The 59,960-nt window shown below is 35.6% G+C and overlaps 1 protein-coding gene and 1 pseudogene across 2 annotated transcripts; one reads left to right on the forward strand and one right to left on the reverse strand.

The window, feature by feature from the left end:
• Nucleotides 1-990: 990 nt before the first annotated feature.
• Nucleotides 991-6,370, reverse strand: LOC149837708 (protein transport protein Sec61 subunit gamma-like). 2 transcript variants are annotated; one of them, XM_090007468.1, is made up of 3 exons: nt 6,224-6,370; nt 5,996-6,111; nt 991-1,214 (listed from the first exon to the last, which is right to left on the reverse strand). In XM_090007468.1, the coding sequence occupies exons 1-2, from the start codon at nt 6,315-6,317 to the stop codon at nt 5,996-5,998; spliced, it is 210 nt and encodes a 69-aa protein (XP_089863594.1). In that variant the 5' UTR covers nt 6,318-6,370; the 3' UTR covers nt 991-1,214. The 2 variants fall into 2 exon arrangements, with proteins under 2 accessions (XP_089863594.1, XP_089863596.1); XM_090007470.1 differs by having other exon boundaries at nt 5,965-6,111.
• Nucleotides 6,371-15,395: 9,025 nt separating this feature from the next.
• LOC149837709 (putative inactive purple acid phosphatase 1) lies at nt 15,396-34,690 on the forward strand (annotated as a pseudogene).
• The last annotated feature ends 25,270 nt before the right edge of the window (nt 34,691-59,960 follow it).

Below are 59,960 nucleotides of genomic sequence, written 5' to 3' on the forward strand. Positions count from 1 at the left end.
TTTTTTCTCTCGTTTCTGTGCTTGCTAACACTTTTTTGACTCTTCTCCTGCAACTTGGATTCTGGGCCTTCAACGCATCCATGGAGTTCTGCTCCTTGCTTTGCACTTCCTTGGTTGGACGGCTGGGAAAATGATGGGTCATGCTTCTCGTATGTTGCTTGTCGTAGCCATCCGATCTCATCTGTTGGCTTCATTGAACTGGAGCTTGTCCTATTTCCTCTGTCCAATTCACAGCTCAACTGATTAAAAAGAAAAAAAAGAAGTCAATAATGGGCAAGATGAAAAAATAATTTCTTGGAAATTTTATGCACCGGTCGGTTTTGGGTTATGCATGGCTTTGGGTTATGAGCATGGGGTTTGTCATAATGTCTTTGCCTGATAACCAATGAGGTTTGCCTTAATTTTTATTCATTATGACTAAGCCATTAAACATCAGTTGGTTGCTCGAAATCCAGACTTACCTATATGCTTAATCCTGTATTGTATTTCCAAGGATGGTTATCAATTAATCTGGAAGGATAAAGCTCCAGATTGGCATGGCCTGAGATAGCACCACCACCCTTCCTCCCCTGTTTGCTCATCTCCTTTCTTTATTTCTTCATTCTTAGATGGATTCCGATGAGTTTTCGGCATGATGGTCGATTTGATTCTATAGTTTTTCTTCTTAATTTTCGCAATTTCGGGTAAAAATGACGTTAAAGCTCTAGTTTAGACCAATGTAGAGGGAAGCTTTAGGTTCAAACTCTGGTTTCTCAAAGTTTCACTATGAGGATTTGGAACTTAATTGATCTTGTGAGGACACAATTTATTTTATACCATCATTTATTAGTAGTTTTTATTTAAATTTTTTATTATTTTATTAATATTATATATTTTATTATTTTGATATGAAGCTTACGCTTCAACGCCTCGAGGCTTACGCCTCGCTTCGCCTCATCCCATTTAACAACCTTGGCCTGGATCAAAACAGAGGAATATCAAGAACTGAGCTAAGATGAATCCTTGGCCTCCATTTATCTTTAGAATGTTTCAAATCTAAGATTACAAAAAGATTTGACGTCATATAGGAAAAAGAAAAATCTGAGAACATAAAGCTCTTAGAATTGAATTTAATAATTGTGATGAGCAATCAATTAAGAAGCATTCACGTTCCATGTCTTCTACATTTTCTTCTACCAGACTAAAAGCAAATGCATCCACTCCGTACTTTGTACCTGTCATGATATTTGAAGTAGTTTAGTCGGCAATTCAAATCATAAACATGCACATTTGCTGTAAGTTGAAAAACTTGCAGTAAAGCAAAGTGGAGCAGATCTTTTACCTGAGCTGCATCAGATCATTTCTCATGTAAACTTAAAAAAGGTTTATATTCTACCAGGAAAAATAAAAGCGGCATAATGAAGAGACAATAAGAGATTTAGCATGACAATCAAAACAGATGCCTCTTACTGCCAATAATTAATTGCATGATATCCAAAAGTACATGCTTTTCTTTATTTTCCATTCATCAATCTGGGAAGTTTAACCCATCAGTTGACCTGTACCAAATTATGCAATTGCAGATCTCAAGGGTAGGAGAAGCCAATCGAAAGGCTCATCCTTCCAAATGAAAATCCTCCCCCAATACCAAACACAAGCTATCGGATTTTTATGCATAGCAGCATATGTTTATGGAAGTTAGGAGTATTTGTTACTCTACCACCATCACCACTGCTGGTAGCATTATTTCCACATTTCCATTCATGTAGGAAGAGAACAATGATACTCTTCATCAACAACCGAATATTACACGGGGATGAAGAAAAAAATAGCCAAACATGTTCCACACCCCAAAAGAAAACAAGTTTATCATACACAGACTTCATAACATGGTGCATATGCATAAATTGTCACCCTTTTTTTTTGTTTAGTTACTAAAAATGAAAGCTGGTTTGATACATTCAATTAGATCCAATTGCATGCACATGCATACACATCAGGAGTCACCTACAAGATTAGAGTCATGCATGAAACGTGTACATAGCCTTGATAACGAATTCCATACACTAACATCATTGCATTTTCCTGTTAAGGTTAGTTTTTAAAGTGGAAATTGATTTAGACCATTCATACATGGATCTTAGTTTAGATTCACATTCATCCAATTGCATGTACATGCACGTATGTTGAGAATTATCTACAGTATTAGAATTAAACATAATGGACATTTGGTCCCATTTTTTCTCATTCAATCAATTAGTATCAACTATCAAGAGCTTTTTATGAGTTACATCCACATTAGCACAAGCACTGTGGGTAAATTAACAGAATTTTTCTTGTTTCATATGTCACTCTTTGTAACCTATGGCTTTATGGCCTTAATTCTCATCTGTTAAAATTTGGATGCCTAAGAATAGGTGACTTCTATTAGAGCTTAATCTACCCTATCCAGTGTTATCAAAAACGCGCCTTGAGGCGCAAAAGGCGCACCTCGACTTGAGGCGCGGCCCTCTGTGCCTCAAGGCGCAAAAAAAAATTACAAAAATATTTCTGAGACATGATCAACAAGATTTTTGTAGGTTAATCTCATATATTTTTCAGTTATTTCAGTTATGTAATCAGTTTCTTAGTATGTTACTATATTTTAACTTTTGTTGGTTAATCTCGAATATTTTTTAGTTATTTCAGTTATGTAATTAGTTTTTTAATATATTTTAACTTTTGTTTGTTAATCTCATATATTTTCCAGTTATGTAATCAGTTTTTTAGTTACTTTTATATGTTAATCTCATATTTTTTAGAATAATCTCATATATTTTAACTTTTGTAGGTTAATCTCATATATTTTCCAGTTATATAATCGGTTTCTTAGTATATTTTATCTTTTGTTGGTTAATCTCATATATTTTCCAGTTATGTAATCATTTTTTTAGTTACTTTTATATGTTAATCTCATATTTTTTACAATAATCTCATATATTTTAACTTTTGTATGTTAATCTCATATATTTTCCAGTTATTTCAGTTATGTAATCAGTTTTTTAGCATATTTTAACTTTTGTTGGTTAATCTCATATATTTTCCAGTTATGTAATCAGTTTTTTAGTTACTTTTATATGTTAATCTCATATTTTTTAGAATAATCTCATATATTTTAAATTTTGTTGGTTAATCTCATATATTTTTCAGTTATGTAATCGGTTTCTTAGTATATTTTATCTTTTGTTGGTTAATCTCATATATTTTCCAGTTATGTAATCATTTTTTTAGTTACTTTTACATGTTAATCTCATATTTTTTAGAATAATCTCATATATTTTAACTTTTGTAGGTTAATCTCATATATTTTCCAGTTATTTCAGTTATGTAATCAGTTTCTTAGTATATTTTAACTTTTTTTGGTTAATCTCATATATTTTCCAGTTATGTAATCAGTTTTTAGTTACTTTTATATGTTAATCTCATATTTTTTAGTACTTATTTGAGATTTTCTATTTCTTATTGGTTGTTATTTCATCAATAAAGCATTTCTTTATTTATTTATATTTTTAGATATTTTTTATAATTTGTTTATAATTTTTTTAAAGTTTTTTAAAAAAATATTTGAGGCTTACGCTTTACGCCTCGAGGCTTACGCCTCGCCTCGGTTTTTGGTGGAGCGCCTCGCTACGCCTCAACGCTTTTCACAACACTGACCCTATCTATTTAATCTAGCTTTAACCTACCTGTGATAAGGACTGAGATGATCTATCTCAATTGGAACCTAGAATCGGTTATAAAATCCTTCTTAAGCACTAAGGGGCTGTTTCATTATCTGGAGAAAATGTCAGATTGGAGAAAGATTGTCTGCAATTAGCAGCCCGAGCAATTTTCCATATTGTAACAAAGATGGACAATTTTTTTTATGGTGAAAATTAACCAAAAAAGATTATTTTCACTGGATAAAAACAGTCGGACCTCATTAGCTCTGACAAATATTTCTATACAAAATTGTCTAAATCCAGCAATATCCTTGCTTTTGCTTCCAATAGGATCATCCATTTTGCCTGTGAGAGACGACCAACAACAGGGGACTGCCACTGTCGCATCTTGTTCGCAAGTGGCCACCACCACAGCCAACTCACTTTATCTGCAAAAACCACCATCAACTCACTCTTTGGTTATTAGCTGAGGAGGTGGAGTTGTTCAAAGTGGTCATTCTTGTGGGGCTATGTAACATGGGTGCTGGGTACTCCTACATACAGGTCAACCAGGTTTTGAACTGAACTTTGACCCATTTTGCCATCTTATGATCCAATCAGTGTGTAGTTTATGCTTGACATCAAAAGTTCACATTGTTAAATATACATTGTCGATCATTATTTTCCAGTTAACTTTATACCTTGTCATCTTATGATCATTATTTGTTATTACATTCTGCCCCAACACACCTCAACAAAATGGTGCTGCTAAAAGAAAAAATAGATCTTTGGTTGAGGCAGTAAATACAAGTTTGTGTCAACGTAGTCTTCTTCTAAAGGTTTCATTTCAGTGCTTAAGAATCAGATTGAGGTGATTTCTGATCTACTGGATCATAATATCTTTAACTATATTCTATTTTTTTATGAGAAAAATGGATGAATCTGACTGACAAAATTACTATCAGATATGTATAGAATTTTTTCACACTTCCCCAGTGATAGGCTTCAAGCTTGAGAACCCTCAGTTCACCTCCATATTAACATCAAATCAAGCACAACTAGAAGAACACAAGAATTAAGCAGTGTTTTTTGTTGGCAAATCGCTAGGTTTATGAACAATACCCCATCATAAATCACATATCTATCCCACCGAATCTAGTCTATCATAGTAGAACTTAAACTATCAAAACAGACCACCACATTATTCGTGAGAAGGTTATGGAGTATGGACAAAGATTCAATCGATGATATCTTAAGTGAACACCAACTTGCTTGCATATTCACAACCTCGCAATTTCCTGTCATCAGATCCTTGAAAAAGAAATTGGCATTATAGAATTTCAGGCTAGTTTTTCTTTTTTTAGGGAATGAATTTCAGGTGAGGTATTAAGAATTCAATTTAGTGGCATACTTGTGAGGTTAAAAATTAACATCTCATTATTTATATTCTAGGTACCATTGCAAAACAATATTGTGTATACAGAAAATAACGAAATGCCTAATGCATTAGAAGAACACCTGTCGTTAAAGTTGACTAGGACAGAGGACTAGGTTCACTGCATGGTTTATCTTTTCACCGCTAATAATCTTCCCATTGCCTGTTCTATTTCACCAAACACCCAATTGGCTGAATCTTCAAATCAAGCTTTGGACAACTTCACATATGTGATCATCCCTCTTTAAGCCAATGCATGTCTAGGTAAATATTTTATCACCATCTATGCTGGAAAGCAGAGGCTCAATCCTACCTTCTGTTACTCGATATTTGACTGTGACTAAATTCTAAAGAAGGATTTGTTCCAGAGACAAGTTTTAATCTCTATTGGAAGGTTGATTTCAAGATCCCAACTGGGTCTAATGTTTGAAAGTTTTTTGTTTAAAATTTATCGAAATTCTAGCTTCTGTTAAATGGTACAAAAAATGGAAATTCGAATTCTCGAAATTCAGCAAAATGTAAACAATAAATATCACCAAAGAAAAGAAAAGGGAACTACATTAACAAAATTTTGCAATAAAAATCGACGGAAACTCTTGTAAAATCCAAATTTCCATCCAAAAAATAGATGGTTTCAAAACTTAACAAAGAGATCCGCAGAATTGATTGGAGTGCAACTTTTTTATGACTCACTTTCAACTATACCAACTAAAGAACACACAGAACATGTTTCCATCGGCTTGAAAAATGCAATTTAGTGTGTTCAATTTTGAATTCACACAAGAATCAAGATAATAGATTAATCTACTCTACGCATCGATCATGTTCAGGAAAAAGACGAAAATACAGCACAAGTAAGAAAGAGATGACCGGATCTACGAAGCCGCTCGGGTGCGCCTACCTAACCGGATCCGACAATGATGTTGTTGATAGGAATGAAGATCAGCTTGACGAAGAAGCCCACGAATCCCATCACTACGAAGCCGATAGCCGTCCGGAACGCGACTTTCGTGAATTCTGAATCAGATCGAGAGGAATTCAACATCAATCAAGAAGAAAGAAAGGAAAAAACCGAGAAATCGACGGGTTCCGGGAGCGAAAGGCTAGGGGTTTTGCAGGAAAATCGAACCTTTCCGGTCAGGCTTGTGGCATCTCTTGACGAGGCGAACGCTGTCCTTTGCGAATTCCCTCAGCGGGTCGACGACGGAATCCAGGGCGTCCATTTTCCGGCGACGGAGAAAAACCCTAAAGAACTCTGCTGAGATATCAGATCCAGCAGGACAAAGCCACGGAGAACAAGGGGGAAAAGGAGAAAAATAAAATAAATTGAAAAAATGCCCAATACAGACCCACTCTTTAAGATATATTCTAAAACCTGGCTGATATTTTAAAGAAGACGTCTTAAGATTCTTTGTTCCTTTTCTACTTTCTAAAATATTAGCCACTTAGTTGGGGTTAGGGTTGTCAACGGGTCTGGGTTACCCGGACCAAACCTATATGGTTCGGGTATGGTGACAAATAAGAAGACCCGATTAAGACCCGGGTCCAGACCCGAAGGTCCAATTAATACATAAACTTGGGTATAGTTTGTGAAATTTTATACCAGACCCGGACCCGACCCTAGCTAGTTCTGATTAAGACCCGCAATTTTTCAATGTAAAAATGATAAAACATATTATTTTACCGGGTCTGGTTCATGTAGTTCTTATCAGATCCGAGTATGGTTTCTCTTATAGTATACCCGATTAGACTCGGGTATGAACCTGATACCACCCAAAAAACTGGTCCAAGTCTGGTTCCACCTGGGTCCGAACCAAACCCGACCCATTGACACCCCTAGCAGGGGCGCAAATGGGTCAGATTCAGGATGGATCTTGCTAGATCCGAATTCAAATCTGAAATATCAGCATCCGAGGAGGTTAGATTGCATTTGAATCCAAAGTCCATGTGGTAATACTGGATCTAGAAAAAAATAGAACAAAACAAGTTTTTTACATGTAAAAAATGCATTCAGTTCAGATTTTGATTCGGATCAACTCCAGATCCAAAATAAAATGCTGATCTGAATCCGACCCAAATCTGAAAGTGATCCGATTGAACAGATACGTATCTGATCCGAATCCACATTCAGATTTTACTTAAAGAATCCATATCTGAAAATATATGTCCGACTCGGATTGGATATCCGATCCATTTGCAGCCTTACCGCGTAGGCGCTTCATTAAAAAAATGAAAACGTCTTTAGTAGTAAATGGGCAATTTAATAAATATATTATATAACCCTTGGTTAACTTGAGTTAATTAGATTTTTTGGTGTTCATATATGTTTGCTACAGATGCAATCGGCTTAGCAAACAGTTTTTTTTTTTCTTTTGTTTTTTTTTTACTGCATCTGACAATGCAAATGTGATCTACATGATTTTATTAGTTGGGACTGGCTTTTGTTTTGCCCGAATCAGGCCTATAAACAGGTTTTTTTAGTGATAAAAAATCAACGGCTATGAATGCATCATTTTTTCTAACCGTTAAAAACATGTTTTCTGTCAAAAAAAAACATGGTCCAAGGGTCAATTACTATTAAATCAACTATGTTGAACATCTATGAGATTAGATTGAGTCAAAACAAGTCAAGTCATGAGATTCTAACTCGATTGTAGATCTGCACTTGATGATTGAATGAAGGTAAATTTCATATAAATCGTTGAATCCTCAAACTGAATGTCAGGTAGATGTGATATTCAGTAAAGGATTTTGAACTTAACTTGGCTTGGAGCCTAAATTTTTGAACTTGGGACAATTTTTTTTCCCATTTTCTCAAAAAAGAAGTTCTAAATATCAAATCAATCTACATGATCGAAAGCTCAGCTTATCAAAAGACTCCATGAAATTCAAAATTTCTAATAACAAAACAAATCTACTACTTTATGATCAAATTTCAAACAAACTCTCAATTAGACTTAGCCGACAGCTTGATTTTTTAAACCAATTATATGGAGCAATCTTGTGGGAGCAACTTGATGAGATTTCTCATATTTAGAACCCATGGCAAGCATCTCTGTCAAATCTGTCGTTTTTTTTTTATCACATGGTAGAATGCCATGGAAAGATTGCTAAAAGCAAACAAAAGCATGAAATCATAATATATACACGGGATAGTGTTTGCTACCCTGGTTGGTAAGGAACTACCCCTTAGTAAAAGCCTGTATATTTTTTAATGTTTTTTGGCATATCTAATCCTTATGATGTGATCTATATGTTTGTTTAGTAGAAATCAACTTCTGAATCTGTTTTTTCTGATGTGTAAGTCAAATTCTCTGGAGTTAGAAAATTTTAAGTCTACTATGTTCAAAATTTTTAACCCTCAAAAAATCATATTTTTATATTAAAAAATATGTTTTAGGGGTTGATCCCTACTATTTTGATCATGTTAAACACATTCATAGGGTTAGATTTGGTCAAAACAACTTCCTCTATGAGTTTCAACTAAGAAGTTCCTTCCCTACTAGGGTAGTAAATATTTTCCCTATACATCATTCACTGTTATTGTTACCATATTCGTGTAGGGCTGGTAAACTAACAGAGTAGCTGGTGATTCGGCTATGTTCACGAACTCATTCGTGGTCAGTTCATATAGGTTGAGAGCTGAGCCATGAGCAGCTCGTTTAGCTTAAACAAGTTGAGCCCAAACACAAGGTGTTCAGCTCAGCTCGGCTTGGCTCGATAGTGCTCGTATAGATAAATATATATTTTTATGGATAATATATAATACATAATATATATATATATATATATAAAGAAGGATGAATGAAAAATATATACATAAAATCTGGACTATTAAGTGTAATTCATAAGAAGTTATATATATTTTCAAGTATAATTATATAAAAATGTATATACTATGTATAAATAACATGGAATGTTTTTACACGAGTCAGCTTGTGTTTAGCTTGTCTCATTAAGGAACGAGCCAAACTCAAACTTGGCTTGGCTAAACATGAACACAAGCGGAGCCACAAGTTCAATCCACTTTTAAATGAGCCGAGCCCGAACATGCCCAGTTCGGTTCGTTCGGCTCTTTTACCAGCTCTATATGTGTGCTTAGCCAAAAGAAAAGAAAAAAGAACATTAAAGTTGGTTTGCAGATGTCATGCTTCTCAAATGAGATCGCAATATATTTCCAAAGGGGTTTGGCATAGTGGGATGAGGCCTAAGCCATTAGGCAGGTAGTCTTGGTTCAAATCTAATGGGGGTGTCATTCTTTGTGCAAGCAGAAGCACGGTGATTTCCTGAGGGCAAGGGGTAAGCTCACCGAGTTTTATGCTGTGAGGCCAATGATCGTAAGTATGACAGGCATAGCCAGTGCAATTAAGTCTCTAATCCTTGTGGCGGTTTATCTGTATCAATAAAAAAAAAATATCACAATATTCTTTTTCTTAATGCTGGCCTGGCCAGCTTTCATGTGGGAACGAGATTGGGTGTAGTTGACTATGGTATTGACTTGTTGAAAGAAAAAAAAGTTGATGTTACTAGTCCGTACATTGATTCTTAGTGAAAAAGAAAAAACACGTTTACTTTCAAAAGGGATTCGCCGTATCTACCAAAATTTTGGTAGTCTACAAATCCACACACTACTGTCGAATGGACAATGTCTATCATTCATTTAAAAAAATCACTTGTGAGGGATATGAAATCCTTGGTTTTCTTGTCCCTAACACCCTTCCCTTTCCTTTTCCCTCACAAGTCATATGAATCGGATTTTATCTGCTATACAATTGAATTTGATTCCATTTAGTTGTATTTGATAAGCTAAAATCATATCTGATTTTAGTCGACTAATAACTATTCCATACGACTAATATAGTCATTTTCTAAAACTTTTAAAAGGTGCATCTTTTCAGTTTTTCAAACAATTTAACCGTTCAAAATTGACTGTTTTAACATCCATTCGTAAGTAAAAATGAAAAGAACAAAAAAGAAAAGAAATAAAAAGAATAAAAGGAAAATAAAAAGGAAAAATTACATACATATTCTTAAGGAGAATATGTGTAAAATGATGAATATACCCTTACAACAAAGATGAAATAAATATTATATATATATAATAGGTAGATATATATACATATTATATATATATGTATATGTATTACCTTATATATATAATATATATTAGATTACATGATTTGATTACATAATTTAACACCCTCCTCAAACTTAGGGCAGGATGACTGAAAGTTTGTCAAGGAGAAAGTTGAATCGCGAAGCACACAACGCTTTGGTGAAGAAATCTGTCAACTGATATTCTGAAGTGACATATGAAAGATCAATGACTCCTTTCAGGTAGGCTTCTCAAACATAGTAACAGTTCATCTCAATGTGCTTAGTCCGCTCATGAAAGGTATGGTTTTTGACAATATAAATTGCACTCTTGTTGTCACATCATAGCTTAGTGGGTCCTTCTAATGTGATCCTCATGTCATCTAGTAGTTGATGAATCCATACGATTTTCATGGTAGTAGTTGTCATGACACGATATTCAGCTTCAGTAAAAGATAGAGACACTTTCTGTTGTTTCTTGCATCTCTATAAGATCAGTAAATCTCCTAAAAACATAAAAAAAACTAGTGGTGGAGTGACGGTTATTTGGGTTGCCTTCCCAGTTAGAGTCAGTATAAATAATTAAATTTAATTTAGAAGAAGATGATAAGAATACTCCCTTATTTAGTGTACCCTTTATGTATCTTACGACCCGCAAGATGACACTCATGTGAACCGATGTTGGTGCATGTTGAAATTGACTTGCAGTATGAACTGCATGAGAAATATATGATCTAGTAATATTTAGATACATCAATGATCCCAAAAGTTGTCTGTAAGGGGTGGGATCAGAAAGAGGAATATCATCATCAATCTTCATTTTGGCTCCTACTATAGCAGGAGTTTCACAACCTTATCATCCGTAATACCTGACCTGTCAATAATCTCATAGGCAAGCTTAGTTTGAGATAAAAAATACCCTCTATGAGAGTAAGCTACTTCAATACCCAAAAAATAAGTTAGAAATCTCAAATCAAACATTTTAAATTTATCCTTTAAAATTGTTTGTATGCTTTTAACCCCCTTAGAATCACTTCCGATTATAAGCATATCATTCACATATAAGAGCAGAATGACAATCTCTGCATTGGTTTTTCTAACAAATAAGATAGTGTCAGTGAAACAGGATGAAAAATCATTTTCTAACATTACGGAGTTAAACCTATCATATCAAGCCTTGGGGGCTTGTTTTAAACCATAAAGTGTTTTTCGAAGGCGAAGCACTTTCCCTTTGAGAGTCTTCATTCTAAGTGGAGCATCTATATATACCTCTTCATTCAGATCACCATTTAGGAAAGCGTTTTTAACATTCATTTGATAGATGTTTCACTTATTGATGGAGGCATTGGTGATGAGACATTGGACAATGACCATTCGAGTCACATAAGCAAAAGTTTCTTCATAGCCAATTCCATATTCTTGACTATATTCATTTGCAACTAAACGAGCCTTATATCTCTCAAGGGATCCATCGCTCTTAGTTTTTACCTTAAATACCCATCTACATCCTATAGCTTTCTTACCCTTAGGGAGATCTTGGAACTCCCAAGTTTTGACTCTTCTTAAAGCACCAAGTTCATTCTTTATAACTTCTACCCATTTAGAATATTTTTGTGCTTCCTCAAAAATTCTAAGTTCTACGTAAGAATGAATGGCACTAAGGAAGGACCTATATTTAGGTGAAAAAGAGTCATATGAGATAAACCTAGAGGGAGCTTTCCTAGGTCTTTCGGTTCTTCGCAGGTTCTTTTCTCTAGGAGAAACAGACCTATTGGTGTCATCATATCTTTCAAGAGCACTTTTGAAGGTGTTTTTATCTCTATGAACATAGGTGATGGGATCTCTAGATAATCCTTCATCGATATGTTGATGTGGCGGGGAAAGCAGAGGGGTGACAGTTTTCTTGATTTCATTATCACTTGAATCATTTTGAGTTGACTCATCATCACTTGTATCATTATCTTTAGTCAACAATTCAAACAGAAAGGAATAATCTACATCTTCATTATGAGTTTTAATACTTTCAAAACCACTAAGATTTTTCAAAAAACTCACATTTATGGATACATATAATTTGTCATTTTTAATATCATAACACCTAAAACCCTTCTGGGTTTCCGAATAACCAAGAAAGGCACAAAGAATAGCCTTTGGAGAAAACTTATCATTTTTATCTGTAAGGACAAAACATTTGCAACCAAAAACCCTTAACCTGTCATAGTCAGGTTCCTTCTCGTATAATTTTTTAAAAGGAGAAATTTTGTTTAAATTCTTTGATGAAAGTCTATTTATAAGATAGACTGAAGTAAGGGTTGCCTCTGCCCAGAGGTTTTTTGGAATGTTTTGTGAAATAAGCAGAGTTCGAGCTGTTTCAATAATATGCTTATGCTTTTGTTCGGCTAATTCATTTTGTTGAAGAGTTTTTGGGCAAGATTTTTGATGGAGAATATCACAACTTTCAAGATAACTCTTGAATTCATTTGAGAGGTATTCTTCTCCGGAGTCGGATCTAAGAATTTTTAAGTTTCTATTGAATTGATTTAAAATCATCATATGAAAAGTTTTAAAATTCAAAAAAACTTTATGTTTATGTTTGAGAAAGTATATCCAACAATACCTAGTGTAATCATCAACAAAAATCACATAATATGATAACCCTCCTTTAGATATCACAAGAGCCGGACCCCATACATCAGAATGAACGATTTCAAAAGGTTTTGTTGTAAACATGGATCTTTAATAAAAGGGTAAACTTTTTATTTTCCCAAAAATACATTCATTACATACAAAATCTCCTTTACAGAGGTGTTTAACAAAAGGTAGATATGAAATTTTAACAATGTTGGGATGTCCAAGTCTCTTATTTCATACATTAATATCCTTATTTTGGACAACATTACAAAATTGATTCTTGGGAACTTGGAGAGAGTCAACATAGTAGAGATCTCCTCTCCTAGAGCCTTCCTCAATCAACCTCCCGGATCGACGATCCTGTATCCAATATTTATCAAAAGAGAATTTTATATCGCAATCATGGTCCGAGAGTTGAGAAACTGAAAGCAAATTCAAATTTAGTTTTGGTATGAATCTAATTTTTGAAATAAAAAAATCTTGTTTTTCAAAATTGCTTATTCCTTTAATTTCAAGAGATGTTTGATCTGCCATTGAGACAAAAGATGGAAAAGAGTTTTTAGAGTATTCGGAAAGAGAACAAGCACTTGGGGTCATATAAAATGATGCCTCGGAATCTAAAAGTCAAGATATCTTACTGAGGGGTGAAGAGGTTGTCATAGCAACTCCGAAAGTTCCTTCCTTGAGAAGTGGTTGAAGAGCTTCCATAATTTGTTGTAGATAGAGAGACTCATTGGAAGAAGATGGTCATTCTTCCGGTTGAGATGCGGTAGTCATTGCAAGCAATTTCTTTCATTTTGGGCAAATAGGTTTGATATGACCCGATTTTTTACAAAAATGACAAGTTAGTTTGCTAGTCTCTTTTTCTATTTTGCCCATTGCCTCCTTGATTTTGATTCTTGAAGTGAGGAGGTTTGTAAGTCCTTTCATTGTTACTCGGTCTTGAAACAACATTCACTCCTTCACATTCTTCTTGAATAGAAGTAACAAGGATGTTAGGTTTGTTCTTACTAATACCCATACAGGTTTCTTCCCCACTCAATTTAGTGATAACATCTTCAATGGAGAGAGACATGAAAGAAGAAAGAAGAGAGGACCAAATTTGTTCAAATTTGGGTCTAAGGCCATTTAGGAAGTTAAAAAGTTGATCTTCTTCAAGTTGCTTGTGTCTAAGATCGATAGATTCACCACTCCATTTGAGTTCAAGCATAGCAACCTCGTCCCAAATGGAAGACAATTTGGCAAAGTATTCCCAAATAGTTATCGCATTTTGTTGTAGGGTTAATGCCCTCTTTTGAAGGTAGTACTTGTGGGATAAATCTTTTGATGCATACATTTTTTCAAGATATAGCCAAGCTTCGAAAGCTTTCTTGAATTTGATGATGTTGGCATTGATCTTAGTTTCAACGGATGAGAAGAACCACAATAAGATTTTAAAGTTTTTCATTTCCCATTCGTCATGTTTCTTTGAATAATCTTCAAGCGCTTTTTGTCTTTCTTCTCCTTCAAGAATCTTTATATCTCTTTTTCTATAATGGTAATTTTTGGTTCAGGTTCTGGTATCGAACCTTGAACATGCCCCCAAAGCCCCTTCCCTTTAATATGGGCTTCCATATTACCGGCCCAAACATAATAGTTTAAACCATTAAGTTTAAACCCGAGGGAGAAGTGAGAGTCTTTTTCGCCTATTAGAGATGATAGAAATAAGAAGAAACACGTACCTCAATAGATTTTGAAGTCTCTCTTGACAAAGAAGACTTTTAAAATATTGCCCGAAAGAAATGGTCCACTCCAATCTCCAATGGCTTAAAGGCACATTTTTTTAGGCACCCAAGAATGTGTAAAATGCATGATCTTTCTTCCTTAAACCAAGCTCTAATACCATGTAAAAGTATCTTCAACAAGATACTCTAATCAATACCCAATGTTCTTGATGAAAGACAAGTGCACACATGCACAATAAGAACACAAAGAACCCTTGTGCACAAAAGCACAAACCAAACAATCTCACAAATGCACTACAAAAAAATGAATAAAAGCTTTATTGAATGCTTGGGCTTTGACCCAAAGCCATAACCAAACTCAAGGGGGAACACCCTTATTTATACATAATGAGAAGCCATGGAGGGGCTCCCAATATGATCGTTGGGACCCCTCCAACGATTATAATTATAACTGTTGGCGGGCCCAATGATCATGTTGGGTGGGCCCTTCCATATGCTAAAAGTAAAAAAGAAAAGAAATAAAAGGAATAAAAGAAAAATAAAAAGGAAAATTACATATATATTCTTAAGGAGAATATGTGTAAAATGATGAATATACCCTTACAGCAAAGATGAAATAAATATATATTTTATATATAATAGGTAGATACATATATTATATATATGTATTACCATATATAAATAAAATATATATTAGAATACATGATTTGATTACATAATTTAATAGTACTCTCACGAGACCAATGTAAGCCGCATCTTACAAGTCGAGCAGGAGATTTATCAACATTTGAAAGACTGAATGCACACCAGCCCCTATGTTGTACCACGCAGAAGTCTCATCAGGAGAAAACCATGGTTGCAAGATTCCTGACAGGACTATCATCTGAATTTGCGATTGCCAAGGTTCAGATGTTGACAAGATCAGATGTCTCAACTCTTGCCGAAGCCTACAACCGCCTGAGTAGATTGGCTATCACTCTTCCACAAACTCATTCTGATTCACAAACATCGACGCATGTAGTCACCCCAGGTCGAGGAAGAGAAAATTTCCTAAATACGTGTGGCAGAGGTCGAGGCAGAGGAACAGGAGGAAGAGGTAGATTTTAGTGTACCTATTGTGGCAAAATTGGGACATCTTGAGGATAAGTGTTGGGATAAAAATGGTAGACCCCCTACTTCTCAGACATCAAATGTGTCCAAGGCTCAAATTGCAAAGCTTGACATGGAGATTCCAACTGGATCCTCCAATGACTCGGTCACTCTTAGTCATGCAGAGTATGAAGAATTGATGTCTCATCGTCCTTCTAGTTTGAACATAGTTACTCCCATTGCTGATGTTGCTTACTCAGCAGGTGAATGATTGAATCACCAAGGTAGTAGATGGATTATTGATTCATGTGCCTCTAGACACCTATGTGGGTCTTCAAACAATTTTTCTAGGCTAGACCCCATGTGTGATCATCACAAGGTTGTCCTTGTCGATGGAAGTTCATCTCCTATTGTAGGACAAGGAAATGTTTTCATCTCGCTGTTACTTCAGCTGATAGATGTGCTTCATGCTCCTTCCTTTCCTCAAAATTTATTGTCAGTTAGTCGTATTGCAAAAGAGCACAATTGTAGAGTAATTTTTTATCCTTTGTGTTATATGTTTCAAGATTTGCTGACGGGGAAGAGGATTGGTGGAGGCTATGAAGAAGGAGGTGTATACTATCTTCATCAACCATTGGGAGTCATGCATACCGTGTCTGAGTCATCCACCAGTTCTTATCAATGACACCTTCGTCTTGGTCATGTGCTGTTGCCAAAACTTCATAGAATTCTTCCTTAAATTTCACCTTCTGCCTTATTCCACTGTGAAGTCTGTCAGCTGGGTAAACACCACAGGAGTACGTTTCCTTCAAGTCAGAGTCCATCAAGTCAAAGATTATTTGAGCTTCTTCACGTTGATGTGTGGGGACCTAGTAGAGTTTCCAGTAGGTCCCAGTGTCATTATTATTTAGTTATTGTTGATGATTTTTCTAGATTATCATGGGTATTTTTAATAAAAGATAGATAAGAAGTTCCTTCAATCTTTATGTCTCTCATTATTGAAATAAAAACTCAGTTTGATTCTCTTGTCAAGATCATTCGCACTGACAATGCTCTTAAGTTTAAAAACAATGAGTTACTACTGTTTTATAAGAATCGTGGCATTCAACCTCAAACTACTTGTGCCCATACCTCCCAACAAAATGGGGTAGCTGAAAGGAAGCATAGACATCTTCTAGATGTTGCTCGCAGCCTTATGCTACAATCATGTATGCCTCCTTCATATTGGGGAGATGACATTCTTATAGCTTGCTACCTTATCAATCACATGTCGTCATCCTCATTGGGAGAACAAATTCCTGTGAAAATCATATACCCCAATGCATCTCTTTTCTCAATTTCTCCCAAGGTGTTTGGGTGTGTTTGTTTTGTTCATAAACTAGGGCCTCATTGAGACAAAGTAGCGGCTCAATCCATAAAGTGTATCTTTATGGGTTATCCAAGAAATCAAAAAGGGTACTGATGTTATGATCCCATTGCTCGTAGAGAGTATGTTAGTGCAGCTATATCTTTCTTTGAGTTCATTCATTTTTTTCTAGTACTGCCTCCAGATTACTATATGATCAGGGTGATGCTATGCCATTACCTATCCCCCCTCTTCCGTTGGAGTCAATTCCTACAAGCTTTTCTACCTCTCACACTCAGTCACGGTATCATGATCCTCCTCTGGTATACGCTCGTAGATCTCCTCTGGAATCAGAACCTACACTACTTTCTTCCTCAGAAGTAAGTCCTTCAACCACGACTGAAGCTTCTATTGTGGATGATAATTTGCCAATCGCTATCAGGAAAGGTAAAAGGCAATGCACATTATATCCCATTTCTAAGTTTGTTACAGATGCGAGACTTGGGAGTCACATGAAGAAGTCCATCATATCTCTCTGTCTGCTGAATCTCTACCACTGAATCACCATCAGGCAGACTTAGACTCCAAATGGAAAGTTGTTATGCAAGATGAGATGGATGCCTTAGTTTCACGGAATACCTGGGAGTTGGTTACTCCACTTGTTGATGCAAATATTGTTAAGTGTAAGTGGGTCTACACCATTAAGTATAATTTGGATGGCATAATTGAATGGTACAAAGCCAGGTTGGTGGCCAAAGGGTACACACAGACGTATGGGGTAGACTTCTTTGAAACCTTTTCTTCTGTGGCACTCCTTGGCACTATTCGACTGGTCATATCTGTGGTTGTCCATAATGGATGGAGCTTATGCCAGTTGGATGTGAAGAACATATTTTTGTATGGTGATTTGTCTGAGACTGTGTATATATAGCAACCTTCGGGGTTCAAGGTTCAGGGGGAGTGTTATCAGGTGTGCAAGTTAAAGAAAACAATATATGGTCTAAAGCAAAGTCCATGTGCGTGGTTTCAAAAGTTGTTTGAGAGTGTGTCTACATTTGGTTTTAATAGGTCGGCATCAGACCACTCATTGTTTATTAAGAAAACTCCCACAGGTGTTGTGGTTATGGTTGTGTATGTGGATGATATTATACTCACAGGAAGCAATAAAAAGGATATCTCAGATACCAAAGCTCATCTACAGAAGCACTTTGTTACCAAAGATCTTGGTCCTCTTAGATACTTCTTGGGTATAGAGGTGGCTCGAAACCGTGAAGGGTTAGTTCTATCACAGAGGAACTATGTACTTGATTTGTTACAGGAAACATGAATGTTAGGAGCCAAACCTGCCAACATTCCAATGGATCCTAAACTTCACATGTTTGAAGAAGCAGAACCTGTTGACAGTAGAAGTTTTAGGTCTCTGATTGGTAAACTCTTGTACGTTACAGTGACAAGACTAGATATTTCCCTAGTTGTGAGCAAGATTAGCTAGTTCATAGATAAACCAACCCAAGTACATTGGCAGGCAACAATGATGTTTCTTAGGTACTTGAAATCTTCTCCAGGTAAAGGACTACTATACAAACCAAGCTCTTCTCTTGATATAGTTGCCTATTCGGATGTTGACTATGCAGGAGACATTAGTGATAGAAAATCCACTACGGGGTTTTGTGTGTTTATAGGCGAAAATTTAATAAGCCGAAGAAGTAAAAAAAGACCGCAGTAGCTCGATCGAGTGTTGAGTTAGAATATAGAGCCATGGCTCAAACTGCAGTCAAAATGATATGGGTTAGATCAGTTCTCAGAGATCTACATGTACAGACCTCAACGCCGATGGTGATAAGATGTGATAATGAGCAACCCACCTATATTGCAAATAATCCAGTGTTTCACGAGAGGATGAAACACATTGAAGTTGATTGTCACTACATAAGAGATCTAGTACAAACAGGACAAATCTCTACTTGTCATGTTGCTTCAGAGGATCAAGTTGTTGATGTGTTTACTAAACCTCTCGCTAGTGTGGGATTTCTTAGATGTTGTGACAAGTTGAGCATGATAGATATATATGCTCCAGCTTGAGAGAGAGTGTTAAAAAAGAAAATATCTTTTTAGTTTGGGTAGCAGTATATAATTAGTGAAAAATAGATGGATTCCTTTTGTAACCTATTATTAACTAATTCCTTTAAGAAGGGATTAGGGTCTAATGCAAAATAACGATTCTTCTTCCTCTCTCTTTTTTTCTGTTTTGCCAGAAACCCCAGCCAACTTCGACAATGGGTTTTATGGTGACATTATCATTGTCATGCATTTTTGCAAGGTTTGAAAAAAAAGAGAAGAATAAAGAAGGAGGAGTGAAAAGAATAAGAGTATCGGTGGAAGTCACAAGCACTTTACCACAACGTAAATGCCACCAATCATGAATACTTTGAATAAAAAATATAAGAGAGCTCCAATACTTTCAAATTTAGAGTGACACGCTTCTCAATGTTTCAAATATAATTTTCAGCTTGATCACCACGCTCTGATACTGTGTAAGAACACGAGCTCCTTCAAGGATGTTCACTAAATCACCAACAATAGACACTCAAAGAATTCCACTAAAAATACCGAAATGAACACTCAAAAGAACCACAAGAAGGGTTCATACACAAATACCCACTAAATGGGTTTGAAGAACAAGAGGAAGAATAATAATTTTATTGAATGTAATCCACACTAAATTCATACATTGAGTTGGGGCAATGCCTCATATTTATACTTAGAAAGAAATGGAGGAATAGAGTTGTTAGGAGTCCAACGACTCTCTTTTGTATTGACGAGTCAATGCTTTGACTAGTTCAATACAAACCAAACAAAAAACAAAAAATGTTAAACTAAAAAAACCTAGTTACTATACATGTTAGATTTTTATTTTTAACAGTTCTAACCTAGACCAAGCCCACTTGAGGTGAGCTTAGACATGCCTGGCCTAGCCTAAGCCCACTGGGGTTAAGTCCACTTGACTAACCTTTCTCTCTTTTCCTTTGTTTTTGGTCTTAGCCTAGGTCAAGCCCACTTGAGATGAGCTTGGACCCGCCTGACGTAGACTGATCCTAGTTGGGTCAAGAGTCAAGACCCTTTGGCCCTAACAGCTTGACATCTTCTATCTTTTCCTTAACTAGGTTCAACCCATTCGACCTAGTCTAGCCCACTTGAAGTAGGTTTGAACCCAATTAGACCTAAACTAGGTCCAATCTGTTTTTGATCTATACCTCATCATTTCATCGCACTAACAAGTTCTACACGAGACACTCTTGGTCGTGACCGTATCAGACGTAAGGATGTGCCGATCATGACCTAGGAGTGATTCTAACGTTGTGGTGAGCCATCGTTGCCGAATTTTTGGTAGGTTTGTACGCCATTCTCTCTCTTTCAAGTTATTTGTTAGATTAACTATCATGCATGGTGAGATTTTTCTTACTGTATACCTTTTTAAAATAATATTTGGTCTTAATCCTTGGTTTACGCCTTCTAGGGCACTGCAAGCTTGCTTCAGTGTTCGCGCGTGTATCTTTATGACTATTGCTTGATATTTATGGTGAATTAAATGTCATAGGGTCTTAGTCCTTGGTTTATGCCCTCTAAGGCACCACAAGCTTGCTTTAGTGTCCACGTGTGTATCTTTGTGATGACTTCTATATTTACTATATATATAATATATATAATATACATATATGTTGTTTTATGCATTTTACTTAGCTCAATGCATAGTTTCATTCACTGGGCCTTGCTTCATGCACTTTACTTTGTCGTCGTGCTGTTATGTGCACATGCTTTATGCAATTTACTTAGCCCGATGTGTGGTTTTATTCATTGGGCCTTGCTTATGCACTTTACTTAGCCCGATGCATGGTTTTATTCATCGGGCCTTACTTTATGTACTTTACTTTGTGGTCGTGTTGTTATGTGCACAAGCTCTTGCTTTTACTAAATATAGATGCATTATAATAAGTGTACAAATGATGACTGATCCCTCTTACCAAAGCAATTCCAAATACCTTGTCTCATTCAAAACATTGTTTGGTGAAGAAACTCCTATTGGAAAGGTTTCAAATTTATGCACAATCGCATTTACGTAAGCATCTAAGTCACCAGTGTAAGGCCTAACTAACACTACAAGAAATTTGTGGATTAGCGACGACCTAAATCCGTCGCTAATCCATCGCTAAAATGTTTAGTGACGGATTAGTGTCGGATTAGCGACGGATAACTTTCATCGTGAATTTTTCGATGCTAATTAGCGACAGAATATATCTATCGCCCGTTTTTTCGCTAACTTGCGATGGATTAACGAATGCCAAAATCCGTCGCAAGGTCGTTGTTACTCTGCGAAGGTTTGGATTAGCGACGAATTTATATCCGTCGCTACTCCGTTGCTAAATTTAGCGACTATAGAAAATAGCAACAAATATATCTGTCACTAATCCATCACAAAAAATGAAAAAAATAAAAAAAATATTTAAAAATTTAATATCGAGAAAAATTTTCTCGTGATACAATTTATATTTCCTATACAATTTATATTTCCTGTGAATACAAAACAAAGTACACATCAAAATACATATAAACGGAAACTGAAACAATTAATCGATCCACTATAAAATTCTCAAGTTTTAATTATTTACAATTCAACAATTACATTTTTGAAACAAAAAGAAAGTAAAACAAATTCAACACATAAATCTAATCATCGCCAAGATTTTATGCGTCTTCTTGTTCGTTATCTCGATCTGTCCCTTCAGCTCCACTACGTTGATTATCGCCAGCAACCTGCACGAGAAAAGAAATGTCAGTATTGATAAACAAAATATACTGAAATAAATTATACTCTATATGTGAATCTATCATGCTCATATATGTTCTAAGGCAGTAAAAAAACTTTATACATGATTCTATCATGCTCATATAAGTGTTATAAAGCAGTAAAAAAAACTTTATATGTGATTCTATCGTACTCATATGTGTTCAAAGGCAGTAAAAAAATAGTATATGTGATTCTATCATGCTCATATGTGTTCTAAGGCAGTAAAAAAACTTTATATGTGATTTTATCATGCTCATATGTGTTATAAAGCAGTAAAAAAACTATATATGTGATTCTACCATGCTCATATGTGTTCTAAGGCAGTAAAAAAACTTTATACATGATTCTATCATGCTCATATGTGTTATAAAGCAGTAAAAAAACTTCATACATGATTCTATCATGCCCATATGTGTTTTAAGGCAGTAAAAAAACTTTATATGTGATTCTATCATGCTCATATGTGTTATAAATCAGTAAAAAAAACTTCATACGTGATTCTATCATGCTCATATGTGTTCTAAGACAGTAAAAAAACTTTATATGTGATTATATCATGCTCATATGTGTTCTAAGGCAGTAAAAAAACTTAATACATGATTATACCATGCTCATATGTATTCTAAGGCAGTAAAAAAAACTTTATATGTGATTCTATCATGCTCATATGTGTTATAAAGCAGTAAAAAAAATTCATACGTGATTCTATCATGCTCATATGTGTTCTAAGGCAGTAAAAAAACTTTATATGTGATTCTATCATGCTCATATGTGTTCTAAGGCAGTAAAAAAACTTTATACATGATTCTATCATGCTCATATGTGTTATAAAGCAATAAAAAAACTTCATACGTGATTCTATTATGCTCATATGTGTTCTAAGGTAGTAAAAAAACTTTATACATGATTCTATCATGCTCATATGTGTTATAAAGCAGTAAAAAAGCTTTATATGTGATTTTATCATGCTCATATGTGTTCTAAGGCAGTAAAAAACTTTATATGTGATTCTATCATGCTCATATGTGTTCTAAGGCAGTAAAAAAACTTCATACGTGATTCTATCATGCTCATATGTGTTCTAAGGCAGTAAAAAAACTTTATATGTGATTCTATCATGCTCATATGTGTTATAAAGCAATAAAAAAACTGTATATGTGATTCTACCATGCTCATATGTGTTCGAAGGCAGACAAAAAACTGTATATGTGATTCTACCATGCTCATATACTGAAATAAATTATATCCAATGTGCCTAAGTTAAGGCAATCAAAGTTACATGAAATTTAACGACATGCAATACATCACATGAAACTTTCATACCTAAGAAGCACCTGCAATCGAAGTTCCCTTGTCCTGTAAAAAATTATTGAACTCATCTCGGAGAACATCATGCATTGTTTCATGGAAGTAGTCACGCATTGTGTTCTTAACGATCTGGCGTACATCATCACCGTCAAGAATTGGATGCTTGGAGCTGATGTTGATGGGAGAAGTCTGTGAGTCGTGACTGGAGGAAGCAACGACCGGTGAGGTGTTCATATTACTCCCAAACCCAAACACATGACATTTTTTGGGTTCACCTGCTTCAGTCACCCGTGCTGCAGGATCAAATGATGGATGCTGAGTAGAGTCATCGCCATATCGCTCTACCATCTGTTGCTCATATGCCTCCTACAAAATGATGTTTACAGTATGCATTAATAATTAAGAATTATGATGTTTATGATAACTTGTATATTACAATGATTATTAATACAATAAATACATATCGTTGTCGTTCTCGCCTTCTATGATACGAACTCTCTTGTGGTCTTATGTTTATGTGTTTCAACAAACACATCCTTGTATGACACAATGCCTCCTTTTTCTGCTTCCTGCGAAGTGAAATGATAAAAGATTTAGTTAACAGGTTTGCAACAATACTTATAAAATTGATAATATATATATTGATGAGTTACCATTTTCTTCTAGTGGCTCCCAAGAGTCCTATATTCACCTGTGTGTAGATGGGCTTTGAGCATTTTCGCTCGATTTTGTGCAGCCTTTGCTGAGCGGTTTTGAAATGCATCCCCTGCCCACTTGTCGCACATTTCCTCCCAATAATCTCTCCTGATAGTAATAGGGTCATGGCCCTTCCACTGTAGTGGATCATCTATTCCCCCAGATGCTTTTTTTGCTGCTTCATATTGTGCAGCATGTTTGCAAATTGATTGGCAACCACCTTCTGCCACACCTTCCTTGCATCATTTTCCTCCACCGTAGTTGCGAAGCGATTCGAAACTTACAAATATTTTCAGAAAGTTAGTAGACATGACTAAAAAATTTAAATATGAAACACATTAACTATGATAAACAACTGTATACCGTGAATGAGGAGCACAACCTGTCTAACACCTCCTTTGGGTACTCTTTTCATTGAGCAATCGGTCCTGGTAGATGTTGAAGTAGTGAATTCCTAATATCGCGTACTACTTCTTGTGGCTCGAACCTCATGCTTCACATGAATTGGTACACAGTAAATATCAATATACAATATTTATAAGATATGCAATAAGTGAAAGTGAAATACTTACGGTCGATTATCGATATACACTATTCAAATGAGTCTTCTTGTGCCAGTCTGAGAAGACTTTGCATCCTGTGTTGGCTCCTGACTTGTATGATCAACTGGTGTAGGTGGGTCATGTATAGGTGAAACATCATCTGTAAAAAAATACGTTAGAAATTCTCAGAATGCATATTTCAACTAATCAAGTATCCAATTAGTTAAATGATATATCTATCAAAGGAGCCCGTGAAGATGAAGGTTGAGTCTAGCTACCACTGGATGAACGACCACTGTAATCTCTACGAACCATATTCTAACAAATAAAAAATGTCATGCAATACATTCAAATTGTTTAATGCACAACTTATAAACTTAATTTCGTATCAAAACAAGAGTGAATGACATTAAACCAAAGAATAAAGGAAGGCATAAAACTATCCAACCTAAACCCCTAAGGACACAATGGACCAATCTTAAACCTCAACTCATCAATAGTAGTGCAACAATAGAATGAGTCATGTACCTAAGGCAACCAAGCATACATCATAATAATATCATCATTCACTTGTATGTTTTCATATACCTAACCAGAAAAAAATAAACAGACTATAAAGACATCACTGGGTAGCAAGAGCACTCTAGGATTTGTAGAAATTCTCTCCATTCACAAAGAACGACACCTTCAAACACCATAAACTTTTCCAATGCTCATAACTTAATTTGCTACAGAAAAGTTCCCAGCTATGCTATCTCATATGCTTATTTCAACTGCACTTCTACAAAAATGAGTATCCAACCGCCACACTTGCTTTATCCATTTTAGAATAGGATCTAACCTGACATGTCAAATGACTTTTGTCGGACACAGAATCATCAAAATTAAGTTGGAAAGTGGTGGTGTTAGTAGGCTCACAAACATAAAAAAAAAAAGACATAAAGAAAAGAAAAATATTGAGAAGGGTTGCAATGCAATGCAATGTTGGAGGCCCTCTTGTTTCCCAAGGACTTTATATGGTATGTCAATAGAAAACCTCATCATCCTTAACGCAATCACTCACAAATACTTAAAAATCAATATTACAAGATCATGGTCTCTGAGACCCACTCAACAATCAAATACCAAAATGAACTCAGGCACACACGACCAAAAACCAAAAAAGCCAATTAACTCTGCTGAAGAAGACTCCTCAACTGACAATAACACTCATTTAGACATTAAAAACTTCAATCAGGACATCCATCTCCAAACCTTTCACATCAATCTGATCAATACCCATCGAACACAAATGCTAATCAAACACAATATCAATGAAAAGCAACCATACTTTTTCACAAAATCCCAAACAACTGCAATCTCATAAGCATGATGATGATAGACATTTGAAAAGCAACATTATATTCAACTACTCATTCTAATTGTCGAATGGAAAAATAAAAACACCCAAAACACGCATTTGCATGCTTCCCACGGCAAATCCAATTGACACCCATGTAACAAACAAGTTATTTTTTAACGCATTTAAACTAAAACCCCAAAAAGAGATCTATAATGTATTGGGTACAAAAACAGAACCTGAAAATCACATTGTCTATCAATTAAATACCAAAAACCCTGAAAAGTGTTGCATCGGCGGCAAGGGGTCGGCCCCCTACCGAAAAAAACAAAATGCGGACCCCCTGCCGGGAAAAATAGAAGGGGCACCCCCCCCCCTTGTCTGGGAAAAAAAACTTTACCTGCGGCGGGCGGGGGGCGACAGGCGACGGACCGGGGAGCGACGGGCGGCGGGTCGGGGCGTCAGCCGGCGTAGCGACGGGCCGGGGAGTGCGTCGGTCGGTGGGGCGACGGCTCGGGCGAAACGAGGGGCAACAGGCGGCGAGGCGATGGGCGGAAGGCGGCGGAGGAAGGTGTCGGGCTGCGTAGGGAGGGCGGGAGAGAAGAAATAGGAAAAGAGGGGAAAGGGTTTCTGATCAGATTTACGCAAAAATTAGTGACAGATTGGGCGACGGAATAATTTTGTCGCTAAGCTGGCGTAAATATATACAACTTCTTAGCGACGGAATATGTCCGTCGCTACGTAGCGACAAAAAAATGTCGTCGCCCAATCCGTCGCTAATCGCAGCGTGTTGTTGCGACAAAAATGGTCTGTCGCTAAGTCGTCGCAACGTAGCGATGACTTAGCGTCAGAATATTTTTCGTCGCTATATCTGTGAATATCACGAAACTTCGCAACGGATTAGTGTCGCTCGCTAAGCCATCGCTAATTGGCGACAGAAAAATTCTGTCGCTACTATCCATCGCTAATTGACATTTTTCTTGTGGTGTAAGGCTTAGGTTTCTAATAAACCATGAAAGATGCAAAGTATGCACAATAGTGCACATCTATTAAAAAATGAACATAGTGATTTTTCCGTTAAACAGGAGAGATGTTGCCAAAATTTCTGACAAGATGCTCTCTAAGCTAAAAGGAACGTCACGTTTTCTCTGTTAAACATGGGAGATGTTGCCATTTTTTTTTGCAAAATACTCACCTAAGCTAGTATGGATAACATAATGATGCCCTTGTTGTTGGAACTCTATCTGAATGGCTCATTCCATTTTCGCCTTTAAGGGAACAATACTCATAAGGGCCATTGTGCCTTGTTAGGTTAATGCCCGATGTGGCTAAATACGTCAAGCAGTCAATCCAAAGTGATCATTGTTTATGCATGCCTTTGTAAAACATGGTACTACAATAACACTCGTAAGCGTCATTGTGCTAGAGTTGGTTATCCACCCGCAAGGGGTGAAACGCTCGTGAAGGCCGTAGACGCCAATAGCTATGCTTGCATGCATATAAACAAAACATAAAGGTAGTCCCTGACCACATGAGAATTAGCTCGTGCTTCAAAAAATTGATTGGAGTTGGGTTCATATTTTCTTCGTACAAAATGCACTGGATTTCTTATGTGGCGCTCAACGTTTTAATAAGAAAGATTATGCCATCGAACTTCTTCAAGATTTTACGCTCATCGAGGCAGACGATGATGTTACCACCTTGAATGACATATATTATCTTATTAACCAAAGAGTTCATGTGGTCTCCTGATCACTCGGAGGTTAAGAGGTCGGGTTATTCTTAAGATCTAGGGATTTAACCCTGCTACTACATTAGAAGGATGCATCTGAAACAACCTAGTGGGAAAATTGTTGCCCCACTATGGACAGGGTCACTCAGGCCTCTGGGCATACAAAAAATACTTAGCATAATAAACATCCACATAGCTTCGTTTGACGTTGAAGTCAAGTTCTCCTACGTACCAAGGGGTGAATAGATAATTATCAAAATAATGCATTAGTTATACGTACAATGATGAATGAATGAATGTGTGTTAGTGTTATTCATGCATCACCTTGTGTAAGTTATTGATCTCGGTGCACTATTGGACCGATCAGAAAAATGACCTAAAATTGTATTTGTATGGCTAAGTTAGGCTCGAGGAGCTTTTGCTTCGATTCATGGGATAGCGATACGCCAAGTCATGAAGACTTGAGCTACGATGTTTTTAACTGCGACCCTGAAATGACTTTTCATGTCTTCAAAGTATTATATTTGTTAGAATTTGAATATTTTTCTACTAGATCAGAAATGGTTTTGACCCTGTTTTATGAAAGATATAGGTATTGAACATGCGATGTGATATGCGAAGTAGGGCGGCATCAAGATTTAGGTTTTCTCTAGACTGTGTTGAATATTTTGTTTATAAACCCAGGCTTTACCAAACAGTATTGTTTGTAATAAATAACTTGTTTTGGTTTGCTTAAATGAAATATTTTCGTGGACAATGAGTAATTGGCCATGTACCTGTGACTTACCTGACATCTTTTAAAATTGGTGACTAACTATCTTCTATTTTCATTATTAAAATCTTTTCTAAATTTTGCTGCAAAGAAAAAAAATATACAAAATTTGGATAAAGTTTTATTTTGAAAATTGGGGGCAATTATAGCTTTAAAGTGGCTTTATAATTAAAATAACTAAGCTGTATGATACAATGAAAAAATAGCATCAATGTGATGCTAAAGTACAAATAGGCAGGTGGCTTCAAGTCAGGTATTTTGATTTAACCATCACACTACTTCTCTTGTTCTATCAATGTTTGATGTTTTACTTATAGTATCACGGCCCGAGGTGTCATAGGAGAAATGAGCAAGTTTATAGCTCATGATTCTACCCTTTTTGTATTATGCTTACCATTTAAAAAATTGCAAGGCCATCACCTTTGATATCTTTGGGAGTGGTTGATTTAAGGGGTGTTTCCATGGTACATGAATTGGACCCCCCAGGAAACCTTTCCGCTGAAGGGCCGGGGGGGGGGGGGGAGATCTATTGTTGATTTTGGGGCTCTTTTCTGCGAGAAAAGGGAGCCCACGTTTGCGTTGCCGCGGTGGGCCCCGCGGAAACCATCAAAAGTTGTGCATTTCTGCGGAAAGCCCCAGCTTTCCGTGGCACGCTAATGCACCCTTAGTCTAGGGGATTGATTTTAATGCAGTAACACGATCAATTTTGAGAGCCTCTAACATATGTGCATGCCTACTGCTTTATTATTTCTGCTTGGAGGCTCTTTTCACATTTTTATGGATTCCTCAATATTTGTGGTTATAGAAGCCCTCCATAGCGTATCTATATAAAAATATGTTTTTGAGGAGTATTTATTTTATCTGGTCTGAGTTTTGCACAATTACGTGGAAGCTTTGTGCATTTGTTGTGATGCAGTAGTCACTTCTGTATTGGTCTATTTGCACTAATATTTATCAACATGAGCTTTCATTTTTATTATGTAAGATTGAAAGATGTAGCCAGTAGCCTGTTTCCATCCTGTAACTTATTTCTGAATCCTATTATTTATTTTTAGACTTGTAATACAGGCATGTTTGTATCTTTTTCTTAGGCATTTTCAATGACTTATTGTGGTGTTTTCTCTATCACCGGTATCTAACTGGAAGCTGAATTCTGGTTCTGTTTTTTAAACCACAGCCAAAGCTGGTTGCAATCTCAAATGCAATAACTTTTGCAAATCCAAAGGCTCCTGATTATCCACGCCTAGCTCAGGGGGAGTCCTGGAATGAAGTAAGTATTTCTTTATAGTTTAGATTTGGTTGGTAATGGAAGCATTCAAGAACAGTACATGCCCTATGCTTTGCTTCATATATATCAAACTGAAAGTGTCTTTCTTGTTTTTTTCTTATCTATATGTACATTTCCTGTATTTGACTTCCTCAGATCTGTCAAATGTGAAGTAATAGCTCTCCATCACATGTATGTAGTTATGTTCATATTTCTGTCTATGATTACAATTCGTTAAAAAGAAAGATCAAAACAATCCAGTACAAGTTAAGAGGAACAATAAATAAAATAACTAGTGAGTGTTTTGTTTGCTCAAAGATTGTGTCACTCGGATGATTAATTGATTTTTCCCAAGTTTTTTTTCTTTTTTGTTTTCTAAAATTTTGGAATTAGATACTCTTCTGGTTAATTTGAGGAGGCACATCAGATGGAACATAATTAATTTTTTTTCCTTTTGGCTCTCTAAATGTACCTTTTTGTAATCTTTTTCGGTTTGTTGGATTATCAAGTTAGCTTGTGGTTTTGAAATATTCAGTTTCCTTCCTCTAGTTTGCATGAAGCAAAGCCATTTTCAATAATACAACGAGAGAAAATCATGTGCTACTCAGCCAGCAATTTCCTTTTTCCTTTTTCTTTTTCACACAGCCAAAAATGACTTGAACAATTTTAAAATATTCTAAAACAGTGACAAAGAATAAACGGTACTTGTCACCTTTTACAGGTGAAAGTTTATGAAGAAATAGAGGCATTGTCTCATATTTAATAGAACAGAAACACTTTTGATTAATTTTGTTGAGATTTTTTTTTTTGGTATTTAAGTATTGCTTTTATTTTAATTGAACTATTTTCACCAAATTTACTTTTATGAAAGCAACATTTTGTAAGATCTCAAAAATATTATGGCAGAAAGGATTCATTGTATCCTATAATTTTAATTGCAATATAACTAAAATACATTGTATAATCGTTTTTTTGTTACAACATTTCTTAGTCATGTCAGGATTTTTGTTTAAACAATAAAAGAATGTATTATATTAACGAACATGAACACGCATCTGTGCATGCACATATGAGGGTTAATTTCTTGAGGTTACAAATCAACCTGATTGAAAAGGCCTTTCTGGAATGTTAATATCACACACACACACACACACACACACACACACACACACACACACACACACACACACACACACACACACACGTGCACACACAAAAATACATACAAAGAGCAAGCGTGTATGCATAAACACACACATCTATACATTCACAGAGTTTTAGATGAAGGTTAGCTTGAGTGCCTATGTGAATATGAGTTATTTCCTTTTTTGACTTATTAATCTTGATAGAAATATGGTATTTTCTTGTGCTTGTAATATTTCATGTTTGTTGTTGACTTTGACTTATTTAATGTTCAGATGACAGTTACTTGGAGTCTTGGACAAGTGGTTACGATGTCAAGGAAGCTGTTCCTTTTGTTGCATGGGGTCCAAAAGGAGGACCTCAAAGTCAGTCTCCTGCTGGAACTTTGACTTTCAGTCGTAGCAGCATATGTGGTATGGTTTTGTATTTTACTTCGTGCAGGGATTGGTAAAGTTTCTGGAAGTTGATTTGGAATATATGTTCCAGATATCCCTTAGTATTTTTTTTCTGCACTGTAGACCAAGCCAGAATACAGCTTTATTACTTTCAGTCTGAGTTGCTATTTTCTTAATGTTGAGCTGAGTCATTACCCAATGCCATTCGGTTTCAAACTTTCAAGCCGCTAAATATTTGAGACTTATATTTTTTAATCTTTTCTTTAAGGAACATATACATATTTAAGACTTTCCATGTTTTAATAGTCTACCTCTAGGTGTATTTGATGTTTTAAACTTCTAGAAGTTTTAGATTTTTTATATTCTTTTTTTATATTTTGTTATGGATCTGAAACACCCGTATTTTAGACCCTTCTGATACACTTTTTACAACAGTGAGATAGATGATATATACAAAGTATTAAGTAGGCAATATATTGAGTTTGTTTTGATTTTATCATGATTTTCATGTCACAAATTTATTATGATAAAATTGTAACAAATTTAAAGCATTGCCAATATTTGTGATAATAACACACACAAACACATGCTTACACCATATATAAATATTTAATGAACTTGGATGAGACTCTTTATTGGATTATTATGTATACGTGTCCAAGATTAAGCTCATTATGTTCACCATGATTCCACGACTCCATCATATGTGGTCCTTGCTCTGGAAACAACACTAGAATACCTTAGCTATTAAGGTAAAATTCCAATAGATAAATAGGTAAATGATAATCAAACTGTTGCAGAGGATGTGCTTTCTGAAAGATAGATTGTGGCACATTTATTATGCAAGTTATCTCCAATAAATATGATAAGAATTAGATCTCCATGTTCAGATATATGAGGTAGTAAGGCCATTGACCTTACAAAAGATGTGTCCATACGTGGATGTGTTCAAGGCTAACTAATTGCCTTATACTTGGTGGTATAGATGATCAATATGATTTTGTAGTGAACAACCATTTGAAACTAACACTGTTTAAAAGTTCTGAACGTCTTTTTTTTGTGTAAAGAAATTCGGAATTTTGAATAATTTCAAATTATTAATACTTTTGAAATATAAAATCACATTTGCTCATGCATTCATAAAAGATTACCTTTAAATCTGTTTTTCAGATTCTCCAGCACGGACAGTGGGATGGTGTGACCCTGGTTTCATTCATACTAGCTTTCTGAAAGATTTATGGCCTAACTCAATGTACTAGATGCTTAAATCTGTTTCCAGATATTGTTTGCTTTTATTTTTTAGTTTTGTCTTGAATTTCCATTAACCAAATATCTTTCAATGGATTCCATGTTTGTTACAGTTACATATGAATCTATTGAACCATATTGACTGTATGGATTTTTACATATCCACCTTTAGTGTCTCAAGCATTTTTTTACATTTTTGATACAGATATACCTACCAGCTGGGCCATACATTATTTAATGGCTCATACATTTGGAGCCAAGTTTATCATTTTAAAGCATCTCCTTATCCTGGGCAGGACTCATTGCAGCGAGTTGTGATTTTTGGCGATATGGGAAAGGTTTGGCTTTGAAGTTCTCTTGGCAAGCTTTTGAATGCAAACTTGAAATTATAAAACTGGCAGTCTTAATCTTGAGTTGCATGATGGTAGATAAATTTTAAATTATGAGCTATTTCTAGGTGCACTTTGATTTCCTCCTATAAGGAATTCCCCTGGATGATCTTTTCAGGCAGAGATGATGGTTCCAATGAATACAGCAATTACCAGCCTGGTTCTCTAAACACTACAGATCAGCTTATCAAGGACTTGAACAATATTGATATAGTCATCCATATTGGTGATATATGCTATGCTAATGGGTACATATCACAGTGGGATCAGTTTACTTCGCAGATTGAACCGATTGCTTCAACTGTACCATATATGATTGGAAGGTTGGCTTAACTATTGCTTTTCTGCTTAGACATTGTTCACTAGATATTGTAAACATCTTGTGCCTACATGACATTTCATGCAGTGGAAACCATGAACGTTACTGGCCAGGAACAGGCTCCTTCTATACCAACATGGACTCAGGCGGAGAGTGGTGTGTTGGCTGAAACCATTTTTATGTTCCTGCTGAGAACAGGGCAAAGTTCTGGTACATGCATTATTTTTCTATTTAATAACTTGTTTCCAATTTTATGTGCTTGCTGATGACATTTGGCTTAGTCACAAGCCAGAAATTTGCTCTGCCTTGGGTTGTGCTGTAAGCCTGCCTGAGTTGAAGTATGGAGCCAGGCTGAGCAACTCCTAGTTGGTTTTTTGCTTTTTATGCTTTAAACAAACTAGCCTAGTTGATCAGCCAATAGACTCATTTAAAATCAGAATCATGTCTCTTTCTGATTAATTTTTATTTGATTTTTTTCATTAGTTTTTTTCTCTTGAAAAGCCTGCATATCTGTTTGATCCCTCATTGTTTTCATGCTATCCATGTATATGCACAACTTCATATATCTAAGACATCTAGTGCTTGTTCAGGTATTCAACCGACTATGGCATGTTTTGTTTCTGTATAGCCGACTCGGAACATGATTGGAGACCAGGGACCGAGCAATACAATTTTATTGAGCATTGTTTAACAACAGCCGATAGACAGAAGCAGCTATGGTTGATCTTCATGGCACATCGTGTCTTGGGGTATTCCTCTAATTCATAGTATGCTCAAGAAGGATCTTTTGAGGAGCCTATGGGGAGAGAGAGCCTACAAGGGCTCTGGCAGAAGTACAAGGTTGACCTTGCTTTCTATGGCCATGTACACAATTATGAAAGAACATGCCCTATCTATGAGGTATGATGTCATTTTTTAAATTATCAGCACCTCTCTCCTCCGGTTCCATGCCTATGTTCTGCTGAATCATAGTATGACTATGAATTAACTTGTCATCTTTGCATCAGTTTTTATTTTCTTTTCATGCTTATAACATCATCTTTATGGATAGATAGACCATTTTAACTGTTAATATGGAATGCTAGTTTAACTTGTTGCACTTCTAGCTATAAAACAATGGTGCTATCCTGATAGCCAGAGAAACATCTGACTAGCGTGAATCATTTTTCTTGGTCTAGCATAGAACATGACAATAAATGGGAAGTTTGTCTTCTATTGCATACATGACTTTGAAGCTTAACTGACTGAATCAAGCACTTTTTTCTCCTTTTCTTTTTTCTTTTTTGGTTGCAGAACATATGCATGAGCTCAGAGAAGTCTCACTATACAGGCCCACTGAATGGTACCATCCACATAGTTGCAGGTGGTGGAGGTTCCAACCTTGCTGATTTCACCACCCTCCAAACAAGTTGGAGTTTGTTCAGGGATTATGACTTTGGTTTTGTAAAACTCACAGCATTCAACCATTCATCTCTACTTTTCGAGTATAAGAAGAGCAGACAGGGTAAGGTTTATGATTCCTTCACAATCAACCGGGACGAGACATCCTAGCCTGCACCATTGATAGTTGCCCAACGACAACGATGGCTTCCTAATTCGGTCTATCTGATTCTTCCAGTGAATATATCAACAAAGATGCTGCACTTGGAACAATCCGGCCATCACATCACATCGTGGAAAATGAAAGCATAGCTGAACTTCTATTATACTGTCCATGTTACAACCTCTATTCTATTATTTATAAAGTATCGTAGAAGACTTTATTGAGGCCTCTTTTTGTCAATCTGTTTTTCAATTAAATTTACTAGAGTTTGTAACTATTCTTTCTGGTTATCCTTGGATGGAAGTGAGAACTTACATTTGTTTTTGTCACAGACAGGATGAATAATCACAGCTAAGAATCCAAAATTTCGGATTGTTGGTCATGAGGCCAATCTTGTGATCAACTTTCAAAAGAAATTGATTCTACCATGATCACTTGGAACATGCAAACATCAATTGTAGCTAAACTTATGTGCGTGTGTAATTTATGTGTTGGACACCTTCAGGCCTTATATACTGGAATCTGAGGTGGCATGTGAGGGGTGCTGATGTGGCATGGGCCAAGATCCGTCATTTTGTCAAACACTGGATCTCAAATCCGAGGCTACCTTGGATCTGAGATCCTATGTGAAACAATATGGAGAGTGGAGAGGATCAGAGATCCAACCTATGGGGATCGGATCTCAAGATCCGAGTGTATCAAATGCACCTGGCTTAGGCCACTGTAACTTGTTCACTAAAGAAAATTACATATTTAAAGTGAAACATTGAAACAAGTTAAGAAACGAGTGATCAAAGTTTCAAGTTAATGCCATCCTTGGGAGCCTGAGTTAAATAACTCGAATAATGTACAAATCTAAGTTTTTGTGCAGCTTCATGGCATTCAGTTCAAACCCCAACCAAGTCCTAGGTATGGGTGAACATAGATCGGGTCTGGTTTGGATATGCAATCCAGATCCAGCACTTTTTTTCCTTTTTTAAAATTCACACTCTGATCTAGGCTTTCAAGTAAGATCTAAACCAGTATGTGGGTCAGATGAAAGTTTATCTAATCAAACTTCAGTTGCATTCAAATTTGGATGTGTTTTCTGTTAGGTTTGTGTTTAAAATTGGTCCACAGTATATGAACCGTTTGCACTCTTTTTGTTTCCTGACATAAACCCTCAAAAACAGTGCCAGGTCTGATAAGAAAATGAAAATTTAGGATCAGGATTAAATTCCACATTTTCTAATATAAAAAGGTCCACATTTAAATTTGAATCTATCATTAAAATTTGGATCTAGATCCAAATCAGTTGCAATCCACCCTATATCCAAATAAGTGTACTGCAAATGGATTCTGATTCAGTCAGACCACCAATCAAAAGTTGGCAGACTGCTTTCAAACGTGGATCTCAAAAATACGATCTGAATGCATTTTCAGGTCGGGTTCAGAGTTACATGATTGTATTCTTTTCGGATTTGGATTTGGATTTGGATTTGGTGAACATTTTTTTGGCGAATTTATATTTGTAGTAGGATAAAATTCCACATTTGTGTTTTTAACTCCATTTTCTATACCAGATAAGTAATACCATATAAAATTCAGTTCTAGACTGGATTCTACTTCATCAAATCCTGGTTGGATTTGGATACGGACTCAGACTTATAAGCTTAAAAATAAGACAGGTTCAGATCAACCACGATCCATCCGTGTATTCAATCCACTTGCACCTTTATATTCAACTCATTTTCACTCATAATTCGGTGTCATGAGTTGGATTATCTTTTTGATAATCAAAGTTGGGGGTCACCCCCAGTGGCGGAGCCAGAAGTTTTTCCTTGGGTGGGCAGACTTCGGGTCTCGGAGACAATGCTATGGTATTGAAGGACGATCCATTTATTCTGACCAGTGGCGGAGCCAAAAAAATTTTGCTAGAGGAACAGTCATTCGTGAAGAGATAAAACTTAAATAAGCCTTTGAATTAAAATAACAATTGTTACAAACACAAACAACTAAATTTATGAACATAATAAGATAAAACCTTAAATTGTACTTTTAAACTAAAATAAAAATTGTTCACTTAAGAAATACAAACAACTAAATTCATGAAAATTTTACAATTGGCATCTTCTATTTTTCATATTTTGAAAGCAATTCATAATTGCATCATCACTGATGGTATCAAATGTCTCCTTCTCTATGTAAGTAACCAAATCATCATTGATCCATTCATCTCCCATTCTATTACGTAGACGACTTTTGATATTGTTCATAGCTGAAAATGCTCTTTCAACACTTGCTGTTGCAACTGGCAAAGTTAATGCCAACTTAATCAATAGATACACATGAGAAAATACAATGTGCTTTTGAGTTGCTACCATCATCTCTGCTAGCTCTGCTAAAGATTTTAAATTTGAAAATTGATCACTGTTTCGCATGTCTGCAATATATATATTCAATTGATTTTTCAGTCTAATTATGTTTACGTTAGAAAAGTCCTTAGGGTAAAGCTCAGCAAGACGAATCAACTTATCTTTATCAAAAGCAGAAAAAGAATTCTTTGGACTCAAGCATGCCATTGAAAGGAGGAGCTCTGTATTTGCTTCAGTGAAACGATCATTCAACTCTTGAAGTTGCAAATCAATAATAACATAAAACACATCAATACGATAATGATGCAATGTGGTGATCTTTTCAACCTTACGTCTTGGTCGTCCTTGAGGTGTATATGAGTCCCCTAGATCAGGAATCAGAATATCAAATCTCTTACAAAATATGAACACTTTGTTTATGAGAGAGTCTCATCCATTGTCTCTCAGACCTTGAAGGCACTGTTTTGATATAGTGACTAAACTCATAGCATTCACAATGTCTTGATCTTTTCGCTGAAGTGCTTGTAAAAGATCATCAGTTATTCCCAAAACTTTACACATCAAATGTAAGCAAAACACAAATTCAAAATCTTGCAACTGATGATATAAAATAATTGCATCTGAACTTTTTCCTGAATATGTATCTTCTGCAATGAAATCTAACACTTGAATAACAGAAGAATACATACTGAGTAAATTAACCAAAGCATCATAATGAGAACCCCACCGAGTATCACCAGGTCGTTTGGAACTTATTTCTTGATTTAATCCTCGTCCTGTTTCAAGTTCACCCAATGCAAGTGCTTCAGCAATTCGCATAAATTCTGTTTCTCGAATAAGCTCAGATCTCTTGCATGAAGTGGAGAAAAAAGTTGACAACCTGCCTAATATATTGAAAAACACATCAAGCAATGAATTTTTTTTAGCAACACCAACTAATGCCAATTGAAGTTGATGTGCAAAACAATGAATATAATATGCAGATGCATTTTCATGTAATATAAGACTTTTCAATCCATTAAACTCCCCTCTCATATTACTTGCTCCATCATAACCCTGTCCACGCAAACTTGATATGCTTAATTTATTCTTACAGAATGCTTCTTCAACTGCTTGTTTGAGTGACAGAGAACTTGTTTCAAGAACATGCACAAGTGTAAGAAATCTCTCAACCACTCGACCTTTTTCATTAACAAACCGTAAAACAATAGTCATTTGTTCTTTAGTTGATACATCACGAGAATCATCAAGTAAAATAGAAAAAAAAGTATCTCCAAGTTCCATGATAATAGCATTTGTGGTTTGTATAGAAGCAGCCTTGATAATATCCTTTTGTATATCAGGAGATATCAATTTGTTATTTTCTGGAGCACTTTTCAATACAACTTTATTTATGTCATCATTGATCTTTGCAAATATCTTCAACAACTCAATAAAATTTCCTCTATTAAGAGATTCTTCAGCTTCATCATGCCCTCGAAATGCCAATCCTTGACTTAACAAGTATCTGATTGCACTAACAGTTGCCCAAAGGCGAAGTCTATATTCATCTTTCTGTCGAACACTTTTTTGATAAAGTATAGAATCAATATGTTGTTTTTGTTGCATCAAATTTTGACACTTCATTCGTGCTGAATTGTGAAAACTGCCAGAGCTTCCAACATGTTTATCAAACCTCTTCTTGTCTTTCCAGTTATCAAATCCTTCAGATACGAATGCCTCTAAACTAATCTTCTCTGTGCTTTTTGGCCTGAAAAGATAACACTGCAAACAATATGCTTTATGCTTACTTGTACTATACTCCAACCAATCCTTATACTCATCATACCAAGCTGGAATGAACCTTCGTTTTTGATGGTTTAGTTGAAACATACAATCTCGAGGTTGACAAGGACCTCGGATCATATATGCTCTACGAACATTATCTTGGATATTAGGATGATAACTAGAAATAGAAGGATGAAGTGCAGGGTCTGCAGGTAACTCTAATTCATCATTTTCTGTTTTGCATATTTTCTAACTTGGTTCTCCATCTCAAGTTATAGAAGATTTATCAAAGATTGACCCTTTCGTTATAAACTTATCCATTCCTACGCAACGAAAAAAAAATATGACAATGTTATATAAGCCAAATCTCATTGCAAAAAATGATCGAGTAAAATGAAATGACAACAAGAACAAGGCACCCCTGTTGGCAATCAGAAGCAAAGCCCCAACCGATAATCGAGGGACAGAGGGCAAAGCCCCCTGTCGAGAAGGGATCACAGAGGCAAGGGGGATGAAGCCCTCCACCAGAAAAATACAAGTTGGGAAAGTCAAGCGACCCAGATGATGTATGAACTACCATTTCCATTCAATGACCTGACAGGATAAATCTTATACATCTTCCTACTCAGATAGCACAACCAAGCAGAAAGCATTCACATTGGCCAACCTAAGCCCCAAGCAAAACATTGACACCACAAATAGTACCTAGCAGAAGTCTCAGAGAATTGTAGTCCTATACTTTATGAGCATAGAAATTGCACCAGAAGTGTGAAATATAAAAGGGTCTAGTTGATCTACAAAAGCCAAAAGAACTGATCCATTGTGGATTTTGCATCCAAAATAATAGACCATCTAAGTAGATGGCCAAGAACCAGAATGGAAAGAGAGGTCAAGTGGTAACAATAAATTCATGATAAAACACATGGGGAAAGAAATCATAAACAACAGCAAATAAATGAAAAGATATGCTTTATTGTCTGATCTGCAAGTATATATAACTAAAGCAAAGCATTAAAGCGAAGAATCAACATGCAAAGGAAACAACCATTCTACATACCCATATTCAGATGCCCTTAACATCCTATAATAATGAAAACAAAAAATCTTATACATCTGATATGAAGAGAAACAAAAAAATAGAAAGCGACATCACAAATTCATATCTTTACATGAAATTTAGGCTTCAACAATAGAAGTATTAGAAGAACTATAGATCTAAAGAAACCCCAACACCAAGAGTAAAAAATTTAATAAAATAACAAAAAAAAGGATAAGAAGAGGCAAGAAAAATGATTCAATAAATCGAACCACAAATCTGAAACAAGAAAATTTGAGATAAAGAACACAGAAATAGCGACTCCCTCTTGTTGTTGTTTGCAACAAAGAGAGAGAGAGAGAGAGAGAGATTAGGTTACCTGTCATCGACGGAAGCTCAGTCGCTGATGCCAAAAATGGTGGCGAAGGCCAGAGGAGGATGGACCGCAAGAGAGAGGGGTCATGAGACTGAATGGAGATTCGAGAGAAGGAAAGAGGGTTGGGACCTCCTTTAGGCTTTGAGTCTGTCACCAACGCTGGAAAATGGTGGGGAGCACGATGGTCAAAGGGGGATGGACCGCATGACAGGAGAGAGGGGCTGAGCCTGAGATTGAGTTGAGATTTTGAGAGGGAAAGAAGGGTAATCGTAGTTCTAAGGTTTCCAAAATGAAAAATCAAACCAAAAATAACATCCAACCTTGGTGTTACTACTCAATTGAAAATTTTCGGCAAGTAGACTCTGTTTTACATCAGCAGGGTTTTCCCCCTTTTTGCTTCCACCGATGAGGGTCAGTTACCTCGGTCAGGGTCAGCTGCCATCGCCGGAAAGTACAGGGGATCAGATGTTCGCCGAAGTCCGCTGGGCGTCGTGCTGGCAGTCGTCGCCGGCAGGTCTTTCGGTCGGCGACATGGGTCGTCTGACCGACGCTTGCGGTTTCTGAGAAACTGAAGGCTTCGGTTTCTCAGAAACCGCAAACAAGGTTTAGGGTTATCGTGTTTTCAAAAGCAGGGTTATCGTGTCTGTCGATCAACTAGAAAAGCAAGAGAGAGGGGAGGTTACCTGCGACAGTCAGACGGTCGGCGGCGACGGTCGGCGGCTACGCCGGCTAGCGATGGTTGTCGGAGAACGAGGAGGAAGGTCTGACTGCTACACTCGTGCCTCATGTCGTCGGAGCTTGAGGGGCACCGCGGGTTCACCGAAGAGAGGCCGGAGACAGTCGTCGGTGGCTGCAGAGGACAGGGGAGGAGAGCCGGCGAATGGGGTTGTCGGTGACGGAACGCCGGAACAGAAGGGCAGAGCACATAGGAAAGAGAAAAAGTGGCAAGGGTTTTACCCCTCGCCCCCTTTCGGCAGGCTCTAGACTCATCGAGAGCCTGGGTTCCGAGTCGACTCAGTTTCACGAGTCCCGAGTCGACTCAGTTTTCCGAGTCGCAAGTCGACTCAGTTTCGAAATCTAGGGTGGGCGACCGCCCACCCATGCCCACCCGTGGCTCCGCCACTGGTCACCCCATTGTGGGATTCAAACCCAAGGCCCTTGTCAAAAATATGCATTTTCAGTGACGTTGGAACGCTGAGGCACAGAATACGTCTGTCCTTTTTTTAGCCAGAGCTGGAAACTTTTTTGAGGGCACCATTTCTGCACTAAAAAATTCAGACAGATTCTTGGTTTGTGTTCTAATGTTGCCATGATGGTCTATTTTCTGGGAACCAAATCTCTTCAACTATGTATCAGTTTCTCATTATCCTAGTACCCTTGAAGAGCTGGATTAGCATAGTTTTTTTTGTTCTTTGGATGATTTTCGCTGTTTCCCAATGCTGGTACCTGGAAATTTGTGAAACCACCCGTCGGGTTGGGGGAAGTTAAAAAAAATTAGGGGAAGACGGTTCCCCCATTTTTGGGAACCGCCTTCCCCATTATCGCATGAGGGGATGAACCTCACCTTCTACGATCGGCGGGTGGGGTGAGGTATATCCTCACCCACAGTGAGGGCTCTATAAAAAGCTCTCACGGTGTCTCCGGCCATCCCTCGACACCCAGAGCGACAACAAGAGAATAAGGAAGAAAAAAAATAGAATACAAGAAAGAGTGGAAGAAGAGAGGGGTGGAACTGTTGTCTTCTGCAAATCGCTACGCGATTTGTGGTGTTCTTTAGCAAATTGTTATGCGGTTTTGAGATGTCTGTCAGCAAATGTTGTTATGGTAAAGATTCAGTTTCCAAAAAAAGTGGAGCCAACATAGGCAACTGCATCATGCAAGATTATCGTGTCGTGGGTTGTTTCTTATTTTCTCTAAATGGAGATATCGTCTATCTCGAGCAATTGCTATTATTGTTGTTACTAATTTTTTATATATCGTGTAACTAGCAGTGGGTAAATAGAATTTGAGACGAATTGACTGTTTTTTCCTGTGGATGTAGGCTGGACATTCGAACCACATTAACATGTGTTCTTCATGTGTATAGTTACGTTCTCTAACATGGTATCAGAGCGTGATGCGTTGAAGTGATTGGTGATCTGGTAGTATTCGTATTGAGCGGAGGATCAATGGTCGACAATGCTGTCAATACCATCGGAGGTTCCACTGCTGAGAATAGTGAGAGTTCCTCCACTCAAGTTATCGATAATAAAGTTGGTTACTCTGAGCCGAATCATCTTCTTAAAATCACTAATATGCAGTTCTCTGGGATCGATTATTTAAGCTGAGCAAAAGTCGTTAAGTTATTTCTCTGTGGAAGATCCAAACTTAGATATATCACTGAAAAAAATGAAAAACCAGAACCCACCGATCTCACTTATGAAAAGTGAGAATCTGAAAATGATATGGTCATGAGTTGGATGTTAAACTCTATGAAATCGACTATTGCCATAAGCTTTTGTTTATGAACACAACAAAGGAAATCTAGGATGTTGTTAAAGAGATTTATGGTGAACAGTTCAATCTTGCAAGAGTCTACGAACTTCAATTAGAAATAACTATATATACTCGAGATGACAAACCCTTTAGTATGTACATAGGTATACTTAGAGGGGTGTGGGATGAATTGCTTCAATATTGTCCCCCTACTAGTGGTATCCTTGAAAGTAAAAAAAGGTTTGAGGAAGACAAAGTGTTTAAAGTTCTTGCAGGTCTCAGCCCGGATTATGAAGACCTTCAAAGCCAGATCTTGATGACAATACTGTTTCCTTCATATAACATAGTATGCACAATGATTCAGCGCAAAAAAATCAGCCAAAAAGTTATGAATCCGAGCATGCAAATTAAAGAAGAATAGGCTGAAAAATAGCATTTCAGGTTGATGTAAAACAAAGTTATTCAGCCACAGAGCCTCCTAAAAACTTTACTCAGGATCAATCCCAACCAAGGTTGAAACTCAAATGCTCCTATTATAAAATGTTGGGTCACTCCAAAGATCGGTGTTGGGATCTCGTGGGTCGACCTAGCCGTAACAAGAAGAACAATACTAAGCACGATGCTGCAAACTTTGTCACCAAAGATTATCTTACGTAATTTTTTCAGCAGATGGCCAAAACTAACTTAACATCGTCATCTCACATTAGTGATGCTCCTGTCGTGCCTCAAGGTAAGACTCATGTTTTTCTTTCATGTATTACAAATAATGAGTGGATTATAGAGTCTGGAGCCTCAGACCACATGACAAACCATGATGAAGGCTTGAGTAGCTCAAAAAAACTGGTATATACCGCTGACGGTTCTCTCATGATGGTCACCAACATGAAGAATGTTAAATTTATGAATTGTGATTCTGATTTTAAAGTCCTCATTGTTCCTAAGCTTACTGTCAATCTTATGTTCATAAGCCAGATTACTGTCTCATGATTGTTTGGCTGTTTTTTCTTCTAAGGAGGTTGTCTTTCAGGACAGGAGATCAAAAATGATGATTGGTAAAGGAATCGAACGAGATGGTCTATACATCTTCAGTCAACCAAAGATAGCATTTTTGAGTAGTACCCAATCAAGTAATACTTATAGCATTTGGCACTTCCCCCTCGGACATGATTTTGCTAAGACTATAAAATCTTTGCTACCTGATTTGAATAATAATAGTCTATCGTGTGATGCTTGTGAATTTGCTAAGGCCACCAGGCTTCCGTTTCAAAACACCTCTAATAGAAGTAGCGAGTTTTTTGAATTGTTGCATTCTGATATGTGGGGTCCAGCCCCCGTAGAATCTGTGTTCGGTTTTAGATACTATGTCACATTTATTGAAGATAGATCTTGAGTCACCTGGGTGTATTTCCTAAAATATAAACATGAAGTGGCCAAAGTTTTTAAAAAAAATTATAATCTTGTGTGTACTAAATATGATCACAAGATTAAACATCTGAAATCTAATAATGGAGGAGAGTATATTAATAAAGTTCTTGGTGGTTTCATGTCTGAACAAGGTATAATGCATCAAACTACTTATGCTGGAACTCTGCAACAAAACGGGGTTGTCGAGAGGAAAAATTGTCACATACTCAATGTGGCAAGGTCCCTTATGTTCCATATGAACATTCCCCAACAATATTGGGCTGATGACATAGATACTGCTTTTACATCATAAATCAAATTCCAAGTGTTAGTCTGGAGAATGAGATCCCTATTGAAATTTTGAGAAATAAAAAAAAAAAATCATCAACCATTTGAAAGTTTTTTGGTGTAAGTGCTTTGTGCATATACAAGATAAATTTCACAACAAGCTTGAGAAAAGAGCCATGAAGTACGTGTTTGTTGGATATTCTTCAACAAAAAAGGGGTTTAAATGTTTTGATCCCATCTCAAAAAGGCTTTATGTGTCATGGGACGTGAAATTTTTTGAGAAGAAACTCTATTTCCAGTATCCTACTGAGGGGGGAAACCAACCGAATGTGTCCAACTCTTTTTTACCAATACTCGATCCATTTATTGAATTTAAACCTATCTCGGCTAGTCCTAATGATCAAATTGGTCCATCAGACCAATATTCTGAGTCATCACCCATGTCGGACCAAAATACTATATCTATGAATCCCGTGACCAGTACTAACTCAAGTCAAAATGTACCTGAGACTCATATCAGTCAAGAGATTGGTAATTTGAGAAGTTCATCCCGTCTCACTAGGCCTCCTGTCAAACTGAGAGATTATTACTCCTATTGTACTATCGAGATTTCTAAAACCCATTCAATAGAATATTAATTTGAACTCTCAAAATTGTTTGTGTCTTATCAAACTTACCTTGCCAAGACCTATGCCCATCATGAACCCTCAAGTCATAAAGAAGCTCTTGAAGATCCTAAGTGGAAATCGGCTATGGATGAAGAACTAAAAGTGTTACTCAAAAACAAGACTTGGACGTTAGTTGAATTGCTTGAAGGTAAGAAAATTGTGGGATGTCGATGGATATATAGAATTAAATTCAATAGTGATGGCTTCGTAGAAAGGTACAAGGACAAAATGGTAGCAAAGGGATACACTCAGAAAGAGGGTATTGACTTCACAGAAACTTTTGTGCCCATTGCAAAAATGAGTTCAATCCGCATTCTTTTGTTTGATGCTACTAATAAGCAGTGGGACATCTTCTAACTGGATGTAAAAAATGCTTTTCTACATGGAGAGTTGGAAGAAGAAGTATATATGGACCCTCTTCCCGGGTATAAATGTGATCATGGTAAAGTGTGCAAACTTCAAAAATCTATTTACGGTCTGAAGCAATCTCCTCGAGCCTGGTTTTCCAAGCTCAGTGAGGTTCTTATCAAAATTGGTTTGAAGCAAAGTACAACTGACTATACCATGTTTATGCACAATTCTTCCCCGGGCACTATTATCTTGCTTGTATATGCTGATGATATAATTGTGACAGGAGATAATAGGGCTATGATGCAGAAAACCAAAGAAATTCTTCATGCCAAATTTGAAATTAAAGACCTTGGAAAATTAAGGTACTTTCTTGGTATAGAAGTTGCTCATTCCAACAAAGGCCTTTTCCTGTGTTAGAGAAATTATACATTAGATCTTCTCAAAGATATTGGCTTGGTTGGTGCTAAAGCTGCAGAAACACCCTTAGAAATTAACTACAAACTAAAGAAAAATGAAGGAGATATTGTTGCCAACATCGAGAGTTTTCAAAGGCTTGTGAGAAAGCTAATATATTTGACTATCACACATCTTAATATTACATATGTTGTGAGTGTGATCAGTCAGTTTATGCATCAACCTCATTCTAGTCATGTTTAAGTTGCTTACATAATTCTTCATTATCTTAAAGGGACTCCTGGCAAAGGAGTTCTTATGAAGAGAAATAACAGTCTTGACATAATTAGGCAGGAGACCCGAATGATAGACGATCAACAACAGGCTTATGTTCTTTTGTTGGTGGAAATCTGGTCACCTGGAGGAGTAAAAAACAATCTGTTGTTGCGAGATCCAGTGCTGAGGCTGAGTATCGAGCCATGGCAGCATGTACATGTACGCTCATTTGGATAAAGGCTCTCATCCTTGATATGGGTATCAAAAACCCTCAACCAATGGAACTCAAGTGTGACAACATGGCTGCAATATATATTGGAGCAAATCCAATTTTCCATGAGAGAACCTAACATATAGAAGTTGACTACCATTTTGTTAGAGAGAAGATTCAAGCTAAAGAAGTATCCACGTCATATGTCAGCAGTAAAGAGCAGTTAGCAAACATTTTTATTAAATCCCTAAGCCATGAAAATTATCTCAAACTAAGTTCCAAGTTGGGCTTGATGGATATCTGCGCACCAACTTGAGGGGAGATTGTTGCCTTCTACAAATCGCTATGCGATTTATGGTGTATTTTAGCAAATCACTACGCAATTTGTGGTGTTCTTTAGCAAATCGATATACGATTTGCGATGTTCTTTAGCAAATCGCTACACGGTTTTGATATGTCCGTCGGCAAATGTTGTTATGGTAAGGATTCAGTTTCCAAAAAATATGGATCCAGCATAGGCAACTGCATCATGCAAGATTATCATGTCGTGGGTTGTTTCCTGTTTTCTCTAGATGGAGATATCGTCTATCTCAAGCAATTGCTATTATTGTTGTTGCTAGTTTTCTATATATCGTGTAACCAACAGTGGGTAAATAGAATCTGAGACAGAGTGACTATTTTTTCCTGTGGATGTAGGCTAGACACTGGAACCATGTTAAACTATGCTCTTCATGTGTATGGCTACATTCTCTAACAAAAACTTACCAGAACCACCGGCGGCAACCAGCAGGTATGTCTTCTTCTTCTTACTTTTTTCAAATGATCAGAAGGTCGATAGCCATGGTTGTCAACGAGTTGCAGAAAAAAAATATAGAGAGAGGCAACCAAGCTGAGAGAGAGAGAGAGAGAGAGCTCTGGTTGTCGACCCTTCTGTTTTAGAAAAGAGAAAAAGCGAAAGAGGTCATGCCCCTTCCGCCCCTTTTTACCTTGATGGCCGACTTGGGTTAGAGTGGACGGTCTGGGTCGCACTCAGACTGAACCAGGTAAAAAAAATGGCGTACCGGTCCGAATTGGATTGACTCAGTCAGACTGAACCGGTCTGGGTGTGAACCAGACCGAGTCAGGCTTGATTGGGTCTCGATTCTCTATTTGGATCTGGACTAAACTGAATCTAGGTCCAATTTAATCCAATCAGTCTTGACCAATCCAAATTGAACCGGATCCAGACAAATCTGGGTCTAAATCATGTCTAACAGATCTGGATACAGATCATAACTGGATCTAGTTCAGATTAGTGTTGAATCTAAATAAGAACTGAATCTGGTTTGGATCAATGTTAGATCCAGATCATAGTTGAATCTAGATCCAACTGGATGGATCAATTATGGTTTCATATCAGAATTGGGTCTAGATTTGGTCTGATAGTTATAGATCTAAATTAGAGTTGGATCTAGATCCAACTCATAACTGAATAGATCAGTTCTAGATCAAGAACAGAATTGGGTTTGGATCTAGTGTGACCATTCTAGATCTAGATCAGAACTGGGTTTGGATTCAGTCTGATAATTTTAAATCTAGATCAGAATTAGATCTGGCTCTAATTTGTGATTAGTTGTGAATTTTGATAATCCAATTGAGTTTTTTAACCAAACATAGATGGTTTGAGACTAGGTTCAGCAAACCTAGAACTATAAACTCAGACCTAACATGTTTTGACCTAGGATGAGTCAGGTCAAATCGTAAGAGTTGAAATAACCAAATTACCCCTTGTGTGTGCCCAATATCCGATTAAGTAAAATGGACATAACTTTGCACTCCGAACTCAGAATTGAGTGAGATTTAGTGTGTTGGACTCGTATTATAGAGAAGAATCTCTTTGTCCTTTTATTCAGGTCAAATCAAGAGCACAAAAATCAAGATCTGATGAGTCAACTCAAAAAGAGTATTTTGATAATTTTATCAAAATATAAAGAAATTATGTGTATTAATATGAACATGATTATGTGATGATCAAATCCTATTGTTAGAGTCTCTTGAAACTCGATTGCGATTAGAGTATAATATTTGTATTCGAGGTAAGGGATATTATAAGTAATCTTAGTTATGAACAAACCATATTGTGTTGCATGTTATGATTAATGTTGTACATTAGCATGTTTAGAAATCTGGCTCTTAAGTGTTAACATGATATGCATAAAATGACCATGCATGAGATTATTGCAATGAGATGATTATATGCACATGTTAATTGTGATATGAAATGCATAGAAAGAGATTATTTTTATAATAACATATTCATATTATAATATGCAAATAACATGCATTGTGATGATATTGTGATTAGCTTTGTGATCATGCATATATTTTGCATTTTATTCATCTTCATTTATGCATGATCCATGATAAAATCATATTAAAAACCCATCTTTATCATTATTTTTGAGGTTTTGTTTTAAATTGAATTTTTTGGAAAAACATCGCATTTTCTGATCTAATCCTACATTTTTAGTGTTTTTATTAGTTTTATTTTATTTTTTAATTATAGTTTAGTTAGATTAGGTTGTAATTAACTACTTTTAATTAGTTTAGGAATTTTTATTTTAGCAAAACATGTTTCTAGAGGAGGCCTCTCTTGAAAATTCTTGAAAATTATCAGACTATTTTTGAAAATTTGTGTTTTAAGCTAATTTGGATTATAAATAGTTCTTTTTCAGCAAAGAGAGGACATTTTTTCTTGGTTGGATCATGTGCTCCTCTCTCGCTCTCTTCTCTGCCTCCCTTTCTTCCTTCCTTCTCCTTTTTTGATCGACCGGTTGCCTACCTTCTTCTTTTCTTTATTCAATGCTTCTCAATCTGTCTTCTAAACCCCGTCATCATTGGTTCCTCGCATCTCCTCTGCTAGAGAGAGAGCTGAAGTCCGTTTGGGTGTGACAGGTAAAAACCATCTTCTTCCCCCTTGTTTCACCGTAGTTTTTAGTTTTCGCATGGCATATAGTTTTGCTGGATTATTGCATATTCTGCACATTTGGATTAGATTAGTTTAGATTCATCATCAAAAAAAGGAAAAAAAATATTTTACGTAATCTAGCCGTTTAGCCATTTTCTTGATTTGTGCATTGAATAACCTTAATTTAGGCAAATCGATAGTTATAGCATAGGGTTTTTGTATCGTGTCTTGATTTTTAATTAGTTTTGGATTAGATCTAGGGTAGAGTAATTTGCATCATATTTCTAATAAGTCGTGGTTTCATAAATTACATAACTAATTTTTTTAGTAGCCGATTTGCTATTTCCTTTTATCAACCATCGTTTAGCATGATTAATAATACTATTTTTATGTTTACGTTGTGCTACAACATACTAATAGTTATTTCACTTAATAATGTTTAATGTTATTCACATCAATGGTAGCTTAGTCAGCTGTTAGTTTTTATCTTGAATATTACATAGATATAGTAGCTAGCTTAAATATTAGCCAGTTTCTTTTAATTGTTTATTTGCATTGATAATTAATTAGGGGTGTTGTGGTTTGGTGTTATTATTTCCAGCATATATTACTTATCCTAGATCTGTGTTAATTCACATTAGTTTTAATTAGTTTAGTTTAATATTGTAAATATTGTTAGCTTAGAATATAAACTATTATAGTCGGTTTTCACTTTTTAGCTTTTATTCATTAAGTACGTAGGTAGCATAAAGTAGATAGTTAGTTTATTCTTTATTGTATTTTCAGATTTTGTTAGATTAGTTGTACCTTCCATCAGGCCTATAATTTAGGATTAATTTAGTTTAGTTTGTTATTCGTTCTTGGCTTTTAGTTAGATTGTTAGTAGTTTGTTAAGTAATTAGTTTCTTGTTAGTTAGTTGGTTTTGCTATTTTGTTATTTAGTGTTTAGTTCATTCAAGTTAGTTATAAGTAGTTAGTTTATTTCATGATAGTTAATTCATGTTTTTGTGATTTTTCTTTATACTAACCGTTGATTTTCTCATGGTTTTCTTTCTCATTTTCGTGTTTAGTGTTTGATTTTTGCAAAAGAGCATTTGAACATGCGGTGAGCCCCATTTCGAGGCCCCGAAGAGCCCTCTAAGGTCTCTAAAAGGTCCCCTCAAAAGGCTCTTCAGGCCCTTATAAAAACAAAAGTTTAAGAAAACAAATATAACCTCAAGGGGACCAGAAGACTCGAAGCACTGAAGACCTTTTCTTTATTTTTAGCTTAGGATTTCTTTTATTTCAATTAATTTAGGTTCATAATAAGGTGTGAACACCCCAATTTTTTCAAAAAATCCAAAAATTTCCTTTTTTCTCTGACTCACATCTTCTGAATGATCAGGTCAACTTCTGATAAAAAATCCATTCATTTCTCGGATTCACTGGAATCCAGATTCAATTTTTATTTTTGACCTAATTTTTGATCCAAATCGAATATCTGGATCCAATTCTGATTCCGGATCTCTTATTGTTAAAAAAAAAATCAATTCTTTGAATTTTATCAGGTGTTTTATCTGGATTCAGTCTCAATTTGAGATCCAAAATCCATATTTTCTCAAAATCTTGGATCCAAATCCATTTCGAGGGTCATTTTTTGAAATAAATCATGTATTTCATAAAAAAAACCTATTTCAGAAAAACTTACAATTTCAAAATGAATATAGTAATTTTGAGATGATTCTTCAAATATCTTCTTCATTTCTCAAATCCATCTTGAAATTCCTATCTCAAAATCCCAATTCATCTTTCTATTTCATCTTATTTTCAAAAATTCAAGCTTCAATATCCCAATTTTAAAGTTCAATTTTGGAATTTTCAGATTCATTTCCAAGATTCAAAAGTACAATTTCAAAATCAATTAAAATCGAATTTCAAAGTTCAAATTTAACTTTGAAGTTCATTTCCTGATCAAGTTTTCTATTCTTCACTTCAAATTCCCAAAATATCCAAGTTCTTTCTGAAATCTTTTGAGTTTCTAATTTTCAAATCACTTTGAAATTAAGGATCAAAATTCTAAATATTAGTGTTAAATCTAAATCCATCTTCAAGTTCTATCTAGATTTATTGAATCCAATTCCAAAATCCAGATCTATCTTCAAATCCCATCTGGATTTCCATAGTTCAGATCCATCTTCAGATCTCATCAAGATTTCTCAATATTCAGATCCATCTTCTAATTCCATATTGGATTCCAGATTGCAAAATCCAAATTCATCTAGGATTCCAGATTTCAATCCAATTTCATCTTGGATTCCAGACTTTCAAATCCAATTCTGTATAGGATTTTAGATTTCAATCCAATTTCATCTTGGATTCGAGATTTTCAAATCCAATTCCATATTGGATTCCAGATTTAAAATTCAATTTCATCTTGGATTCTATATTTTTAAATCCAATTCCATATTGAATTCCAGATTTAAAATCGAATTCCATCTTGGATTCCAGATTTCAATCCAATTCCATCTTGGATTCCAGACTTTCAAATCCAATTCTATCTAGGATTCCATATTTCAAGCCAATTCCATCTTGAATTCCAGATTTTCAAATCCAATTCCATATTGGATTCCATATTTTCAAATCCAATTCCATCTTGGATTCCAGATTTTCAAACCAAATTTTGTATTGGATTCCAAATTTTGGATCCAATTCCATCTTGGATTTGAGATTTTGGATCCAATTCCATCTAGGATTCCAGATTTTGGATCCAATTTCATCTAGAATTCCAGATTTCAAATCCAGTTTCATCTAGGATTCAGATTTTCAAATCCAATTCTATTTTCTAAGTTGATTTCCAATTCCAAACTTGATCCCATTTTCAAATCTTATCTGGATTCCAAGATTCCGATTTCAAATCCTATTTTCCAAAAACCACTTTCAAATCTATTTCTCTACGTCTAAATTCAATTTCTAAATCAAAAAATCCTATTTCAGGTCCTGTATCCAAAAAAAAAAAACTCAAGACTAAAGATCCCTTTTCAAAATCGATCCAAATTCAAAGTTCATCTTGACTTTGAAATTTTATTTTTTCAAATTCTATCTCAGTTCCAACTCTTTTTTTCTCTTCATTTCTTCAAATTCAAGATTTATTTCAAATCACAGATTATTCCAAGACTTGGAATTTCAAGTCTCTTCTTCCAAATCTTAAGTTAGATTCAAAATCTAACTTTTCCAAGTCAATCTTCAAACTTTGTAAGATCATTTTCCTCAAAATCACTTGGAAAAATTCCAAAATTTTCTGAATTCTCTTTCTCAAAAGCATACATCTTTGGATTCGCATTTCACAAGCATGATTCTTTGTGCATTTTTAGACTTAGAATAAATTTTTAGACAATATTTAGGCAAAGTGAAAGGCATAAATTCGATCCTTGGTTCGATTACCTCTGGTAAAGGCACCAGAAATGATCGAACCTCGTATCGACGAGCGAATCCCGTCTTTCCATTTTCCCGCAAATTTTCAAAACGAAGGTGAGTAATTTTTAAAATATTTTCAAAATTAAGGTCAAGTGAGACCTTTGCAAAAGAGTTTCTCTTCTTTCTTTTCTTTTCTCTCTTTTTTTCTATCTTTTATTCCCCTTCAAAAAGAGAATAGAGGCTAAAAAGGCAAAGAGAAAGAAAAGAGGAACGAGAGGAAATTTTTTGCAATTATCACATAAGGTTGTTTATATTATTGTTTAAAGTCCTCTGCAAAGGGCTGAACTCTCTCTTTATTTACTTAATTAATTGATTTTTCTTTTTGGCAAAAAAGTGTAGTTTAATTGTATGCTTGAATATAAAGTATTTTCCTTTCCCTAAGATCGACCCGGACTCCACCACTCGTGCGAGCCAGTTTTTATTATTTGGTGTCTGGCTTTCACATTGTTTTTACATAAAAATATTATTTTAAAAAACCATTTTCCAAAACTCACACCAAATTTTTGGCATCGTTGCCAGGAACAACGATTAATACAATTATTCACTTTATTGTCACTGTTTGTTCACGTTTTATAGGTTAGTTTCCCTTCTGTTTACTGTTTAAGACTGCTTAGTTTAATTTTCTAATGATTATTTAGGATTGTTTAGTTTCTTTTCTGCATTTAGGTTTAGAACCACGTATTTTCACACCTTAGATATCATCTTACCTTTCTTGCACGACCCACCTATTAGGATACCCTTAGAGGTGACTATGCATGATTAGTACCATGCTCATAGTTTATTTTTTGCAAGATATCTATTGAGTGCAATTGTGTGGTGCTTATTTATTTTCTGCTTTCTAGTTTTTTTTACCTGCTTTGTGGTTTGTTGTGGTTTGGCCGCACTGCATGTTAGGTAGGTAAAAAGCCTTTACTTAGGACGGTTGTTACACCAATCTACCCTGAGGTGCATGCAAAGGCGACACTCGCTTGACCCCGAGTTCGCTGAGATTGTCGAGAACCCCAAATCCCCTATTAGGAAAGCCCATCAATCCGGCCCCATGGCTCAGAATCAACAATTGACCCATCTCCTAAGGGAGTATTTCATTCCTAATAAATATACTCCCACCTCCTGCATCGCTAGACCCGTTGTAGGAGCGCCGTATTTTGAAATCAAGGCCAATATAATCCAAATGTTTTCATCCTTTTATGGCCTGAACAATGAAGACCCTTACTGTCATCTCGATGAGTTTCTCGAAATCTGCTCCACTTTGTTGATCAACAATTTTGGGGATGATGCATTGAGGTTGACGTTGTTCTTATTCTTGAAATTCCACTAGAGGGGGGGGGTGAATAGTGAAATATGAAATAGATCGATAATTTAAAAATTAAATGCAATAAGGCACAACACATAAAACACAGAATTTATACTGGTGCGGTCGAGTCACTGACCTACATCCAGTCCCCAAACAAAACACTGCAGCCTTTTACTATAACATCCGAGTTACCGGATAAATAGTACAACACCCTTTTCCTCAGAAGTCTTCTTCTCTCAACAGAGAAGAAACACACCCTCTTTCACAGAGGTCTTTTTCTTTCAACAAAGAAGGACAACACCCTCTTTCACAGAGGTCTTCTTCTTTCAACAAAGAAGTGATACAGTGAATAACAGAAAGTTACAATACTTCATATAGAACCTTCAGAATGATATGAATGCACGAATGAAGGATTCTCAGAATGTTCTTTTTTTTCACTCAGAAGATTTTGTCAAAGAGTTATTCTTGACTTTTTCTCTTTCTTTTCTCTTTCTTTTTCTAGGCTCTCTTTTTCAAATATCGAATATGAATTTTTCTCGTTGTAAGCTCACATGTACTTGTTTGAAAAACTATTTTGTTTGTGTTTATATAGCCTTCAGAAAATAGTTGTTGCCTTTTTGAAATGATTGTCTTTTTGGGATGTGAGATGTCAAGTCATTTCAAAAACAACTTTATGTATTTTCGAAAAAGTCTTTTTTTCTATAAGTGTATTATTTGGGGTACACTATTTGTTGTAGTATTTTAGGTGTGATATATTTTGTAAAAGATCTATTCTCATAATAAATGATTTGTAGTATATTGAACGTTGGATTGTAAATCATCATGTAATTTTGTCTTTATTCAATTTAATGATTTGTAGTTTATTAATATTTTTATTACAAATCGTCACTTCTTGACTTAGTATGTATGTAAGTACAATAAATGCTTTGAGTCCTTTATTTGTAATTGGTCATATCTCAAAATGCTTTATGATGTGTTATTTAATGCCTACAGAAAGAATGAAGACTTTAAGCAAGTTGACATTCTTGAGTGGGGTTTAAATAGTCTTTTCTAAAAAGCTTGAGGTGGTACTTAATGTTTTACAGAAAGAATGATGACTTTAAGTAAGTCGACATTCTTGAGTTGTATAAAGTAACTAAAGTCTTTTCTAAACATATTATAATAATATTAGTTTTCTTAGTTAATTTCAAACTACACGATTTTGTATTTTGTCTTTTTCTTTCATACTTGGAATCATTAGTCTTTATTTCCTTTCAAGTTGTCTTATTCATAATTGCATGTTAGAAGGTACAATTAATGCTTTTGAAATCATGAGATATTATATCTTGTCAAAATACCTTTCTCACAAAAGTTTGTAAGAAGGTACAATGATTAGTTTTCAAAAAGGTGCTTTTTGAAATATCGTATGCTTTTATGAAAGATGACTTTTGTAAATAGGTGACTTGTATGATAAAGCTTGTAATATGCAATATGCATGCTTCTGAAGGTTCTATTACATATGACTTTAAAGAAAAAAATTCTTCATCTTGAAGTAGCCGATCTCTTTAGATGATCTTTGAGAATGAATGGTCCATCAAGCTTTTTCTTCAGAGAGTATGATTGCACCAAAGGTTGTACTTGATCAGGAGGTCTCCATCCTTTTTGGGTGAAATATCCTTGCATCAAATACTCATTAAATACATGACAAATCATATACAGTCATAATATAACATTATTCATGAAGGCATATTATCATATCATATTAAATCATATATGACAGTGTATCATATTGTGTGTCATCAAAATATAGTTTCTCAACATTCTCCCCTTTGATGATGACAAAATATGTTCCCCCTGTCAAAAAGCCATTATGCATAGTAATAATAATATCATAAAAATGCATAAAAACTATAGAAAGTGTCAGAGTATTTTTCTCCAATATTGGAGACAGGTTTTTCTCCCCCTTTGTCATGGACAAAAAGGAGGGGATCAGAGTATAAAAAGTTATTACAGACCAATGAAAAAAAAGTTCATTCTGAGTCGGATGAGGGGTGAAACTTTCGAAGCAATGCATCTTGGCCGATTTTCAAGGATTCGAAGGCTTGATGCAGAGATGCTTGACTCTTCAGAAGGAGATTCTGGGTGTTCTATACATCGACAATTGCTGAGAAGATGTCAAGTTCAGAAGTTCCTGCTGGATCTGCTTTTTCATGGCCTTCATCGTCAGAGTTGAGTTGAGGGGACTCTTCCTCAGGGAGGGAGGAGTCATCAAAAGTGTGGTTGGAGTAGTAGACAACATCGGTTTCAAGAGGTATTTGAAAGTATTGAAGAATAAGGGTGATGAAGTACTCGAAAGGAAGAGAGCGAAAAGAACAAAAGTTAATCATGTTGTTAAAGATGACACTGGACCAGTTTATGGGGAAAGCACAGAAGATTGCATAGAGAAGGAGTGAGATTTCATTGGCAATAAATCCCTTAGAGGGCGACTTAGGGACTACGTTGGAAGAAAGGATCTATGACAACAACAGGGCATGAGGCTTCAAGTTGCTTATATGCCACGAAAAATGGGTTGAGTGAGTGGAGAGGAGGATTTTCTTAAACACAGTCCTATCGATAGGAACTATGTTAGGGAGATCAATGCTATAAGAAGAGATATTGAGAATGCAACCTAACTGAGAAATGTTGAAAGAGATGACTTTTCCATGAACCATGGAATTGATAGTGGAATGGTTGTGGTCGACTCAAAGATTTGTGTAGAAAACTTTGATAAGATGTGGATAAATGGTCATAGATTGGGGAGAGGCTAGAACATGAATAAATTTTGTAAGGGAAGTTTGTAGGTCGAATGATGGAAAAGCTTCAAGGTGTACTAACTTGCCGGTTTGGATGGGCATGGAGTTAATGGAATGAAACAGGTGAATGAGATTTGGATATCTCAAATCCCATGCTTCAATCATGTTGATATCGGTTAATCGTGAGGAGGATGCCATTTCCAAAGGTCTTGAGATAATGGAAACTTTGAGAAACAAATGTGAGTACTTGGAGAGAGTAAGTGCTTGAAGAATGATAGAGATTTTCGAGTGAATTGGTGAGGGATGAATTAATTCATTAAATAGAGAGAAGAAAATTATTATGATAAGAAGTGAGTGACACTTGAATTTTAAATTTTAGTTGAAAGAAGAATGTGTGAGTTGTAACTTAAGGGCTCTTGTGAATGATAGATCAAATCATTCTTTGGAGAATAGTGTTGATGAGAGTATATGACAAGAACATAGTTAAAAGAAATTTTCTATATGAGGAGATTTTTGATAGAGGAGAATCCATCGAATTGTGAAGTGTGATAAAGAATAGAAAAAAAGTCAAAGAGGTGTGTTTTACGATGTGAATTATAATCCATGGTTTTTAAAGATTTTTATGTGAAGAGGTGATGTGATGTGAGGAGGAAAAGTGATCTGTGAAAGGAAGGTGTAAGAGTGTCATAGAGCCATATCATGTGAGATGAACAATGGCCTTATAAAACAAACAACTTTAAATAGTCTTTTTACTTTATGAGAATGTATTCTAAATTCGTGAAAGATGAATTTAGAAGAAGACAAAAAAAAATACACGAGTGAGGAGTAATGATTTCTTATATAAGAAGTATTTTTATGGATATGCATGGAAGGAGTAAGAGTAGACATAAAGAAACGGTGATGCCATATACGAATTTAGAGTGAGATAAGAGTGGACAAAAAAGGACCAAAAAAAAAAAAACAATTGATGCTTAATATGAGATGAGTGACATAAAGCAATGCCATGATTGACATGAATTGATGTTTGTTTAAAGGACATGGTTTGTAGAGAAACTCGATTGGAAAGAGTCCATAGTTTTTGAAAAAAGATTAATTAAAACATGTAAAGGAGTCAAAGTCACAGATGGAGGCTCAATTCGTATGATAGAGAGAGAAAAGGATGGTACTAATAGTACCAATGAAAAGAACATATAATAGTTAAAAATGAAAGACAAGTTGTCGAGAAGGAGTCCCTTTTTTTATGGAAATAATTTTTTATAAAAAAATGTGAAAGATGATAGGACAAAAAATAGATTGTACTTGAGATATGATATAAAAGATGACATAAAGCATTAATTTAAAAGTAAAATTTTATGATGTACGTGAAATATGAAAGACCTTAACTTTGAAAAAGGTGGTGAATGGAATGATGACAAAATAAAAAATAGTAAAAAATGCAAACACTCGATTATGACACAAATTTGTAAAAGAAAACAAGATTTCACATAAAGTGTTTTTATCGTTCTTACTTGTTAATCTTTGTTTAAGATAAATTTTGTCAAGTAAAGATTATATTTTAATATTTTGTAAAGGTGAACTCGAGTAGACTAATCTTTCTATATTTTAATTAGTCATATGAATTGATTTTATAAATCACTTAATTTACATATCCCTAATTCTCTCCTAATTCTTATAAAGTCTTCATTTTTTAAGGGTTTAGTGAAAATGTCTGCTAATTGTTTATTAGTGGGTATAAATTCCAGTTTGATTATATTGTTTAGGACTTGTTCTCTTAGAAAGTGGTGTCTAATTTGAATGTGTTTAGTTTGAGAGTGTAAAATAGGATTTTTGGATAAATTTATAGCACTTGTGTTATCATATAGAATAGTTGTATTTTCGAATTTTAAACCAAAGTCTTTCAAAGTTTGTTTCATCCAGATGACCTGTGTACATGCTAGGCTAGCAGCTATGTATTCAGCTTCAGTAGTTGATAATGATACACAGTTTTGTTTCTTACTGAACCATGAAACTAGTAAGTGCCCTAACATATGACATGTTCCACTTGTGCTTTTTCTGTCAGATTTACTTCCAGCAAAGTCAGCATCACTGTATGAGATTAAATCAAATATAGATGATTTTAAATAAAATAACCCAAAATCAACTGTGTCTTTTAGATATCTCATTATTCTTTTTACAGCTTTAAGATGTGATTCTTTTGGATTTGACTGAAATCTAGCACACAAGCAAACACTGAACATGATATCCGGATGGCTAGCAGTTAAATAAAGTAGTGATCCTATCATACCTTTGTATCCATAGTCTTACCGTCTTCATCTTTGTCCAATACAGTGGTTATGCTCATAGGAGTAGTTTTTGAAGCAGTTGAGTTCATGTTGAATCTCTTCAGAAGTTCATGAGCATATTTAGATTGGTTGATGAAGACTCCATCCTTGGTTTGCTTAATATGCAGTTCAAGAAAGTAGGTGAGTTCTCCCATCATACTCATTTCGAATTCTTTCTACATGGACTTAGAAAAATCTTCACAAAGAGTGATGTTAGTTGATCCAAAGATGATATCATCCACATAAATTTGAATGATTAAGGTATGATTATTAACTATTTTTACAAATAGAGTAGAATTTGCTTTGCCTACAGAAAAAACAGTTTTTAATAAAAAAGTTTTAAGTCTGTCATACCAAGCACGAGGTGCTTGTTTTAATCCATATAAGGCACATTTTAGTTTGAAAACATGATCTAAAAATTGTTCATTTTCAAAGCCTGGAGGTTGTTTTACATATACTTCTTCATTTATAAAACCATTTAGAAATGCACTTTTAACGTCCATTTGATATAGTTTGAAATCCATATAGCTTGCATATGCTAAAAACATTCTAATAGATTCAAGTCTAGCAACATGAGCAAATGTTTCATCAAAATCAATACCTTCCTCCTGGTTGTATCATTGAGCTACTAGTCTTGCCTTGTTTCTTATAATATTACTTGTTTCATCTAGCTTGTTTCTGAAGATCCATCTTGTCCCAATGATCTGATGATCTTTTGGTCTTGATACAAGATCCCAAACATTGTTTCTTTGAAATTGATTCAGTTCTTCAGTCATGGCTAGCATCCAGAACTCATCGATGATGGCTTCATCAATCTTCTTTGGTTCAAGTTGAGAAATGAATGCCATGTTTGCAATCCGTTCCAGTTGAGCTCTAGTTTGAACCCCTTTGGTCAGTTCTCCCAAAATCTGCTTTTGAGGATGATCTCTGATTTCAGCAAATGTTCTTTGAAGATCATCTTTATTGGGTTTAGTTGTGTTATCTAACAATAAATCTGTACTTTCAACATCATCATCGTTAGTCTGCTTATGAACAGATTAATCAATAGATTCACAAAAA

Source organism: Nuphar pumila, chromosome 5 (assembly GCF_984573655.1).
Source record: "Nuphar pumila chromosome 5, dmNupPumi1.hap1.1, whole genome shotgun sequence".
In the NCBI taxonomy this organism is placed as follows: Eukaryota; Viridiplantae; Streptophyta; class Magnoliopsida; order Nymphaeales; family Nymphaeaceae; genus Nuphar; species Nuphar pumila.

Excerpts from the sequence above, each read along its gene's own strand:
- LOC149837708 (XM_090007468.1), bottom strand. The coding sequence starts at position 6,317 with ATGGACGCCCTGGATTCCGTCGTCGACCCGCTGAGGGAATTCGCAAAG. Across the intron at positions 6,112-6,223 it reads CCACAAGCCTGACCGGAAAG|AATTCACGAAAGTCGCGTTC; the intron begins GTTCGATTTTCC and ends GATCTGATTCAG.